General features: G+C 42.1%; 4 protein-coding genes across 4 annotated transcripts; all 4 read left to right on the top strand.

Annotated features, from left to right (window-relative positions):
* The first annotated feature begins 9,814 nt into the window (after positions 1-9,814).
* On the top strand, positions 9,815-10,345 carry LOC135990063 (epidermal differentiation-specific protein-like). Its single transcript, XM_065637440.1, has one exon. The coding sequence runs from the start codon at positions 9,815-9,817 to the stop codon at positions 10,343-10,345; it is 531 nt and encodes a 176-aa protein (XP_065493512.1).
* A 20,151-nt stretch (positions 10,346-30,496) lies between these two features.
* On the top strand, positions 30,497-31,027 carry LOC135990019 (epidermal differentiation-specific protein-like). Its single transcript, XM_065637305.1, has one exon. It carries the CDS (start codon positions 30,497-30,499, stop codon positions 31,025-31,027), a length of 531 nt encoding a protein of 176 aa, XP_065493377.1.
* Positions 31,028-43,369: 12,342 nt separating this feature from the next.
* Positions 43,370-43,900, top strand: LOC135989979 (epidermal differentiation-specific protein-like). Its single transcript, XM_065637178.1, has one exon. It carries the CDS (start codon positions 43,370-43,372, stop codon positions 43,898-43,900), a length of 531 nt encoding a protein of 176 aa, XP_065493250.1.
* Positions 43,901-55,659: 11,759 nt separating this feature from the next.
* On the top strand, positions 55,660-56,190 carry LOC135989914 (epidermal differentiation-specific protein-like). The gene has a single exon (XM_065637055.1). It carries the CDS (start codon positions 55,660-55,662, stop codon positions 56,188-56,190), a length of 531 nt encoding a protein of 176 aa, XP_065493127.1.
* The last annotated feature ends 5,431 nt before the right edge of the window (positions 56,191-61,621 follow it).

Below are 61,621 nucleotides of genomic sequence, written 5' to 3'. Positions count from 1 at the left end.
CTCTCCCCCACCCCCCAACAGGGGAGAGAATCAAAAGGGAAGGGAGAAACTTGGATTGAGATAAACACAGTTTAATAAAATAACAAAATACTAATACACTACTAGTAAATATATATATATAAAAAATAGAAAGAAAAGATATGCAAGGCAATTCCTCACGAACTCTGTCCACAACTGAGCAGCCAGTCCCGGCAAGCCACACCTGGGGTCGTAAAGCCGACCCCAGAGAGAGAAACGAGAGGAAAAAGGCAGAAAAGCCCAGAGGCCTCTGCAGAATGACAAAAGGCCGGGCTATGCATCCCGCACCAAAAACTGCCCCGGCTCCAACAAAAAAGGGCAAAGAGAAGAATGGAAGATAGTGGAAGAGCCAACCGAAGAGCAAACCAGAAGGTCCTAACTCTGTGGGGGACTATGGTGGGTCCATGGATTCCTTGACAGAGGGCATGGGAACAGGGATCAGCGTTGAAGATATTAAAGCCTACCCGTGAGAGAGATGGGAGTAAAGGAGTATCCGGAGATATTAAGGTGTACCCGTGAGAGAGAAGGGATGTACCCGGCAGAGAAAAGGGCGTAGAAGAGTAACGTTGATGACAGAAAAATTAGCCAATGAGATGTTACTGCTGTAACTTGTAACAAATAGTGAAGAGACACATGAATTGGTAAAACTGTATAAAAATGCACTTGTGGCAATAAATGGCATCTACTACTTTCATCCTGGAAGAACTTGGTCTATGTCGTTTGTCGTCTCAACTATGACATATGGTGACCCCAACGTGATCCTGCACGAAGAAGGATCTCGCATGAAGAAGAGACAGTGGCGAAGCTGTGACAGCCGATGACGAGCTGGGGAGACAGAACCCAGTATGGCTGACAGAGCAGCAGGGGGGAGCTGCCAAAGATCCGGATCCTTGAAAAGACACCACCCAAGAGTAGGTGAACTACCGGGAACATGGCGGGGAACTTATCTAAAGAAGAGGGTATTATAGTATCTACATGGAAATTGCTTCTGAAGAAGCAGGGTATTAGCCTTCTGGAACTGACTTTACGAAGGACGTTACTATGGGGCAAAGCACTACCCAAAGATCCAGAGAAACAACTGAACTGTTAACGACATGGCACTTGTTGCTAGAGACTTCGAGAGGATTAAAAGAGCAACGGGAACAGGCAGAGACTGTGGAGGGGGGTGGCTTTCCTGGGCTAGATTTGAAAAAAAAAAAAAAAAGTGCACTGTTCCAAACCCCCCTGTTACTAATGATTCTCCAGCAGCATTCAAGTCTGCGTTATCTGATCACTCGGATGAGGATGAGGGTCCACAGCATTTTCTTGAAAAGTTAAAAGGAAAAAAAAAGGAGCATGTGTACATGTTGCCCTGAGATCAGATAAAAACCATGAAAGACTCAAGCAAAATTAGACCTATGCAACTTAACAGCTATAGATCATTTAGGACGGAACGATGGGGAATCGTTGAAAGGGGCAGGTATCCCCCAACTCTTGTAAGACACACTAATTGGCACACCACAATTACAGGTGCGATTAGTTTCTGAAATCCTGAGGCAGTCAGCAGATCTTGCATATCAAGCTATGATAAAGGTGCCTGAAATCGACAAAGCAGCCAAATTATTTACGACTATTAATCACGGTCTCGATGAGAATTACATGCAGTTTATCGACAGTCTTCAAGAGGCCATCAATAAGCAGGTTGAAAACTTAGAAGCTAAGGAAGTACTAATGTTGAAATTAGCAATAGAGAATGCTAGTGTTTGCTATCAACGTGTTATCTGCGAGTTTTACGGTACATATTACGTACTTCTGTGTATTGCCTCTCTGAAAATCAAGCAGCTTGTCAGGAATGTGAGTTAATTGTTTTACTGGTTGTTGTTACAGTTGTTTCTTTTTATAAGTGTGTCGTAAAACTTTCTCCCCACTTTTCCCACTTGTGCTGCAAACAGCCCTGTGCTTCCCCCCGCCTCCCTCTTCTCATGTTTTTTTACTTACGAGATGGGGTCGGAAATGACTGATTTCAGTCGTGTTCCTAAGAAATCGGTATTGGGAGGTGTTTTAGAACACAAGGAAGCACTTGGAAATATGAGGGAAGAGGATCTTGTGAAGTATTGAAATCAGTGGTGGCTGCTGTGTAAGTTAAATGATTGGGAAAACTGTCCGGAGAATAGAACCTTTAAGTATCTTTAAGTATCTTCAAGTATAACACAGCAATCATAGATGTCTTCCTTGTTAGCCTGTTTTCTTTGTGGGTATCTGTTTAAGCATGTTGCAGTTTTAGCAGGTCTTTGTCTGCTGTGTGGTACGGTGAGTTTGCAGACTGTTAAATCATGAGAATCCGTGGACTCAAAATGTGCGGTTTGTGATAATATAGAAGATCATGAGTAATTTAGTTTTTTACTGCGTGAATGTGATGATAAAATTTTGTGTGTAATAGCCGTTACTTTTCTTTCTACCATGCTAGCTTTATTCCAGCATTCAGACTTGCACAACTCTGTGATAGGCTGTGTCTCATCTCGGTGTACTAAATTTGGCTCTTTTGTATGCACACCAAGTAAAGAATCCTGGTTGTGGAATAACAGTTGTAGCACGCCAGATGAGACACTAATAAAAGCCTTGCCCAGTCCAGCTTGCTAGGGCAGCGGGGGGTGGGTGCCGATTGGGCTCCAGCGCGCACTGACCCGTTTTGTCAGGGAGACCCAGGGGCACTTCTACCTGGCTGAGCAGTAAGCAGCCCAAAGGTGCGATGCAAAATCAAGATACTGTCTTGAATAAGTGTAATTGTGATCCATCTGGGGTGTTATCTTCCTGTTCTCAAACTAAGTCCAAATAACGACCGTGCTAGCCGTGGAAAAGAAAGGTTTCTAACTGCGTGAAGAAAATTAACTCATTCTCAGTCAAACCAGCACATTCCACCCCTTATTCCTTACCATTTACGGCATGCTTAGGCCTTACCTATACATTCCAGTTAATTACTACTACTATGTATATACGTATGCACATATATACATATACACATATATACACAGATGCAATTCATCATTCTCTTAGTCACTGGGCTTTTGAAAAGTTCATTGAGTTCATTTAATCAATGACTTCAAGCTTCACTTATCACAACAGTCTCCCAGGGCAGGAAAAATGGTATATCTAGTGCGTCTCATGCCCACGGTTTGTGGATTAAAGACATCAACTTCAAATCAGTTGTCAGGCGCTACTTGTTGAAGCCAGCTCTGGCTTCATCACCACTGCATTGATCTGAAAGACACTTGTTGAACACTGTTAGTATGGCATATGGCATCATGTAGCAATTAACATCACGCAGTTCAGTATTGAATATTCTCACCTAGTATCAAATCCCCTTGAGGTACACACCGAACTTCTCCATCCTTAAGCATCACACACCAGGTGCTGCCAGGTCCCTGGGCAAAACCAATCCCACGAAGGGACTTGCCTTTGCCTGAGGCAGGAGTAACCCAGACTGCCTTCCCTAACATATTTTTCATGTGTACTACAGGGACTTTATCTCCTTCTACAGTATGTAGAAGTTCAGGTTGGGCAGGTCCAGCTCGATCGATTGATCCTCTAGTGTTGACCAACCAAGTGGCTTTTGCTAAATGTGAATCCCATTTTTTACAGGTTCCATCACCCATTGCCTTTAGTGTAGTTTTTAACAGACCATTGTACCTTTCAATTCTCCCAGAGGCTGGTGCGTGATATAGGATGTGATATACCCACTCAATACCGTGCTCTTTGGCCCAGTTATCTATAAGACTGTTTTTGAAATGAGTCCCATTGTCTGATTCAATTCTTTCTGGCGTGCTGTGTCACCAAAGGACTTGCTTTTCAAGGCCCAAGATAGTACTCTGGGCTGTAGCATGGGGTACGGCATATGTTTCCAGCCATCCTGTGGTTGCTTCCACCATTGTAAGCACATAATTCTTACCTCGATGGGTTCGTGGAAGTCTAATATAATCAATCTGCAAGCCTCTCCATACTTATATTTTAACCATCACTCCCCACACCATACAGGCTTTAACCGTTTGGCTTGTTTGATTTCCGCACATTTCACATTCATGAATAACCTGTGAAATAGTGTCCATAGTCAGGTCCACCCCTCGATCATGAGCCCATTTATACGTTGCATTTCTTCCTTGATGCCCTGAAACATTGTGGGCCCACTGACCCAGGAAAAGTTCACCTTTATGTTGCCAGCCCAAATCCATCTCAGCTACTTTAATCTTAGCAGCCTGATCGGCTTGCTGGTTGTTTTGATGTGGCTCAACTTTTAGACACATGAGTGTCCATATGACGTACTTTTACAGGGAGGCTCTCTAACCAGGCAGCAATACCTTGCCACAGTGTGGCAGCCCAAATGGCTTTACCTCTGCATTGCCAGTTGCTCCTCTTCCATTGCTGTAACCATCCCCACAAGGCATTTGCCACCATCCATGGGTCAATGTAGAGATAAAGTACTGGCCACTTTTCTCGTTCAGCAATGTCCAAAGCCAGCTGGATGGCTTTCACTTCTGCAAATTGACTAGATTCACCTTGTCCTTCAGTGGCTTCTGTGACTCACTGTGTGGCACTTCACACAGCAGCTCTCCACCTCCCATGTTTTCCTACAAGACGGCAGGATCCATCTGTGAACAGGGCATACTGCTTTTCAGTCTCTGGCAGTTTATTATACGGTGGTGCCTCTTCAGCACGTGGTACTTCCTCTTCAGCACGTGGTACTTCCTCTTCACCTGGTGATAACCCAAAGTCTTTGCTTTCTGACCAATCTGTAATCACTTCTAAGATCCCCGGGTGACTGGGACTCCCTGTTCGAGCTCATTGTGTGATCAATGCAATCCATTTACTCCACATAGCTTCAGTTGCATGATGTGTAGAGGGAACTTTCCCTTTGAACATCCAGCTCAGCACCAGCAGTCGAGGTGCCAGAAACAGCTGTGCTTCAGTACCAATCACTTCTGAAGCAGCTCAGACACCCTCATAAGCTGCTAGTGTCTCTTTTTCAGTTGGAGTATAGTTGGCCTCAGATCCTTTGTATCCTTGACTCCAAAAACCTAAGGGTTGACCTCGATCTGCCAGAGGCTCCAGGTAGGGCCATTATCTCTGGCTGCAGTGTAGAGCACATTTTTAACATCTAGTCCAGTCTGGAGTGGCCCAAGGGCCACCACATGAGTTATCTCATGCTTAACTTGTTCAAAGACTTGTCGATGTTCCGGTCCCCACTCAAATTGGTTCTTTTTACAAGTCACTCAATAGAGAGGGCTCACAATCTGGCTGTAGTCTGGAATAAGCATTCCCCAAAAACCTACAATGCCCAAGAAAGTCTGTGTCTCTTTCTTAGTAGTAGGTGGAGACATAGCTGCGATTTTGTTGATCACATCCATTGGGATCCGATGATGCCCATCTTGTCTTTAGAACCAGGAGCTCAGTCCTTTCTGTGAGCTTAGGAGTATGAAAACAGAGATCCTTTGCCAAGCTTTTGTGTTAATGTGTCCCATCACTATCACCTCTTGCTTTTCTTTGGTGCCATGAAAAGCCTTACTGCCAGCTTTGGTGCCCTGCCGAGAGGAGTGAGGCATGTAGGAGTTTGCTGTTGCCCCCATCACTCCATAGCACAGTGGAAACACACTCAGACTCACCCTTTGTGTTGCCTTCATGGCTCATGCATTTGTCTAAAGGCCTTTCCTGAGTATGCAGGTGCCGAGAAAGATGAGAATGTTTAGTTTGTGCTGAATTATGTCTATATATTTTTTTTTTTTTTCAGAAACACAACTAAATAATTTCATGAGTAAAACATACTAGCAATCTAAGAAGAATGAATGTTGTTCAATGGTAACATGAATGCATTCTATTCTACACTGTTTTAGTCTCTGTTCTTCCAAACATTCCTCCCTTTGGTGTGTTCATTCTTCCTTCTCTTACCAGTTGGTGGACACCATGGTTTAGGAGTGGAATGGGGCCTTCACCCTTCCAACAGCACTGAAGTGTAGGGTGAGCTCACTGCAACACATGAAAGAATGCCACAAAGGTGTGATATGGCAGTATAGCAAAGCTGATTTCACATCTAGATGCTGCTAGAAAGTGAGGTCCTGCTTCTCCCCTCCAGGCTTCAGAATGCAAATTGCAATTGCCTCTGCAGAGCAGTAAAAGAATGAACCATGTGGAAAAAAAACCCTATGTATTTTTGCGCTAGCTTGGTTCTGTGATCTGGCACACCATGGGCTCAGACAAGGACCACTGAAAGAAAGAGATGCAGCTAGTGTACAGGCTGCCTGTTTTGGCAGGGGTGTGCTCTTTCCCTTCCCAGCTCCTAATCTTCTCCCGTAATGTCCTACCTGACAGAGCAGGGGTCCCTGAAGCATCCTACAGTGGGGCATGTTATAACTGTGACCTTGAAAGAAGCCCTGCTGGTCAAATGTTGCCCCTTGATGTCATGTTTAATGACAGCCTAGAGCAACCAAGGGATGCATCTGCTCTGTAGCTGTAAGCACGACTACGATTTTTTTTTCCTTGGGAGTTCTGGTATATGAAAAACTGGCTCACAGCCCCTGCCTCCTTGGTTCCCCTCAGAGGATGGCACACGGTGCCTGGCCAGTCTGCCTGTATCTGAGGTATATTTGAGATCTACCACTACTGAACTCGTGGATATTTGATTTGCTTGCTTCAATAACCGCTAAACCTCCTCTGAGTCCTTATGAGCTTTCTCATGTCTGCTGGTAAGGAAGGAGACACTCTCTTCCAAGGATGGTTCAGCACCTGAAGAAGCTGGGCAATTTCCAGCCTTGGTGTTGCTCAGAAAGGCAAGTTGCTCAGGCAGGTGCTGAGCAGCCCCAGGCAAGTTTAGATTCAGCCCAGCTATGAGATGTGGGGGTTGGACTCAAGACCTGCAGAGGTCACTTCCCATCTGTATTTTTCTGTGAAGCTCAACAGTCACTCATTTGCTTTCACCATCAGTGCAGCTTGTTCATTTTTTTAACAAAGATCCCATTGTTTCCTCCCACTGTAGTACAGCTTGCCAGCATGCTAGCCAATTAACGTGTCTGAAAATATATTACAGAGTAAACCTGCAATATGAAAATAAACAGAAATATTGCCACTGCAGCTCTGCCAGAGCCTCCTTGCCCTGCTTTACCAGCTCAGCATCCAGGCAGCTGCTCAAATGGCTATGTAGGTGAGAAGGGAGAAAGTGAATTAAAAAAAAAAAAAAAAATCTATGCCACCTCTGTCACTTGGATATGTCACATAGAAACCCTTTGGAAAACTAACATTATGTCTCAGATGTGCTTCCCAAGTAAGAAAAACTGTAAATGGAAGCAAGCAAAAAAATTCTACAGCCCATGCATCACAAAATACTTTGATCTGTTTTTATTACTGTGATGCAGCTGGCTTCTAGAGAATAAAGACAAACAAGAATTAAAGGTCTAAGGTTTATCAAGATGCTCGCTCTTCAATGAACTTTGGAACCAGAGCAATAAAGTAGCTGGTTGTAGGAAGGCCAAAACCTAAATAAAAGAGTTAATGATTTTTTATCTCTGAGGGTAATATTAGCCACTCCTCAGTTCTGTTGAATGGGGAAGTTTCACAAGATGTCTGTGCAACGTATAAATACAGGCACATAAACCACCTCTCCGAAACAGCAACACAGGGCAGGAGAAGTGCCACCAGCTCTCCCCATCTGAGACGCTGACATCAAGGTGAGATGCACACTTTTTACATGAAAACTTTCAGTGGCTTCTTGGGCAACTACTGTGAAATGTCATTGAAGAGAAAGAGGTTTAAGTGTTGGGATGAGAGCTGTAAAACGTATGTGAGAATCTGATGTATGTATTTGCAGAAATTTAACAAATCTTTGAGGTGATGAGAAGACAGCTGCAAGATAAGCACACTTTACAAAGGGAGAGGGTGGAGAGAGCCATTGCTACAAAAGGGGTGAAAGTGAGCATATTTTACAAATATGGATGTAGGATCTTTATGTTGAGTCAGCAAAATTAACTGGTTTGCTATTATTATGACTTTTTCTATAGGCAGAAGGTCACTTTTCTAGCGCTTAATCAATAATGTGACTACCCAAGGTAGTCACAACCTCTATAAATTCAAGCATAACTGTGAAGAAATGCTTAAATGTTCTTAATCACCATGCTGGTTTGACTGAAATCGAGTTAATTTTCTTTATGCAGTTAGTAACTTTTCTTATCAGTAGCTAGCATGGTCTTTTGGTTTGGATTTGCTATGAGAATAATGAGATAACACGCTAGATTTCCACTGTTCTGCCTGAGAAGAGCTAACTTCTTTCTTTCAGTAGCTAGGATGTGTTTTGGGGTGGGTATGAAGAGATTGTAAGAACTCATTGGTAGTTTGGCTGTTGTGAGCGACTTTTTCAACTGTACAGCTGAAGCTGCAAAGCATCTGGGAGGAGGCACAAACGGGACAGCACCTAGACTGACATCCAGGTTGGTCAATTCACTATTCCTTACCGTTAACATCATGCTCAGTATATAGCTGGAGCTGGCTCTTCCGGCTAGTTAGTTCTGTTCTGTTTGACCTTTTGGTTCTGTTCCGTTTGGAGCTCCACGTGAGCTCCATTGGAATTTGGCCCCTTGCAGTTTTGGCCTTTTTTGCCCTTTGCCTTTTTGCTTTCCTGCTGGGATCGGCTGTTCAAGACTGGAGTGCTCTACTTTCTGGGGCTGGCTGTTTGGTGCGATCGGAGTCCATGAGGGATTGCATTGAGTGTTGCTTATTTTACTTTATTTATATTATTATTTTGTTGTCTTATTAAACTGTTCTTATCTCAACCCATAAGTTTTTCCCTTCCTTTCAGTTCTCTCCCCTGTGCCACTCACGGGGTGGTGGGCAGAGAGCAAGCGGCTGTTGTGGTCTTAGTTGCTAGCTGGGGTTAACCACCACAATCACGTAGAGATTTTTTTTTTAATTGAGACTTAAGTGAGGTGGGTTTTTTATGGTGGTGGTGTTTTTTGTGTGTGAGGGGTTTTTTTTGTTTGTTTGTGGTTTTTGTTTGGTTTCGTTTGTTTGTTTGACTGTGTTGCTCAGGTCTGTCAATTTTAGTCAGACTTTTAATGTTACTTAGGCAGACCTGATCTTCTCCCATCCCTTGCCAGAATCAACTACAGTAACTGTTTCTTTCCCTCAGACGTATTTGCCATGAAATCTGATTTTTTTTTTTTTTGCAAAAAGAGAAATAAATTATTTCAGTGAGTCTAAAAGTTGAGTTCTGCCTTAGCAGAATAGTTTTTTTCCTCCTATTTACAGTACAAAATGCACTTTCATTTAGAAATTGATCGAATGTCTCTACTTCCTTACTTGTAATATAATGTGGATCATGAAAACTAGTTCTAACAATAAATTCCAGTTTCTAAAATAATTCTTAAATGCAGGGTCAATTATAAACTGATTTATCACCAGTTCTCTATTTTATGTCATTATTTTTAGGATATACCAATAAGATGTTAAACTAAATGCTCAGATGTCCCTTGTGCGTATACATAAACCAAGATACACAACTAAATAAAACTGGACCATTTTGGTGTACATATCTCATTTTACTTTTTTCTTCCAAATTCAAGTTTCTGTGTCACGCCCTCACTCTTTTCCAGCTGCTGCTATATTTATCCTCTGCTAAAAATATTTTACTTGTCCTTTTTTCCCCCCTCTCCAGCATTTTGTGTGTGGTGAAAAAAGCCTTCTTACCGGCATTGCTTATTTTCTTGATTTTCTCTTTTCCTCTTCTGTAGGCTGTCATCCAGCTCCTACAGCAAGAAATCCAAACTACAGAAGTCCTCCTGAGATGGGAAAAATCATCATTTATGAGCATGCCAACTTCCAGGGTTACTCCAAAGAATTCACCAGTGACATTGCCAATCTAAAAGATGTAGATTGGAATGATTGTATCTCCTCAGTGAAAGTAATAGGTCGGCCTTGGGTGGCTTATGAGCACCACAGCTATACAGGCAAGTTACTTGTATTTGAGGAAGGTGAACATAGCTTTGTTGGTGAAGAGATGAATGATAAAATCACATCTCTGCAGTTGATCACTGAAAATCTGCACAATCCCCAGATTACTCTCTATGAACATTCCAACTACCAAGGGAAGAGCAGGGTGATAAGAGAAGCAACCAATCTGTCTAGGGGATATGACAATGACATCACGTCTTCTCACAAAGTCCAGAGAGGTGCCTGGCTGTTGTGTGAACACAGCGATGGAAGTGGCTTTTGTTACATTGCGCGAGAACATGAACACCTTCCACATTACAGTGCAATTGGTTTCAATGACAAGCTTTCATTTCTGCGTCCCCTTCTCCCTGGCTGTGGCTGTTAGACTGCAAATCCTGCAATGCTGAGGGAAGATGCAGGCCCAGCAAGAAATGTGAGACCTAGATCTCTGTCTGTGCTTGTATTGCCTTTTTCCCCTCTGTCACAGAAACACTGAATGGGAGAGCTCTCTTTCATGCTGCACTGCAGATGTGTATTTCTCAATCCTACCTTGCACAGTTCTCCATCCCCCTAATCCCCATGAACACAAGAACTATCATATTTAGTCATATGAAAGAGACTCAAAGATAAAAGACATGTGAGGAGTGTGTAACCTATTACGCCTGCAGCTGACAATCAGATGTCCCGCACTATGTGATGTAAAAACATTGCATGTTGCTTCTGTTGCTAGATGCATAACCAAAATGTGAGTATATAACCAGCATTACTTACTTTGTAAATTGTTTTACAATGCTCTTGCTTTACCATGGCCTCTGTCATTTTTTGTATTCCCTTTTGTGGTGTTGCCATTAAAGAAGCTATTGAAAGGAACAATGGGTCTATTTTATGTATTGTTTATAGTTTAATATAGATAAACATTGCCTTTTCATTATGAGATCTCTCTATGTATTAAGAGAACAGTTCACAAAGTCACTTGTGAACATTTTTCATGCATCTCTCCTGAGAGGTTTTATCTTCTTCCATTCTCACTTGCCAGTAACATTGGGTTCAGGCTTGACTCAACCAGACTGAAAGTCTTGGTAAGCATGCCAAGTATTGCTGTGATCCTGTCCAAACTCTCACCTGAAGACTTTACTTAATTATCACAAGATTGATTGTATCTCAAGACATTGATCATACTAATGATCACAGAATCACAGAATGTTAGGGATTGGAAGGGACCTCAAAAGATCATCTAGTCCAATCCCCCTGCCAGAGCAGGAACACCCAGATGAGGTTACACAGGAAGGTGTCCAGGCAGGTTTTCAATGTCTCCAGAGAAGGAGACTCCACAACCTCCCTGGGCAGCCTGTTCCAGTGTTCCGTCACCCTCACTGAGAAGTTTCTTCTCAAATTTAAGTGGAACCTCTTGTGTTCCAGCTTGAACCCATTACCCCTTGTCTTACTGTTGGTTGTCACCGAGAAGAGCCTGGCTCCATCCTCGTGACACTCACCCTTTATATATTTATAAACATTGATGAGGTCACCCCTCAGTCTCCTCTTCTCCAAGCTAAAGAGCCCCAGCTCCCTCAGCCTTTCCTCATACGGGAGATGCTCCACTCCCTTAATCATCTTTGTGGCCCCGCGCTGGACTCTCTCCAGCAGTTCCCTGTCCTTCTTGAACTGAGGGGCCCAGAACTGGACACAATATTCCAGATGAGGTCTCACCAGGGCAGAGCAGAGGGGAAGGAGAACCTCTCTCGACCCACTAACCACCCCCATTCTAATACACCCCAGGATGCCATTGGCCTTCCTGGCCACAAGGGCACAGTGCTGGCTCATGGTCATCCTGCTGTCCACCAGGACCCCCAGGTCCCTTTCCCCTACACTGCTCTCTAATAGATCATTCCCCAACCTGTACTGGAACCTGGGGTTGTTCCTGCCCAGATGCAAGACTCTACATTTTCCCTTGTTATATTTCATTAATTTTTTCCCCGCCCAACTCTCCAGCCTGTCCAGATCTCGCTGGATGGCAGCACAGCCTTCTGGCGTGTCAGCCACTCCTCCCAGCTTGGTGTCATCAGCAACCTTGCTGATAGTACACTCTATTCCCTCATCCAAGTCGTTGATGAATATATTGAATAATACTGGTCCCAGAACTGACCCTTGGGGACTCCACTAGATACAGGCCTCCAACCAGACTCTGCCCCACTGACCACGACTCTCTGGCTTCTTTCCTTCAGCCAGTTCACAGTCCACCTCTGTACCTGGTCATCCAGTCCACACTTCCTCAGTTTAGCAGCGAGGATGCTGTGGGAGACTGTATCAAATCCTTTACTGAAATCAAGAAAGACCACACCCACTGCTTTGTCATGGGATTTGTAGTCTTCTACTGCCATAAATTATGTAATAAAACAGAAAGCTTTGATAAATTGGAACTGATTGATTGGTTGATCGCAATAGGAAAACTTGTCTGATTTTTTTAAACCTTTTTATTGTGATATGAGATGAGATATCATTTTGAATTCACAGTGTTTCAATCAGAAAGGAAAATCCCCTTCTTCTAAAGTTACCTCCATTGTAATTCTACATCATGATGGTGTTTTACCTTTGTAACAGTCTCAAGAGTCACCATGTGGTATGTTCTACTGCAGCCCAAACCTATGGGGGTGTGGCAGGCGCATGTCGAAGGACACACACCCCTCCGTGTTCTGATAGGCCCGGCATGGCACTAAGGGAGAAGACCACAGACTGCTGGAGACCATTTGAGACCCTTCAAGGTTGGCTGAGACCCTTTGGGACTCTTCCATTTTTGCAATCACTCCCCAGTGATGCCTGCACAAAAGACCAAAGATTACACAAGTATGCAATCCCGAGGTCTGTAACAAGCCCACCCATACAGGCACTGGCAGCACACACCATCATGAGGACTACTCTGCCCACCAGTCTCTTTGTGGAAACCACACCAGACACCAGAGGATGCTGTGCATTGCTGGATCCGGACTACAAATCCCATCATACACATTGCAAAGTCATGAAAGTGGTTAAATCTTTCTCTCTCTTTTTCTTTCTTTCTTTCTTTCTTTCTTTCTTTCTTTCTTTCTTTCTTTCTTTCTTTCTTTCTTTCTTTCTTTCTTTCTTTCTTTCTTTCTTTCTTTCTTTCTTTCTTTCTTTCTTTCTTTCTTTCTTTCTTTCTTTCTTTCTCTCTTTCTTTCTTTCTCTCTTTCTTTCTTTCTTTCTTTCTTTCTTTCTTTCTTTCTTTCTTTCTTTCTTTCTTTCTTTCTTTCTTTCTTTCTTTCTTTCTTTCTTTCTTTCTTTCTTTCTTTCTTTCTTTCTTTCTTTCTTTCTTTCTTTCTTTCTTTCTTTCTTTCTTCCCTATATTTCTATTATTTTGCTTTTAATAAGTAATATAATAACAGAAGGTTTAAGGTCCCACATGTGCTGCAAAACTCTTTTCTGTAAATCTTTTTGTCACTAGACTGCACCAATTGAGCCTAATTCATGTAAATCCTTCTGCCACTAAATCATTTGCCAGTTGGGCCAAGCTGCAAAATAAAAGTCTTCGTTTACAGACCTTAAGTATTGTGTACACTCTTTTCGAGCCAAGGGGACCAACGAATCTGAGTCACCTCTCCCCCCACCCATACCTCTGGGTGGGATGTGACAACACCAATGCACATTATGTTTTTGTTCCCTCTATTAATGCAGCTCTCCAATACTAATCACTTTTGGAGTGGCAAATCAAGCAGCAAATGTCATATTCTACCCAAACCAATTTGTGGAAGAAATGATTTTGGAAGTCTTATTGAATTGCCTTGGTCATGTCTGAGCGATCCCTCTCAGCATTTCAGCATAATAATGACTCTACATAGGCACTATTAATAGGAGAGAGATTATTTAGGATGTCTCTAATTATTTTTGCTAGGAAATACACTTAATGACATTTCCTTTGTTAAAAATACCATTTCCTAAACAGGAAAGAAGATATTCTCTTATTTTCTTGGCATGTATAACTGAAAGATTGTTTACAGCCAGGATGTCTCTGAATCAGATAATTGTTATCTCTGAGTTTTCCCTCTGATTCTCTTGGGCAAATAAAAGAAAAAATTACCTCCCAAATTTGCTCTTATTCTGTCATTTTAACCAGCTTATATTGCAATCTGTCTCTGGTTCTCCTGGTCACCAGAGAGGGGCTTTTCTTTATTTTGTGGATGGGGTTCTAGTTGCTCTTGGAGTGAAGTGCATTGCAGACTAGCAGGCAATTTCCACACTGTTCAGCTAGCAGTGCCCTTGAAATCATATTCTCTAACCATCTTTACCTCTCACCCTTGTGGCAGGCTTTAAGAGGCATCTCAGGAGGACACAACACCCTCCCTGCCATTCCCTACTGTACTTCTTATGTGATGTGCATCCAAAGACAGAAGCATTGGCATCTCAATCTACCTGTCAACACAGGGATAAATAGTATCTGGAGGACCCAAGCCTGCTTAAACTAGGCATGGTGCTAATACAGAGTAAAAAGTCTGCTTCCGAAATAAACAATCAATAAAAAACGTTCACAGAGAGGATTATTACTAACTCACAGTGAAGTACAAATGGTGTGCTGGTTTGGCTGAGATAGAGTTAATTTTCACAGGAAGCTGGGAGGGGACACAGCCAGGACAGCTGACCCAAAATAACCAAAGGTTATTCCATACCATATGACATCATGCTCAGTGTATATAATAAACTGTGGTAGCTTGCCAGCGTAGGGGGAATTGTTGCTTGGGAGCAGGCTGAGCATTGGTTTCTTTGTGTTGAGTGATTGCATCGTGTATTCCTCTCTTTGTAGGCATAGGGCTGTGCAGACCCAAGTATGTCTATGGTAAAGCTTTAGCGTGGTTACAGCTAAAGCTGGATGGCTTATGGTTGTGGTATTAAAGGATACAAGAATAATGCATTTATAGTTGCTTAGAATGGACAGCACCTAACGTAGTGAAGCACAGTGGAAAAAAAAAAGACGCGTAAGGAAGGAATTGAAGATTATAGAATGGTTGCATATGTACAAAGGAAAAAAAAAGATGCAAGAACATCTTTGTTGATGTCATTTCCTGGTTTCTGACACTATGAGATGAACTTTCTTGTAACGTAGTATTTTGGTGTGCAACATATAAGCGTTCAGTTAATCTTTTGGCTTTTAATGAGAGTAGAAACTGCCCTTAAATTGGTACTTTGGGCTTTTTTCTCCTTCTTTTAAGAAGAAGATACAAATGGCCAAATGAGTTACCTACTATTAACCTGGCAAAACCCAGTTAAAGGGATTTATTTTTATTGAAGGATATCAGAAACTGGCTATATTTAACTTCAGAAGGGTTTAATTTACTTGCAAAAGACTCTATAACTACTCTCGCTTGCTGTGTCTAAGCAAGTGTTGAAATCATTCAGTGAAGGAGGGAGGGAGGGAGATAGAGAGTTCTGTCACTTGTATTTATTCTATATAATTATTAATTTTATTTATGCCTATGAGACAAAACCAGGAGGCAGTCACAAATACTCAAATTAAAAAAAAAAGTCTGCAAATACCTAATTGGCTTGTTGTGCATAGCTTCAGCTGTCTCCTATAATCTACATTAGCTCTTTTACAGGTTTTCTTTCCTTCCCATGCTACTCGTAAATGTAACGCTTCTGCCAACACCAGCAAGGTCCAGGTGAGATTTTGAAAGGGTTACTATGAGGACAAGGCCTTACCTGGAAACTTGGGAAAAGTCAAAAAAGCTTTCTAGTAGTCAGGTAGCTAATTCCCTGGGTTTGCAGGCATGAAACACTTGGCTTAGTGAACTGTATTATTATCAAAGGAAGAAAAGAGAAGTCCAAAATGGTAGATAAATAAGGTAACACACGTGGGATTCTCGCAATCCCATTGAGACATAATTATTTGTCCTAGTCTTCTATCAAGCATTTTAGTTTATAAGAAATTTGCTCACAGACATCACTGGGCTCCCTTTTCAAGACAAGTGCCTTTCCAACACATGCAAAAACCCCATGGCCATGTTCCTCTTGATTCCTCTTCCTTTTGAGCTACCAAATGCCAGTCTAGTGTGAATCTTCTTCACTTGGGAATTCTTGAGTTTGCATTATTTTTGCTTTCTAAAGTGGATGGACATATCTGAAGAAGACTGCAGCAAAAAATACTGAGTTTTTTTAAAAAAATGTGAACATATTTTTAAGGAATGGTTGACCAAGTTAAGACTGTTTAGCCTGAAGGAGTTAATAAGAAGAGTTGAAAACAGTCTTTGAACACAAAAAGAGGAAGGAAGGAGTCTGTTCTCTGCTTTTCCCCAGTGGAGAGAAACAGTAGAAGCAGCTGTGGAGTTTTCAGAAACCATAAATAGATTTCAGAAAATCTCCATCGTGCCATGAGCAGAAGCTTGAAGTAGAAAACCTTAGAGGTCCCTTTCAGCCTAAATGTTTCTACAGCTCTATAAACCTCTCACAGAGGTGTCATAGACACAGCTCCCCATGCACCAGAGAGGAGTGTAATCCTACAAAAATTTCGTAGTCAATAGCCAAATTTGGGAGTTTAAGTGAGGCTCATAACAGGACTGTGGGCTGTTACCAGCATTGTATAGCAGTAAATATTGCAAAGTCCTCATAGGTGTCATGGCAAAGGAAAGTTTTAAGGAGGGATATGGATGGGGATGTGTCAGAAGCTTTGCATCTACTATCTATTGCAGAGCCTTTTTTTTTTTTTAAATCAAAGTGACAGAATATAAGCAAATGTGAAAGTGTCATGTCAAAAAATCTAGCAAAGGATTCTTGGAAGTTTTTCAGTAACAGGAGGAGAAAGTAAAGGTGGAGATGGACTTTGACCCTTAAATGGAGCCCTGTTGATTACTTTTGATGAGATACCGAGACCCTGTGGAAGAGTTGGGAGGGAAGACTGACATTGTGGAAATGGACTTTGTAAAGGTCAAAACAGTAATCTCCAAGTTATATGACTGGAAATTATTATTAAACTTTTTATTAAAATTGAACAAAGGATCGGATTTGCCACAGAGTGGCTAAGACTTTTTAATCTTTACTAGAATTACTGACAGAAACATTTAGGCTGGAATGGACCTCTCTAGTCCAAGCTCTTGTTCACAGCAGAGCTACCTCCAAATATGACCAGGTTACTCAGGGTCTTCTCCAAGTGATTTCTGAACAGCTCCAAAGGTGGAGATTCCTCAGCTTCTCTGGCCTCTCTGCAAGGGCTGAACAACCCTTGGACTAAGAATTTTTTTCCTTATTTTCAGTCAGAGTTTCCCTGTTGCCCATTAAGACCATTGCCAGTTGTTCTTTTGCTCTGAGAACAACTAGCCTCTCCTGGTATACACTATGTTCCAGTGCCATGCAGTGGCCTGTGTGGGGGTCTTGCCACTTTGTTCACATTTCTTTTGTAGTGGGGCACCTAAAACAGATGCAGTGTTCCAGATGTGGCCTCATCAGTGCAGAGAAGATGGGAATAAACCCTTACTCTGCTGGCTACTCCTGTCCTGTTGTGCAGTATGCAGATGGTCTTCTCCAACACGCAATCACATGAATAGCTCGTGTTCAACTTCCTGTCCACCAACAGGGTGGAGTAAGAAAGAGACAACTCAGAGGCAACTGTAATTCTTTAATTTATCTGTGGTTGCATATACTAAACACCCTTAATCTTGAGGTAGGGTAAAACCTTTACAGCAGTAGTGAGCGCAACAGCTACTCTTCAAAATGAGTATAAAAAAAGGAGTAAGTTGGGTGGAAAAGAGCCAAAACTAGAGAATCCTCTGCTCAGAGGGATGTACTGTAATGTCACTTCACATACAAGTCGCAGTGCTTTACAATAATTTTGGATCAGGAAATGGCAACAACCATCAAATGCATTTCAGGTAAGACTTCTGCTCCCCTGGATGATCCAGACTTTAGATGTTCACAGAAGAGGGCCACCATAGGTGTTGTTCCTGCAAGATAGCACTTCATACCAGTACAGCCCCTATACCTCGTCCTTAATTAAATTAACATTGTTAGGGATGAATGTCAGCGCAACTCTCTATAGTCCACATATGATCTGCAATCTCCTCAAGGAGGGGGCAAGATCATTCCCTGTTTGCTTCAGCAATGCTGTGATGTGGTTCTCTATGGTTCATCTTACAAAAACCTGTTAAATAAAAGAATGCTTTGAGCTGGAGTATTTTTTACACATCCTGAGGACTATGCAGATTAACTTTCCTAGGGCATCAAAGCTTTGAGAGAAATAAAAGAGATTAAACCACATGTCAAATGCTGATGAAAACCTTCATAAGCTTTCTTTTTTTGTTCCTGTACAGACTGCTGTATAAGTACTCCTCCTCGAGGAAACAGGAGATTGACAGTTACAGTACAGATGTAGCTATTCGTTGATAACTACATCCATTGAATTTGCAAATTCAGACCTACAGCTTAGTTACCAAAAAAAAAAAAAAAAGGAGATAATTTATGGAAAAACTGAGGAAAACCTAGCATCTCCTAAGCAAATTTGATTGGAATATCTCAAAAGATGCAAAAAGTTATGTGTTTAGAATAAAATCTTGAATTAGTAGAGGGGCCATTTCAGACTTTCCTGTTGATAATATCTGTAAAACCATCTTCTATAAAACAAATTTGGGGAAATAACCATTTCATAACAAAGCACGATTGTTCTCTATAATATGTTTCTCTCCATAATTTTAAGTACTATGTAGCTTTAGCATACATAAAGTATAAAGTACAAAATTTACCAGAATAATAGATTTTTTTATATTAAGAGATTAGGCCACATTGAGGGTTTATCACATGTGGAGCATAGTATAAAAGTTTACACAACAATATTTCTTTAGCTAGCAGGTAGCAGCCACGAAATTCCATATGGTTTAATTTGAACAGGATTTCTGCTGCTGTATGGTTAGACTGCTACTGAGAATAAAGTGAGCTCATCTGAAGTTTGTTTTGATATCACTACAATGGTGGTGCTGTGCCAAATGACAAATCGAGGGGAAAGAATTAAAAAAGTAATACAAAAGAAGAGGTTTTATTCCGAACCTCTACCTTTTATGTTTGTCACATCCTCCTGGACACTATTTGTAGATTCAAGACATCATTAGTATAAGTTATTGTTTCTACATGTTTGTAGAAGGAGATGCAGAGAAATCATTGCTCTGAAGTATCCAAGCTCTGCTAACATATGATGATGAGTTTTGTTATGGTTTACTGTGACCTTTATAATTCTTCTCATCTGACTTCTGAGTCTGTGTGACTCAGAATGAAGGAAGATGTACCCAGCTGTTTCATCCAGAAATCACCTGTAGTGGAGAGATGAAGATCAATCAAGATGAAGTCTCATCAAGAGCTGGATGGAACTTCTTTACTGTCTTAACACATGTACAGCTTAATTTGGGGAAAATTTGTATAACGAGTCAGCCAGTATAATAGGATAAACTTCAAAGACAACAGAAAATGTAATTTATGTGATAAATAGTTCAGTCTGAATCTGGCCATGGGAAATGACAAAACTATAAATGAGAGTTGTGCAAATTCCCCCTCTTGGCTGTCACCTTTTTGCAGGTCTCGTTTGTAGAATGAGAACTGACTCATTATGATCTCTAACAGGAAAGTAACCTTGAGACAGCAAAGATAGGATGAGAGTGTGAAAGCGATTGCAAAGCAAACATCTATCAAGAGGTCATCTGTGCATTTTGACAATGTTGTTTAGTCGTGAATGAAAACTTACTGCATTATAAGCCAGTCAGCACATTTCTAAGTGTTTCAGAAAAATAAAAGTAATAAAGTCTAGTTCCAGGTGACCAAATGTCACTTTTCAACAGCTGGATTTTTCAAACGCTGGTCTTGGTAGATCTTATTTAGCTTCAGTGTTAAAATCTTCAGAAGTTTTGCACATATGCTGCAGAAGAGAGGGAACATGCATCCTAGAAGAAGAAGGTGTTGAGAGAAGACATCTGGGAAAAAACTCTTTTTGAATTACATGGCTATGTTTTCCCTGGTGGCTTATTACTAACAATTTTGATGGCTTGAGGTACTCCTTATATGTTCCTAATAACTATGGATGAATGACAGGTTTGAAGAGTTGTTGTGGTTTAACCCGAGCTAGCAATACAACCACGATAGCCACTTGCTCACCCTCTCCCCCACCCCACAACAGGGGAGAGAATCAAAAGGGAAGGGAGAAACTTGGATTGAGATAAACATAGTTTAATAAAATAACAAAATACTAATACACTACTAGTAAATATATATATATAAAAAATAGAAAGAAAAGATATGCAAGGCAATTCCTCACGAACTCTGTCCACAACTGAGCAGCCAGTCCCGGCAAGCCACACCTGGGGTCCTAAAGCCGATCCCAGAGAGAGAAACGAGAGGAAAAAGGCAGAAAAGCCCAGAGGCCTCTGCAGAATGACAAAAGGCCGGGCTATGCATCCCGCACCAAAAACTGCCCCGGCTCCAACAAAAAAGGGCAAAGAGAAGAATGGAAGATAGTGGAAGAGCCAACCGAAGAGCAAACCAGAAGGTCCTAACTCTGTGGGGGACTATGGTGGGTCCATGGATTCCTTGACAGAGGGCATGGGAACAGAGATCAGCGTTGAAGATATTAAAGCCTACCCGTGAGAGAGATGGGAGTAAAGGAGTATCCGGAGATATTAAGGTGTACCCGTGAGAGAGAAGGGATGTACCCGGCAGAGAAAAGGGAGTAGAAGAGTAACGTTGATGACAGAAAAATTAGCCAATGAGATGTTACTGCTGTAACTTGTAACAAATAGTGAAGAGACACATGAATTGGTAAAACTGTATAAAAATGCACTTGTGGCAATAAATGGCATCTACTACTTTCATCCTGGAAGAACTTGGTCTATGTCGTTTGTCGTCTCAACTATGACATATGGTGACCCCAACGTGATCCTGCACGAAGAAGGATCTCGCATGAAGAAGAGACAGTGGCGAAGCTGTGACAGCCGATGACGAGCTGGGGAGACAGAACCCAGTATGGCTGACAGAGCAGCAGGGGGGAGCTGCCAAAGATCCGGATCCTTGAAAAGACACCACCCAAGAGTAGGTGAACTACCGGGAACATGGCGGGGAACTTATCTAAAGAAGAGGGTATTATAGTATCTACATGGAAATTGCTTCTGAAGAAGCAGGGTATTAGCCTTCTGGAACTGACTTTACGAAGGATGTTACTATGGGGCAAAGCACTACCCAAAGATCCAGAGAAACAACTGAACTGTTAACGACATGGCACTTGTTGCTAGAGACTTCGAGAGGATTAAAAGAGCAACGGGAACAGGCAGAGACTGTGGAGGGGGGTGGCTTTCCTGGGCTAGATTTGAAAAAAAAAAAAAAAAAAAGTGCACTGTTCCGAACCCCCCTGTTACTAATGATTCTCCAGCAGCATTCAAGTCTGCGTTATCTGATCACTCGGATGAGGATGAGGGTCCACAGCATTTTCTTGAAAAGTTAAAAGGAAAAAAAAAGGAGCATGTGTACATGTTGCCCTGAGATCAGATAAAAACCATGAAAGACTCAAGCAAAATTAGACCTATGCAACTTAACAGCTATAGATCATTTAGGACGGAACGATGGGGAATCATTGAAAGGGGCAGGTATCCCCCAACTCTTGTAAGACACACTAATTGGCACACCACAATTACAGGTGCGATTAGTTTCTGAAATCCTGAGGCAGTCAGCAGATCTTGCATATCAAGCTATGATAAAGGTGCCTGAAATCGACAAAGCAGCCAAATTATTTATGACTATTAATCACGGTCTCGATGAGAATTACATGCAGTTTATCGACAGTCTTCAAGAGGCCATCAATAAGCAGGTTGAAAACTTAGAAGCTAAGGAAGTACTAATGTTGAAATTAGCAATAGAGAATGCTAGTGTTTGCTATCAACGTGTTATCTGCGAGTTTTACAGTACATATTACGTACTTCTGTGTATTGCCTCTCTGAAAATCAAGCAGCTTGTCAGGAATGTGAGTTAATTGTTTTACTGGTTGTTGTTACAGTTGTTTCTTTTTATAAGTGTGTCGTAAAACTTTCTCCCCACTTTTCCCACTTGTGCTGCAAACAGCCCTGTGCTTCCCCCCGCCTCCCTCTTCTCATGTTTTTTTACTTACGAGATGGGGTCGGAAATGACTGATTTCAGTCGTGTTCCTAAGAAATCGGTATTGGGAGGTGTTTTAGAACACAAGGAAGCACTTGGAAATATGAGGGAAGAGGATCTTGTGAAGTATTGAAATCAGTGGTGGCTGCTGTGTAAGTTAAATGATTGGGAAAACTGGCCGGAGAATAGAACCTTTAAGTACCTTTAAGTATCTTTAAGTATAACACAGCAATCATAGATGTCTTCCTTGTTAGCCTGTTTTCTTTGTGGGTATCTGTTTAAGCATGTTGCAGTTTTAGCAGGTCTTTGTCTGCTGTGTGGTACGGTGAGTTTGCAGACTGTTAAATCATGAGAATCCATGGACTCAAAATGTGCGGTTTGTGATAATACAGAAGATCATGAGTAATTTAGTTTTTTACTGCGTGAATGTGATGATAAAATTTTGTGTGTAATAGCCGTTACTTTTCTTTCTACCATGCTAGCTTTATTCCAGCATTCAGACTTGCACAACTCTGCGATAGGCTGTGTCTCATCTCGGTGTACTAAATTTGGCTCTTTTGTATGCACACCAAGTAAAGAATCCTGGTTGTGGAATAACAGTTGTAGCACGCCAGATGAGACACTAATAAAAGCCTTGCCCAGTCCAGCTTGCTAGGGCAGCGGGGGGTGGGTGCCGATTGGGCTCCAGCGCGCACTGACCCGTTTTGTCAGGGAGACCCAGGGGCACTTCTACCTGGCTGAGCAGTAAGCAGCCCAAAGGTGCGATGCAAAATCAAGATACTGTCTTGAATAAGTGTAATTGTGATCCATCTGGGGTGTTATCTTCCTGTTCTCAAACTAAGTCCAAATAACGACCGTGCTAGCCGTGGAAAAGAAAGGTTTCTAACTGCGTGAAGAAAATTAACTCATTCTCAGTCAAACCAGCACATTCCACCCCTTATTCCTTACCATTTACGGCATGCTTAGGCCTTATCTATACATTCCAGTTAATTACTACTACTATGTATATACGTATGCACATATATACATATACACATATATACACAGATGCAATTCATCATTCTCTTAGTCACTGGGCTTTTGAAAAGTTCATTGAGTTCATTTAATCAATGACTTCAAGCTTCACTTATCACAACAGTCTCCCAGGGCAGGAAAAATGGTATATCTAGTGCGTCTCATGCCCACGGTTTGTGGATTAAAGACATCAACTTCAAATCAGTTGTCAGGTGCTACTTGTTGAAGCCAGCTCTGGCTTCATCACCACTGCATTGATCTGAAAGACACTTGTTGAACACTGTTAGTATGGCATATGGCATCATGTAGCAATTAACATCACGCAGTTCAGTATTGAATATTCTCACCTAGTATCAAATCCCCTTGAGGTACACACCGAACTTCTCCATCCTTAAGCATCACACACCAGGTGCTGCCAGGTCCCTGGGCAAAACCAATCCCACGAATGGACTTGCCTTTGCCTGAGGCAGGAGTAACCCAGACTGCCTTCCCTAACGTATTTTTCATGTGTACTACAGGGACTTTATCTCCTTCTACAGTATGTAGAAGTTCAGGTTGGGCAGGTCCAGCTCGATCGATTGATCCTCTAGTGTTGACCAACCAAGTGGCTTTTGCTAAATGTGAATCCCATTTTTTACAGGTTCCATCACCCATTGCCTTTAGTGTAGTTTTTAACAGACCATTGTACCTTTCAATTCTCCCAGAGGCTGGTGCGTGATATAGGATGTGATATACCCACTCAATACCGTGCTCTTTGGCCCAGTTATCTATAAGACTGTTTTTGAAATGAGTCCCATTGTCTGATTCAATTATTTCTGGCGTGCTGTGTCACCAAAGGACTTGCTTTTCAAGGCCCAAGATAGTATTCTGGGCTGTAGCATGGGGTACGGCATATGTTTCCAGCCATCCTGTGGTTGCTTCCACCATTGTAAGCACATAATTCTTACCTCGATGGGTTCGTGGAAGTCTAATATAATCAATCTGCAAGCCTCTCCATACTTATATTTTAACCATCACTCCCCACACCATACAGGCTTTAACCGTTTGGCTTGTTTGATTTCCGCACATTTCACATTCATGAATAACCTGTGAAATAGTGTCCATAGTCAGGTCCACCCCTCGATCATGAGCCCATTTATACGTTGCATTTCTTCCTTGATGCCCTGAAACATTGTGGGCCCACTGACCCAGGAAAAGTTCACCTTTATGTTGCCAGCCCAAATCCATCTCAGCTACTTTAATCTTAGCAGCCTGATCGGCTTGCTGGTTGTTTTGATGTGGCTCAACTTTTAGACACATGAGTGTCCATATGACGTACTTTTACAGGGAGGCTCTCTAACCAGGCAGCAATGCCTTGCCACAGTGTGGCAGCCCAAATGGCTTTACCTCTGCATTGCCAGTTGCTCCTCTTCCATTGCTGTAACCATCCCCACAAGGCATTTGCCACCATCCATGGGTCAATGTAGAGATAAAGTACTGGCCACTTTTCTCGTTCAGCAATGTCCAAAGCCAGCTGGATGGCTTTCACTTCTGCAAATTGACTGGATTCACCTTGTCCTTCAGTGGCTTCTGTGACTCACTGTGTGGCACTTCACACAGCGGCTCTCCACCTCCCATGTTTTCCTACAAGACGGCAGGATCCATCTGTGAACAGGGCATACTGCTTTTCAGTCTCTGGCAGTTTATTATACGGTGGTGCCTCTTCAGCACGTGGTACTTCCTCTTCACCTGGTGACAACCCAAAGTCTTTGCTTTCTGACCAATCTGTAATCACTTCTAAGATCCCCGGGTGACTGGGACTCCCTGTTCGAGCTCATTGTGTGATCAATGCAATCCATTTACTCCACATAGCTTCAGTTGCATGATGTGTAGAGGGAACTTTCCCTTTGAACATCCAGCTCAGCACCAGCAGTCGAGGTGCCAGAAACAGCTGTGCTTCAGTACCAATCACTTCTGAAGCAGCTCAGACACCCTCATAAGCTGCTAGTGTCTCTTTTTCAGTTGGAGTATAGTTGGCCTCAGATCCTTTGTATCCTTGACTCCAAAAACCTAAGGGTTGACCTCGATCTGCCAGAGGCTCCAGGTAGGGCCATTATCTCTGGCTGCAGTGTAGAGCACATTTTTAACATCTAGTCCAGTCTGGAGTGGCCCAAGGGCCACCGCATGAGTTATCTCATGCTTAACTTGTTCAAAGACTTGTCGATGTTCCGGTCCCCACTCAAATTGGTTCTTTTTACAAGTCACTCAATAGAGAGGGCTCACAATCTGGCTGTAGTCTGGAATAAGCATTCTCCAAAAACCTACAATGCCCAAGAAAGTCTGTGTCTCTTTCTTATTAGTAGGAGGAGACATAGCTGCGATTTTGTTGATCACATCCATTGGGATCCGATGATGCCCATCTTGTCTTTAGAACCAGGAGCTCAGTCCTTTCTGTGAGCTTAGGAGTATGAAAACAGAGATCCTTTGCCAAGCTTTTGTGTTAACGTGTCCCATCACTATCACCTCTTGCTTTTCTTTGGTGCCATGAAAAGCCTTACTGCCAGCTTTGGTGCCCTGCAGAGAGGAGTGAGGCATGTAGGAGTTTGCTGTTGCCCCCATCACTCCATAGCACAGTGGAAACACACTCAGACTCACCCTTTGTGTTGCCTTCATGGCTCATGCATTTGTCTAAAGGCCTTTCCTGAGTATGCAGGTGCCGAGAAAGATGAGAATGTTTAGTTTGTGCTGAATTATGTCTATATATTTTTTTTTTTTTTCAGAAACACAACTAAATAATTTCATGAGTAAAACATACTAGCAATCTAAGAAGAATGAATGTTGTTCAATGGTAACATGAATGCATTCTATTCTACACTGTTTTAGTCTCTGTTCTTCCAAACATTCCTCCCTTTGGTGTGTTCATTCTTCCTTCTCTTACCAGTTGGTGGACACCATGGTTTAGGAGTGGAATGGGGCCTTCACCCTTCCAACAGCACTGAAGTGTAGGGTGAGCTCACTGCAACACATGAAAGAATGCCACAAAGGTGTGATATGGCAGTATAGCAAAGCTGATTTCACATCTAGATGCTGCTAGAAAGTGAGGTCCTGCTTCTCCCCTCCAGGCTTCAGAATGCAAATTGCAATTGCCTCTGCAGAGCAGTAAAAGAATGAACCATGTGGAAAAAAAACCCTATGTATTTTTGCGCTAGCTTGGTTCTGTGATCTGGCACACCATGGGCTCAGACAAGGACCACTGAAAGAAAGAGATGAAGCTAGTGTACAGGCTGCCTGTTTTGGCAGGGGTGTGCTCTTTCCCTTCCCAGCTCCTAATCTTCTCCCGTAACGTCCTACCTGACAGAGCAGGGGTCCCTGAAGCATCCTACAGTGGGGCATGTTATAACTGTGACCTTGAAAGAAGCCCTGCTGGTCAAATGTTGCCCCTTGATGTCATGTTTAATGACAACCTAGAGCAACCAAGGGATGCATCTGCTCTGTAGCTGTAAGCACGACTACGATTTTTTTTTCCTTGGGAGTTCTGGTATATGAAAATCTGGCTCACAGCCCCTGCCTCCTTGGTTCCCCTCAGAGGATGGCACACGGTGCCTGGCCAGTCTGCCTGTATCTGAGGTATATTTGAGATCTACCACTACTGAACTCGTGGATATTTGATTTGCTTGCTTCAATAACCGCTAAACCTCCTCTGAGTCCTTATGAGCTTTCTCATGTCTGCTGGTAAGGAAGGAGACACTCTCTTCCAAGGATGGTTCAGCACCTGAAGAAGCTGGGCAATTTCCAGCCTTGGAGTTGCTCAGAAAGGCAAGTCGCTCAGGCAGGTGCTGAGCAGCCCCAGGCAAGTTTAGATTCAGCCCAGCTATGAGATGTGGGGGTTGGACTCAAGACCTGCAGAGGTCACTTCCCATCTGTATTTTTCTGTGAAGCTCAACAGTCGCTCATTTGCTTTCACCATCAGTGCAGCTTGTTCATTTTTTTAACAAAGATCCCATTGTTTCCTGCCACTGTAGTACAGCTTGCCAGCATGCTAGCCAATTAACGTGTCTGAAAATATATTACAGAGTAAACCTGCAATATGAAAATAAACAGAAATATTGCCACTGCAGCTCTGCCAGAGCCTCCTTGCCCTGCTTTACCAGCTCAGCATCCAGGCAGCTGCTCAAATGGCTATGTAGGTGAGAAGGGGGAAAGTGAATTAAAAAAAAAAAAAAAATCTATGCCACCTCTGTCACTTGGATATGTCACATAGAAACCCTTTGGAAAACTAACATTATGTCTCAGATGTGCTTCCCAAGTAAGAAAAACTGTAAATGGAAGCAAGCAAAAAAATTCTACAGCCCATGCATCACAAAATACTTTGATCTGTTTTTATTACTGTGATGCAGCTGGCTTCTAGAGAATAAAGACAAACAAGAATTAAAGGTCTAAGGTTTATCAAGATGCTCGCTCTTCAATGAACTTTGGAACCAGAGCAATAAAGTAGCTGGTTGTAGGAAGGCCAAAACCTAAATAAAAGAGTTAATGATTTTTTATCTCTGAGGGTAATATTAGCCACTCCTCAGTTCTGTTGAATGGGGAAGTTTCACAAGATGTCTGTGCAAGGTATAAATACAGGTACATTGTTTTGGTTTGATTGCGGGGTGACAATAAAACTGTGGCAGATGTATTGTTAACCCCCTCTCCCCCTGCTTCCCCCTTCAGCCCTTCCCTCTCCCCCCTTCCCAGAGAGAAGAGAGTTGGAAAAGTTAAAAATGTTTTACTAATGCTACCAATAAAAATAGAGAAAATAATACAAAATATACAAAACCAATCTTGAAAGTCCCGGCAACTGTTCTGGCAGATGTAGGGCTGGCACCTGAAGTCCTGGACTGGACTCTGCAGCCAACCGGAACTGGATTCAGTCTGTCACTAGGCCTCAGTTCGCAGGGACAACTCGCAACGTCCTCTCCCACCGTCGGCCATAAGGAAAAGGGACAAAATCCTCGCGATCCTGCACTTTTATATGAAGTATCACATGAATGGGATGGAATACTTTAGTTGGTCAGTTTTCAGTTCACCTTCTGCTTGCGCATCTCGCAAGATGCATCATTATCAATGAGCTTGCATTCCATTGCTATGTCTACCAAAACATGTATCTAGCTTTCAGGAAAACTGCAGTTAGTAAGAAGACTTTAGCTGACAGGGAAATTCACTAAAAGAGAAACTTGTTTTTAACAAAAGCAGGACACACATGAACCACCTCTCAGAAACAGCAGCACGGGGTGGGCGAAGTGCCACCAGCTCTCCCCATCTGAGACGCTAACATCAAGGTGAGATGCACACGTTTTACATGAAAACTTTCAGTGGCTTCTTGGGCAGCTACTGTGAAATGCCATTGAAGAGAAAGAGGTTTAAGTGTTGGGATGAGAGCTGTAAAACGTATGTGAGAATCTGATGTATGTATTTGCAGAAATTTAACAAATCTTTGAGGTGATGAGAAGACAGCTGCAAGATAAGCACACTTTACAAAGGGAGAGGGTGGAGAGAGCCATTGCTACAAAAGGGGTGAAAGTGAGCATATTTTACAAATATGGATGTAGGATCTTTATGTTGAGTCAGCAAAATTAACTGGTTTGGTATTATTATGATTTTTTCTATAGGCAGAAGGTCACTTTTCTAGCGCTCTAATCAACAATGTTTGGGTACTCACAACCTCTATAAATTCAAGCATAACTGTGAAGAAATGCTTAAATGTTCTTAATCACCATGCTGGTTTGACTGAAATCGAGTTAATTTTCTTTATGCAGTTAGTAACTTTTCTTATCAGTAGCTAGCATGGTCTTTTGGTTTGGATTTGCTATGAGAATAATGAGATAACACGCTAGATTTCCACTGTTTTGCCTGAGAAGAGCTAACTTCTTTCTTTCAGTAGCTAGGATGTGTTTTGGGGTGGGTATGAAGAGATTGTAAGAACTCATTGGTAGTTTGGCTGTTGTGAGCGACTTTTTCAACTGTACAGCTGAAGCTGCAAAGCATCTGGGAGGAGGCACAAACGGGACAGCACCTAGACTGACATCCAGGTTGGTCAATTCACTATTCCTTACTGTTAACATCATGCTCAGTATATAGCTGGAGCTGGCTCTTCCGGCTAGTTAGTTCTGTTCTGTTTGACCTTTTGGTTCTGTTCTGTTTGGAGCTCCACGTGAGCTCCATTGGAATTTGGCCCCTTGCAGTTTTGGCCTTTTTTGCCCTTTGCCTTTTTGCTTTCCTGCTGGGATCGGCTGTTCAAGACTGGAGTGCTCTATTTTCTGGGGCTGGCTGTTTGGTGCGATCGGAGTCCATGAGGGATTGCATTGAGTGTTGCTTATTTTACTTTATTTATATTATTATTTTGTTGTCTTATTAAACTGTTCTTATCTCAACCTATGAGTTTTTCCCTTCCTTTCAGTTCTCTCCCCTGTGCCACTCACGGGGTGGTGGGCAGAGAGCGAGCGGCTGTTGTGGTCTTAGTTGCTAGCTGGGGTTAACCACCACAATCACGTAGAGATTTTTTTTTTTTAATTGAGACTTAAGTGAGGTGGGTTTTTTATGGTGGTGGTGTTTTTTGTGTGTGAGGGGTTTTTTTGTTTGTTTGTGGTTTTTGTTTGGTTTCGTTTGTTTGTTTGACTGTGTTGCTCAGGTCTGTCAATTTTAGTCAGACTTTTAATGTTACTTAGGCAGACCTGATCTTCTCCCATCCCTTGCCAGAATCAACTACAGTAACTGTTTCTTTCCCTCAGACGTATTTGCCATGAAATCTGATTTTTTTTTTTTTTTTGCAAAAAGAGAAATAAATTATTTCAGTGAGTCTAAAAGTTGAGTTCTGCCTTAGCAGAATAGTTTTTTTCCTCCTATTTACAGTACAAAATGCACTTTCATTTAGAAATTGATCGAATGTCTCTACTTCCTTACTTGTAATATAATGTGGATCATGAAAACTAGTTCTAACAATAAATTCCAGTTTCTAAAATAATTCTTAAATGCAGGGTCAATTATAAACTGATTTATCACCAGTTCTCTATTTTATGTCATTATTTTTAGGATATACCAATAAGATGTTAAACTAAATGCTCAGATGTCCCTTGCGCGTATACATAAACCAACATACACAACTAAATAAAACTGGACCATTTTGGTGTACATATCTCATTTTACTTTTTTCTTCCAAATTCAAGTTTCTGTGTCACGCCCTCACTCTTTTCCAGCTGCTGCTATATTTATCCTCTGCTAAAAATATTTTACTTGTCCTTTTTTCCCCCCTCTCCAGCATTTTGTGTGTGGTGAAAAAAGCCTTCTTACCGGCATTGCTTATTTTCTTGATTTTCTCTTTTCCTCTTCTGTAGGCTGTCATCCAGCTCCTACAGCAAGAAAACCAAACTACAGAAGTCCTCCTGAGATGGGAAAAATCATCATTTATGAGCATGCCAACTTCCAGGGTTACTCCAAAGAATTCACCAGTGACATTGCCAATCTAAAAGATGTAGATTGGAATGATTGTATCTCCTCAGTGAAAGTAATAGGTCGGCCTTGGGTGGCTTATGAGCACCACAGCTATACAGGCAAGTTACTTGTATTTGAGGAAGGTGAACATAGCTTTGTTGGTGAAGAGATGAATGATAAAATCACATCTCTGCAGTTGATCACTGAAAATCTGCACAATCCCCAGATTACTCTCTATGAACATTCCAACTACCAAGGGAAGAGCAGGGTGATAAGAGAAGCAACCAATCTGGCTAGGGGATATGACAATGACATCACGTCTTCTCACAAAGTCCAGAGAGGTGCCTGGCTGTTGTGTGAACACAGCGATGGAAGTGGCTTTTGTTACATTGCGCGAGAACATGAACACCTTCCACATTACAGTGCAATTGGTTTCAATGACAAGCTTTCATTTCTGCGTCCCCTTCTCCCTGGCTGTGGCTGTTAGACTGCAAATCCTGCAATGCTGAGGGAAGATGCAGGCCCAGCAAGAAATTTGAGACCTAGATCTCTGTCTGTGCTTGTATTGCCTTTTTCCCCCTCTGTCACAGAAACACTGAATGGGAGAGCTCTCTTTCATGCTGCACTGCAGATGTGTATTTCTCAATCCTACCTTGCACAGTTCTCCATCCCCCTAATCCCCATGAACACAAGAACTATCATATTTAGTCATATGAAAGAGACTCAAAGATAAAAGACATGTGAGGAGTGTGTAACCTATTACGCCTGCAGCTGACAATCAGATGTCCCGCACTATGTGATGTAAAAACGTTGCATGTTGCTTCTGTTGCTAGATGCATAACCAAAATGTGAGTATATAACCAGCATTACTTACTTTGTAAATTGTTTTACAATGCTCTTGCTTTACCATGGCCTCTGTCATTTTTTGTATTCCCTTTTGTGGTGTTGCCATTAAAGAAGCTATTGAAAGGAACAATGGGTCTATTTTATGTATTGTTTATAGTTTAATATAGATAAACATTGCCTTTTCATTATGAGATCTCTCTATGTATTAAGAGAACAGTTCACAAAGTCACTTGTGAACATTTTTCATGCATCTCTCCTGAGAGGTTTTATCTTCTTCCATTCTCACTTGCCAGTAACATTGGGTTCAGGCTTGACTCAACCAGACTGAAAGTCTTGGTAAGCATGCCAAGTATTGCTGTGATCCTGTCCAAACTCTCACCTGAAGACTTTACTTAATTATCACAAGATTGATTGTATCTCAAGACATTGATCATACTAATGATATAGTCTTCTATTGCCACGAATTATGTAGTAAAACAGAAAATTTTGATAAATTGGAATTGATTGATTGCTTGATTGCAATAGGAAAACCTGTCTGATTTTTTTAAACCTTTTAATTGTGATATGTTTGTAGAAGGAGGTGCAGAGAAATCATTGCTCTGAAGTATCCAAGCTCTGCTAACATATGATGATGAGTTTTGTTATGGTTTACTGTGACCTTTATAATTCTTCTCATCTGACTTCTGAGTCTGTGTGACTCAGAATGAAGGAAGATGTACCCAGCTGTTTCATCCAGAAATCACCTGTAGTGGAGAGATGAAGATCAATCAAGATGAAGTCTCATCAAGAGCTGGATGGAACTTCTTTACTGTCTTAACACATGTACAGCTTAATTTGGGGAAAATTTGTATAACGAGTCAGCCAGTATAATAGGATAAACTTCAAAGACAACAGAAAAAGTAATTTATGTGATAAATAGTTCAGTCTGAATCTGGCCATGGGAAATGACAAAACTATAAATGAGAGTTGTGCAAATTCCCCCTCTTGGCTGTCACCTTTTTGCAGGTCTCGTTTGTAGAATGAGAACTGACTCATTGTGATCTCTAACAGGAAAGTAACCTTGAGACAGCAAAGATAGGATGAGAGTGTGAAAGCGATTGCAAAGCAAACATCTATCAAGAGGTCATCTGTGCATTTTGACAATGTTGTTTAGTCGTGAATGAAAACTTACTGCATTATGAGCCAGTCAGCACATTTCTAAGTGTTTCAGAAAAATAAAAGTAATAAAGTCTAGTTCCAGGTGATCAAATGTCACTTTTCAACAGCTGGATTTTTCAAACGCTGGTCTTGGTAGATCTTATTTAGCTTCAGTGTTAAAATCTTCAGAAGTTTTGCACATATGCTGCAGAAGAGAGGGAACATGCATCCTAGAAGAAGAAGGTGTTGAGAGAAGACATCTGGGAAAAAACTCTTTTTGAATTACATGGCTATGTTTTCCCTGGTGGCTTATTACTAACAATTTTGATGGCTTGAGGTACTCCTTATATGTTCCTAATAACTATGGATGAATGACAGGTTTGAAGAGTTGTTGTGGTTTAACCCGAGCTAGCAATACAACCACGATAGCCACTTGCTCACCCTCTCCCCCACCCCACAACAGGGGAGAGAATCAAAAGGGAAGGGAGAAACTTGGATTGAGATAAACATAGTTTAATAAAATAACAAAATACTAATACACTACTAGTAAATATATATATATAAAAAATAGAAAGAAAAGATATGCAAGGCAATTCCTCACGAACTCTGTCCACAACTGAGCAGCCAGTCCCGGCAAGCCACACCTGGGGTCCTAAAGCCGATCCCAGAGAGAGAAACGAGAGGAAAAAGGCAGAAAAGCCCAGAGGCCTCTGCAGAATGACAAAAGGCCGGGCTATGCATCCCGCACCAAAAACTGCCCCGGCTCCAACAAAAAAGGGCAAAGAGAAGAATGGAAGATAGTGGAAGAGCCAACCGAAGAGCAAACCAGAAGGTCCTAACTCTGTGGGGGACTATGGTGGGTCCATGGATTCCTTGACAGAGGGCATGGGAACAGAGATCAGCGTTGAAGATATTAAAGCCTACCCGTGAGAGAGATGGGAGTAAAGGAGTATCCGGAGATATTAAGGTGTACCCGTGAGAGAGAAGGGATGTACCCGGCAGAGAAAAGGGAGTAGAAGAGTAACGTTGATGACAGAAAAATTAGCCAATGAGATGTTACTGCTGTAACTTGTAACAAATAGTGAAGAGACACATGAATTGGTAAAACTGTATAAAAATGCACTTGTGGCAATAAATGGCATCTACTACTTTCATCCTGGAAGAACTTGGTCTATGTCGTTTGTCGTCTCAACTATGACATATGGTGACCCCAACGTGATCCTGCACGAAGAAGGATCTCGCATGAAGAAGAGACAGCGGCGAAGCTGTGACAGCCGATGACGAGCTGGGGAGACGGAGCCCAGTATGGCTGACAGAGCAGCAGGGGGGAGCTGCCAAAGATCCGGATCCTTGAAAAGACACCACCCAAGAGTAGGTGAACTACCGGGAACATGGCGGGGAACTTATCTAAAGAAGAGGGTATTATAGTATCTACATGGAAATTGCTTCTGAAGAAGCAGGGTATTAGCCTTCTGGAACTGACTTTACGAAGGACGTTACTATGGGGCAAAGCACTACCCAAAGATCCAGAGAAACAACTGAACTGTTAACGACATGGCACTTGTTGCTAGAGACTTCGAGAGGATTAAAAGAGCAACGGGAACAGGCAGAGACTGTGGAGGGGGGTGGCTTTCCTGGGCTAGATTTGAAAAAAAAAAAAAAAAAAAGTGCACTGTTCCGAACCCCCCTGTTACTAATGATTCTCCAGCAGCATTCAAGTCTGCGTTATCTGATCACTCGGATGAGGATGAGGGTCCACAGCATTTTCTTGAAAAGTTAAAAGGAAAAAAAAAGGAGCATGTGTACATGTTGCCCTGAGATCAGATAAAAACCATGAAAGACTCAAGCAAAATTAGACCTATGCAACTTAACAGCTATAGATCATTTAGGACGGAACGATGGGGAATCATTGAAAGGGGCAGGTATCCCCCAACTCTTGTAAGACACACTAATTGGCACACCACAATTACAGGTGCGATTAGTTTCTGAAATCCTGAGGCAGTCAGCAGATCTTGCATATCAAGCTATGATAAAGGTGCCTGAAATCGACAAAGCAGCCAAATTATTTATGACTATTAATCACGGTCTCGATGAGAATTACATGCAGTTTATCGACAGTCTTCAAGAGGCCATCAATAAGCAGGTTGAAAACTTAGAAGCTAAGGAAGTACTAATGTTGAAATTAGCAATAGAGAATGCTAGTGTTTGCTATCAACGTGTTATCTGCGAGTTTTACAGTACATATTACGTACTTCTGTGTATTGCCTCTCTGAAAATCAAGCAGCTTGTCAGGAATGTGAGTTAATTGTTTTACTGGTTGTTGTTACAGTTGTTTCTTTTTATAAGTGTGTCGTAAAACTTTCTCCCCACTTTTCCCACTTGTGCTGCAAACAGCCCTGTGCTTCCCCCCGCCTCCCTCTTCTCATGTTTTTTTACTTACGAGATGGGGTCGGAAATGACTGATTTCAGTCGTGTTCCTAAGAAATCGGTATTGGGAGGTGTTTTAGAACACAAGGAAGCACTTGGAAATATGAGGGAAGAGGATCTTGTGAAGTATTGAAATCAGTGGTGGCTGCTGTGTAAGTTAAATGATTGGGAAAACTGGCCGGAGAATAGAACCTTTAAGTATCTTTAAGTATCTTTAAGTATAACACAGCAATCATAGATGTCTTCCTTGTTAGCCTGTTTTCTTTGTGGGTATCTGTTTAAGCATGTTGCAGTTTTAGCAGGTCTTTGTCTGCTGTGTGGTACGGTGAGTTTGCAGACTGTTAAATCATGAGAATCCATGGACTCAAAATGTGCGGTTTGTGATAATACAGAAGATCATGAGTAATTTAGTTTTTTACTGCGTGAATGTGATGATAAAATTTTGTGTGTAATAGCCGTTACTTTTCTTTCTACCATGCTAGCTTTATTCCAGCATTCAGACTTGCACAACTCTGCGATAGGCTGTGTCTCATCTCGGTGTACTAAATTTGGCTCTTTTGTATGCACACCAAGTAAAGAATCCTGGTTGTGGAATAACAGTTGTAGCACGCCAGATGAGACACTAATAAAAGCCTTGCCCAGTCCAGCTTGCTAGGGCAGCGGGGGGTGGGTGCCGATTGGGCTCCAGCGCGCACTGACCCGTTTTGTCAGGGAGACCCAGGGGCACTTCTACCTGGCTGAGCAGTAAGCAGCCCAAAGGTGCGATGCAAAATCAAGATACTGTCTTGAATAAGTGTAATTGTGATCCATCTGGGGTGTTATCTTCCTGTTCTCAAACTAAGTCCAAATAACAACCGTGCTAGCCGTGGAAAAGAAAGGTTTCTAACTGCGTGAAGAAAATTAACTCATTCTCAGTCAAACCAGCACATTCCACCCCTTATTCCTTACCATTTACGGCATGCTTAGGCCTTATCTATACATTCCAGTTAATTACTACTACTATGTATATACGTATGCACATATATACATATACACATATATACACAGATGCAATTCATCATTCTCTTAGTCACTGGGCTTTTGAAAAGTTCATTGAGTTCATTTAATCAATGACTTCAAGCTTCACTTATCACAACAGTCTCCCAGGGCAGGAAAAATGGTATATCTAGTGCGTCTCATGCCCACGGTTTGTGGATTAAAGACATCAACTTCAAATCAGTTGTCAGGTGCTACTTGTTGAAGCCAGCTCTGGCTTCATCACCACTGCATTGATCTGAAAGACACTTGTTGAACACTGTTAGTATGGCATATGGCATCATGTAGCAATTAACATCACGCAGTTCAGTATTGAATATTCTCACCTAGTATCAAATCCCCTTGAGGTACACACCGAACTTCTCCATCCTTAAGCATCACACACCAGGTGCTGCCAGGTCCCTGGGCAAAACCAATCCCACGAATGGACTTGCCTTTGCCTGAGGCAGGAGTAACCCAGACTGCCTTCCCTAACGTATTTTTCATGTGTACTACAGGGACTTTATCTCCTTCTACAGTATGTAGAAGTTCAGGTTGGGCAGGTCCAGCTCGATCGATTGATCCTCTAGTGTTGACCAACCAAGTGGCTTTTGCTAAATGTGAATCCCATTTTTTACAGGTTCCATCACCCATTGCCTTTAGTGTAGTTTTTAACAGACCATTGTACCTTTCAATTCTCCCAGAGGCTGGTGCGTGATATAGGATGTGATATACCCACTCAATACCGTGCTCTTTGGCCCAGTTATCTATAAGACTGTTTTTGAAATGAGTCCCATTGTCTGATTCAATTCTTTCTGGCGTGCTGTGTCACCAAAGGACTTGCTTTTCAAGGCCCAAGATAGTATTCTGGGCTGTAGCATGGGGTACGGCATATGTTTCCAGCCATCCTGTGGTTGCTTCCACCATTGTAAGCACATAATTCTTACCTCGATGGGTTCGTGGAAGTCTAATATAATCAATCTGCAAGCCTCTCCATACTTATATTTTAACCATCACTCCCCACACCATACAGGCTTTAACCGTTTGGCTTGTTTGATTTCCGCACATTTCACATTCATGAATAACCTGTGAAATAGTGTCCATAGTCAGGTCCACCCCTCGATCATGAGCCCATTTATACGTTGCATTTCTTCCTTGATGCCCTGAAACATTGTGGGCCCACTGACCCAGGAAAAGTTCACCTTTATGTTGCCAGCCCAAATCCATCTCAGCTACTTTAATCTTAGCAGCCTGATCGGCTTGCTGGTTGTTTTGATGTGGCTCAACTTTTAGACACATGAGTGTCCATATGACGTACTTTTACAGGGAGGCTCTCTAACCAGGCAGCAATGCCTTGCCACAGTGTGGCAGCCCAAATGGCTTTACCTCTGCATTGCCAGTTGCTCCTCTTCCATTGCTGTAACCATCCCCACAAGGCATTTGCCACCATCCATGGGTCAATGTAGAGATAAAGTACTGGCCACTTTTCTCGTTCAGCAATGTCCAAAGCCAGCTGGATGGCTTTCACTTCTGCAAATTGACTGGATTCACCTTGTCCTTCAGTGGCTTCTGTGACTCACTGTGTGGCACTTCACACAGCGGCTCTCCACCTCCCATGTTTTCCTACAAGACGGCAGGATCCATCTGTGAACAGGGCATACTGCTTTTCAGTCTCTGGCAGTTTATTATACGGTGGTGCCTCTTCAGCACGTGGTACTTCCTCTTCACCTGGTGACAACCCAAAGTCTTTGCTTTCTGACCAATCTGTAATCACTTCTAAGATCCCCGGGTGACTGGGACTCCCTGTTCGAGCTCATTGTGTGATCAATGCAATCCATTTACTCCACATAGCTTCAGTTGCATGATGTGTAGAGGGAACTTTCCCTTTGAACATCCAGCTCAGCACCAGCAGTCGAGGTGCCAGAAACAGCTGTGCTTCAGTACCAATCACTTCTGAAGCAGCTCAGACACCCTCATAAGCTGCTAGTGTCTCTTTTTCAGTTGGAGTATAGTTGGCCTCAGATCCTTTGTATCCTTGACTCCAAAAACCTAAGGGTTGACCTCGATCTGCCAGAGGCTCCAGGTAGGGCCATTATCTCTGGCTGCAGTGTAGAGCACATTTTTAACATCTAGTCCAGTCTGGAGTGGCCCAAGGGCCACCGCATGAGTTATCTCATGCTTAACTTGTTCAAAGACTTGTCGATGTTCCGGTCCCCACTCAAATTGGTTCTTTTTACAAGTCACTCAATAGAGAGGGCTCACAATCTGGCTGTAGTCTGGAATAAGCATTCTCCAAAAACCTACAATGCCCAAGAAAGTCTGTGTCTCTTTCTTATTAGTAGGAGGAGACATAGCTGCGATTTTGTTGATCACATCCATTGGGATCCGATGATGCCCATCTTGTCTTTAGAACCAGGAGCTCAGTCCTTTCTGTGAGCTTAGGAGTATGAAAACAGAGATCCTTTGCCAAGCTTTTGTGTTAACGTGTCCCATCACTATCACCTCTTGCTTTTCTTTGGTGCCATGAAAAGCCTTACTGCCAGCTTTGGTGCCCTGCAGAGAGGAGTGAGGCATGTAGGAGTTTGCTGTTGCCCCCATCACTCCATAGCACAGTGGAAACACACTCAGACTCACCCTTTGTGTTGCCTTCATGGCTCATGCATTTGTCTAAAGGCCTTTCCTGAGTATGCAGGTGCCGAGAAAGATGAGAATGTTTAGTTTGTGCTGAATTATGTCTATATATTTTTTTTTTTTTTCAGAAACACAACTAAATAATTTCATGAGTAAAACATACTAGCAATCTAAGAAGAATGAATGTTGTTCAATGGTAACATGAATGCATTCTATTCTACACTGTTTTAGTCTCTGTTCTTCCAAACATTCCTCCCTTTGGTGTGTTCATTCTTCCTTCTCTTACCAGTTGGTGGACACCATGGTTTAGGAGTGGAATGGGGCCTTCACCCTTCCAACAGCACTGAAGTGTAGGGTGAGCTCACTGCAACACATGAAAGAATGCCACAAAGGTGTGATATGGCAGTATAGCAAAGCTGATTTCACATCTAGATGCTGCTAGAAAGTGAGGTCCTGCTTCTCCCCTCCAGGCTTCAGAATGCAAATTGCAATTGCCTCTGCAGAGCAGTAAAAGAATGAACCATGTGGAAAAAAAACCCTATGTATTTTTGCGCTAGCTTGGTTCTGTGATCTGGCACACCATGGGCTCAGACAAGGACCACTGAAAGAAAGAGATGAAGCTAGTGTACAGGCTGCCTGTTTTGGCAGGGGTGTGCTCTTTCCCTTCCCAGCTCCTAATCTTCTCCCGTAACGTCCTACCTGACAGAGCAGGGGTCCCTGAAGCATCCTACAGTGGGGCATGTTATAACTGTGACCTTGAAAGAAGCCCTGCTGGTCAAATGTTGCCCCTTGATGTCATGTTTAATGACAACCTAGAGCAACCAAGGGATGCATCTGCTCTGTAGCTGTAAGCACGACTACGATTTTTTTTTCCTTGGGAGTTCTGGTATATGAAAATCTGGCTCACAGCCCCTGCCTCCTTGGTTCCCCTCAGAGGATGGCACACGGTGCCTGGCCAGTCTGCCTGTATCTGAGGTATATTTGAGATCTACCACTACTGAACTCGTGGATATTTGATTTGCTTGCTTCAATAACCGCTAAACCTCCTCTGAGTCCTTATGAGCTTTCTCATGTCTGCTGGTAAGGAAGGAGACACTCTCTTCCAAGGATGGTTCAGCACCTGAAGAAGCTGGGCAATTTCCAGCCTTGGAGTTGCTCAGAAAGGCAAGTCGCTCAGGCAGGTGCTGAGCAGCCCCAGGCAAGTTTAGATTCAGCCCAGCTATGAGATGTGGGGGTTGGACTCAAGACCTGCAGAGGTCACTTCCCATCTGTATTTTTCTGTGAAGCTCAACAGTCGCTCATTTGCTTTCACCATCAGTGCAGCTTGTTCATTTTTTTAACAAAGATCCCATTGTTTCCTGCCACTGTAGTACAGCTTGCCAGCATGCTAGCCAATTAACGTGTCTGAAAATATATTACAGAGTAAACCTGCAATATGAAAATAAACAGAAATATTGCCACTGCAGCTCTGCCAGAGCCTCCTTGCCCTGCTTTACCAGCTCAGCATCCAGGCAGCTGCTCAAATGGCTATGTAGGTGAGAAGGGGGAAAGTGAATTAAAAAAAAAAAAAAAATCTATGCCACCTCTGTCACTTGGATATGTCACATAGAAACCCTTTGGAAAACTAACATTATGTCTCAGATGTGCTTCCCAAGTAAGAAAAACTGTAAATGGAAGCAAGCAAAAAAATTCTACAGCCCATGCATCACAAAATACTTTGATCTGTTTTTATTACTGTGATGCAGCTGGCTTCTAGAGAATAAAGACAAACAAGAATTAAAGGTCTAAGGTTTATCAAGATGCTCGCTTTTCAATGAACTTTGGAACCAGAGCAATAAAGTAGCTGGTTGTAGGAAGGCCAAAACCTAAATAAAAGAGTTAATGATTTTTTATCTCTGAGGGTAATATTAGCCACTCCTCAGTTCTGTTGAATGGGGAAGTTTCACAAGATGTCTGTGCAAGGTATAAATACAGGTACATTGTTTTGGTTTGATTGCGGGGTGACAATAAAACTGTGGCAGATGTATTGTTAACCCCCTCTCCCCCTGCTTCCCCCTTCAGCCCTTCCCTCTCCCCCCTTCCCAGAGAGAAGAGAGTTGGAAAAGTTAAAAATGTTTTACTAATGCTACCAATAAAAATAGAGAAAATAATACAAAATATACAAAACCAATCTTGAAAGTCCCGGCAACTGTTCTGGCAGATGTAGGGCTGGCACCTGAAGTCCTGGACTGGACTCTGCAGCCAACCGGAACTGGATTCAGTCTGTCACTAGGCCTCAGTTCGCAGGGACAACTCGCAACGTCCTCTCCCACCGTCGGCCATAAGGAAAAGGGACAAAATCCTCGCGATCCTGCACTTTTATATGAAGTATCACATGAATGGGATGGAATACTTTAGTTGGTCAGTTTTCAGTTCACCTTCTGCTTGCGCATCTCGCAAGATGCATCATTATCAATGAGCTTGCATTCCATTGCTATGTCTACCAAAACATGTATCTAGCTTTCAGGAAAACTGCAGTTAGTAAGAAGACTTTAGCTGACAGGGAAATTCACTAAAAGAGAAACTTGTTTTTAACAAAAGCAGGACACACATGAACCACCTCTCAGAAACAGCAGCACGGGGTGGGCGAAGTGCCACCAGCTCTCCCCATCTGAGACGCTAACATCAAGGTGAGATGCACACGTTTTACATGAAAACTTTCAGTGGCTTCTTGGGCAGCTACTGTGAAATGCCATTGAAGAGAAAGAGGTTTAAGTGTTGGGATGAGAGCTGTAAAACGTATGTGAGAATCTGATGTATGTATTTGCAGAAATTTAACAAATCTTTGAGGTGATGAGAAGACAGCTGCAAGATAAGCACACTTTACAAAGGGAGAGGGTGGAGAGAGCCATTGCTACAAAAGGGGTGAAAGTGAGCATATTTTACAAATATGGATGTAGGATCTTTATGTTGAGTCAGCAAAATTAACTGGTTTGGTATTATTATGATTTTTTCTATAGGCAGAAGGTCACTTTTCTAGCGCTCTAATCAATAATGTTTGGGTACTCACAACCTCTATAAATTCAAGCATAACTGTGAAGAAATGCTTAAATGTTCTTAATCACCATGCTGGTTTGACTGAAATCGAGTTAATTTTCTTTATGCAGTTAGTAACTTTTCTTATCAGTAGCTAGCATGGTCTTTTGGTTTGGATTTGCTATGAGAATAAAGAGATAACATGCTAGATTTCCACTGTTTTGCCTGAGAAGAGCTAACTTCTTTCTTTCAGTAGCTAGGATGTGTTTTGGGGTGGGTATGAAGAGATTGTAAGAACTCATTGGTAGTTTGGCTGTTGTGAGCGACTTTTTCAACTGTACAGCTGAAGCTGCAAAGCATCTGGGAGGAGGCACAAACGGGACAGCACCTAGACTGACATCCAGGTTGGTCAATTCACTATTCCTTACTGTTAACATCATGCTCAGTATATAGCTGGAGCTGGCTCTTCCGGCTAGTTAGTTCTGTTCTGTTTGACCTTTTGGTTCTGTTCTGTTTGGAGCTCCACGTGAGCTCCATTGGAATTTGGCCCCTTGCAGTTTTGGCCTTTTTTGCCCTTTGCCTTTTTGCTTTCCTGCTGGGATCGGCTGTTCAAGACTGGAGTGCTCTATTTTCTGGGGCTGGCTGTTTGGTGCGATCGGAGTCCATGAGGGATTGCATTGAGTGTTGCTTATTTTACTTTATTTATATTATTATTTTGTTGTCTTATTAAACTGTTCTTATCTCAACCTATGAGTTTTTCCCTTCCTTTCAGTTCTCTCCCCTGTGCCACTCACGGGGTGGTGGGCAGAGAGCGAGCGGCTGTTGTGGTCTTAGTTGCTAGCTGGGGTTAACCACCACAATCACGTAGAGATTTTTTTTTTTTAATTGAGACTTAAGTGAGGTGGGTTTTTTATGGTGGTGGTGTTTTTTGTGTGTGAGGGGGTTTTTTTGTTTGTTTGTGGTTTTTGTTTGGTTTCGTTTGTTTGTTTGACTGTGTTGCTCAGGTCTGTCAATTTTAGTCAGACTTTTAATGTTACTTAGGCAGACCTGATCTTCTCCCATCCCTTGCCAGAATCAACTACAGTAACTGTTTCTTTCCCTCAGACGTATTTGCCATGAAATCTGATTTTTTTTTTTTTTTGCAAAAAGAGAAATAAATTATTTCAGTGAGTCTAAAAGTTGAGTTCTGCCTTAGCAGAATAGTTTTTTTCCTCCTATTTACAGTACAAAATGCACTTTCATTTAGAAATTGATCGAATGTCTCTACTTCCTTACTTGTAATATAATGTGGATCATGAAAACTAGTTCTAACAATAAATTCCAGTTTCTAAAATAATTCTTAAATGCAGGGTCAATTATAAACTGATTTATCACCAGTTCTCTATTTTATGTCATTATTTTTGGGATATACCAATAAGATGTTAAACTAAATGCTCAGATGTCCCTTTCACGTATACATAAACCAACATACACAACTAAATAAAACTGGACCATTTTGGTGTACATATCTCATTTTACTTTTTTCTTCCAAATTCAAGTTTCTGTGTCACGCCCTCACTCTTTTCCAGCTGCTGCTATATTTATCCTCTGCTAAAAATATTTTACTTGTCCTTTTTTCCCCCTTCTCCAGCATTTTGTGTGTGGTGAAAAAAGCCTTCTTACCGGCATTGCTTATTTTCTTGATTTTCTCTTTTCCTCTTCTGTAGGCTGTCATCCAGCTCCTACAGCAAGAAATCCAAACTACAGAAGTCCTCCTGAGATGGGAAAAATCATCATTTATGAGCATGCCAACTTCCAGGGTTACTCCAAAGAATTCACCAGTGACATTGCCAATCTAAAAGATGTAGATTGGAATGATTGTATCTCCTCAGTGAAAGTAATAGGTCGGCCTTGGGTGGCTTATGAGCACCACAGCTATACAGGCAAGTTACTTGTATTTGAGGAAGGTGAACATAGCTTTGTTGGTGAAGAGATGAATGATAAAATCACATCTCTGCAGTTGATCACTGAAAATCTGCACAATCCCCAGATTACTCTCTATGAACATTCCAACTACCAAGGGAAGAGCAGGGTGATAAGAGAAGCAACCAATCTGGCTAGGGGATATGACAATGACATCACGTCTTCTCACAAAGTCCAGAGAGGTGCCTGGCTGTTGTGTGAACACAGCGATGGAAGTGGCTTTTGTTACATTGCGCGAGAACATGAACACCTTCCACATTACAGTGCAATTGGTTTCAATGACAAGCTTTCATTTCTGCGTCCCCTTCTCCCTGGCTGTGGCTGTTAGACTGCAAATCCTGCAATGCTGAGGGAAGATGCAGGCCCAGCAAGAAATTTGAGACCTAGATCTCTGTCTGTGCTTGTATTGCCTTTTTCCCCCTCTGTCACAGAAACACTGAATGGGAGAGCTCTCTTTCATGCTGCACTGCAGATGTGTATTTCTCAATCCTACCTTGCACAGTTCTCCATCCCCCTAATCCCCATGAACACAAGAACTATCATATTTAGTCATATGAAAGAGACTCAAAGATAAAAGACATGTGAGGAGTGTGTAACCTATTACGCCTGCAGCTGACAATCAGATGTCCCGCACTATGTGATGTAAAAACATTGCATGTTGCTTCTGTTGCTAGATGCATAACCAAAATGTGAGTATATAACCAGCATTACTTACTTTGTAAATTGTTTTACAATGCTCTTGCTTTACCATGGCCTCTGTCATTTTTTGTATTCCCTTTTGTGGTGTTGCCATTAAAGAAGCTATTGAAAGGAACAATGGGTCTATTTTATGTATTGTTTATAGTTTAATATAGATAAACATTGCCTTTTCATTATGAGATCTCTCTATGTATTAAGAGAACAGTTCACAAAGTCACTTGTGAACATTTTTCATGCATCTCTCCTGAGAGGTTTTATCTTCTTCCATTCTCACTTGCCAGTAACATTGGGTTCAGGCTTGACTCAACCAGACTGAAAGTCTTGGTAAGCATGCCAAGTATTGCTGTGATCCTGTCCAAACTCTCACCTGAAGACGTTACTTAATTATCACAAGATTGATTGTATCTCAAGACATTGATCATACTAATGATATAGTCTTCTATTGCCACGAATTATGTAGTAAAACAGAAAATTTTGATAAATTGGAATTGATTGATTGCTTGATTGCAATAGGAAAACCTGTCTGATTTTTTTAAACCTTTTAATTGTGATATGTTTGTAGAAGGAGATGCAGAGAAATCATTGCTCTGAAGTATCCAAGCTCTGCTAACATATGATGATGAGTTTTGTTATGGTTTACTGTGACCTTTATAATTCTTCTCATCTGACTTCTGAGTCTGTGTGACTCAGAATGAAGGAAGATGTACCCAGCTGTTTCATCCAGAAATCACCTGTAGTGGAGAGATGAAGATCAATCAAGATGAAGTCTCATCAAGAGCTGGATGGAACTTCTTTACTGTCTTAACACATGTACAGCTTAATTTGGGGAAAATTTGTATAACGAGTCAGCCAGTATAATAGGATAAACTTCAAAGACAACAGAAAATGTAATTTATGTGATAAATAGTTCAGTCTGAATCTGGCCATGGGAAATGACAAAACTATAAATGAGAGTTGTGCAAATTCCCCCTCTTGGCTGTCACCTTTTTGCAGGTCTCGTTTGTAGAATGAGAACTGACTCATTATGATCTCTAACAGGAAAGTAACCTTGAGACAGCAAAGATAGGATGAGAGTGTGAAAGCGATTGCAAAGCAAACATCTATCAAGAGGTCATCTGTGCATTTTGACAATGTTGTTTAGTCGTGAATGAAAACTTACTGCATTATGAGCCAGTCAGCACATTTCTAAGTGTTTCAGAAAAATAAAAGTAATAAAGTCTAGTTCCAGGTGACCAAATGTCACTTTTCAACAGCTGGATTTTTCAAACGCTGGTCTTGGTAGATCTTATTTAGCTTCAGTGTTAAAATCTTCAGAAGTTTTGCACATATGCTGCAGAAGAGAGGGAACATGCATCCTAGAAGAAGAAGGTGTTGAGAGAAGACATCTGGGAAAAAACTCTTTTTGAATTACATGGCTATGTTTTCCCTGGTGGCTTATTACTAACAATTTTGAGGGCTTGAGGAAGTCCTTATATGTTCCTAATAACTATGGATGAATGACAGGTTTGAAGAGTTGTTGTGGTTTAACCCGAGCTAGCAATACAACCACGATAGCCACTTGCTCACCCTCTCCCCCACCCCCCAACAGGGGAGAGAATCAAAAGGGAAGGGAGAAACTTGGATTGAGATAAACACAGTTTAATAAAATAACAAAATACTAATACACTACTAGTAAATATATATATATAAAAAATAGAAAGAAAAGATACGCAAGGCAATTCCTCACGAACTCTGTCCACAACTGAGCAGCCAGTCCCGGCAAGCCACACCTGGGGTCCTAAAGCCGATCCCAGAGAGAGAAACGAGAGGAAAAAGGCAGAAAAGCCCAGAGGCCTCTGCAGAATGACAAAAGGCCGGGCTATGCATCCCGCACCAAAAACTGCCCCGGCTCCAACAAAAAAGGGCAAAGAGAAGAATGGAAGATAGTGGAAGAGCCAACCGAAGAGCAAACCAGAAGGTCCTAACTCTGTGGGGGACTATGGTGGGTCCATGGATTCCTTGACAGAGGGCATGGGAACAGGGATCAGCGTTGAAGATATTAAAGCCTACCCGTGAGAGAGATGGGAGTAAAGGAGTATCCGGAGATATTAAGGTGTACCCGTGAGAGAGAAGGGATGTACCCGGCAGAGAAAAGGGCGTAGAAGAGTAACGTTGATGACAGAAAAATTAGCCAATGAGATGTTACTGCTGTAACTTGTAACAAATAGTGAAGAGACACATGAATTGGTAAAACTGTATAAAAATGCACTTGTGGCAATAAATGGCATCTACTACTTTCATCCTGGAAGAACTTGGTCTATGTCGTTTGTCCGTCTCAACTATGACATATGGTGACCCCGATGTGATCCTGCACGAAGAAGGATCTCGCATGAAGAAGAGACAGCGGCGAAGCTGTGACAGCCGATGACGAGCTGGGGAGACAGAGCCCAGTATGGCTGACAGAGCAGCAGGGGGGAGCTGCCAAAGATCCGGATCCTTGAAAAGACACCACCCAAGAGTAGGTGAACTACCGGGAACATGGCGGGGAACTTATCTAAAGAAGAGGGTATTATAGTATCTACATGGAAATTGCTTCTGAAGAAGCAGGGTATTAGCCTTCTGGAACTGACTTTACGAAGGACGTTACTATGGGGCAAAGCACTACCCAAAGATCCAGAGAAACAACTGAACTGTTAACGACATGGCACTTGTTGCTAGAGACTTCGAGAGGATTAAAAGAGCAACGGGAACAGGCAGAGACTGTGGAGGGGGGTGGCTTTCCTGGGCTAGATTTGAAAAAAAAAAAAAAAAGTGCACTGTTCCGAACCCCCCTGTTACTAATGATTCTCCAGCAGCATTCAAGTCTGCGTTATCTGATCACTCGGATGAGGATGAGGGTCCACAGCATTTTCTTGAAAAGTTAAAAGGAAAAAAAAAGGAGCATGTGTACATGTTGCCCTGAGATCAGATAAAAACCATGAAAGACTCAAGCAAAATTAGACCTATGCAACTTAACAGCTATAGATCATTTAGGACGGAACGATGGGGAATCGTTGAAAGGGGCAGGTATCCCCCAACTCTTGTAAGACACACTAATTGGCACACCACAATTACAGGTGCGATTAGTTTCTGAAATCCTGAGGCAGTCAGCAGATCTTGCATATCAAGCTATGATAAAGGTGCCTGAAATCGACAAAGCAGCCAAATTATTTACGACTATTAATCACGGTCTCGATGAGAATTACATGCAGTTTATCGACAGTCTTCAAGAGGCCATCAATAAGCAGGTTGAAAACTTAGAAGCTAAGGAAGTACTAATGTTGAAATTAGCAATAGACAATGCTAGTGTTTGCTATCAACGTGTTATCTGCGAGTTTTACAGTACATATTACGTACTTCTGTGTATTGCCTCTCTGAAAATCAAGCAGCTTGTCAGGAATGTGAGTTAATTGTTTTACTGGTTGTTGTTACAGTTGTTTCTTTTTATAAGTGTGTCGTAAAACTTTCTCCCCACTTTTCCCACTTGTGCTGCAAACAGCCCTGTGCTTCCCCCCGCCTCCCTCTTCTCATGTTTTTTTACTTACGAGATGGGGTCGGAAATGACTGATTTCAGTCGTGTTCCTAAGAAATCGGTATTGGGAGGTGTTTTAGAACACAAGGAAGCACTTGGAAATATGAGGGAAGAGGATCTTGTGAAGTATTGAAATCAGTGGTGGCTGCTGTGTAAGTTAAATGATTGGGAAAACTGTCCGGAGAATAGAACCTTTAAGTATCTTTAAGTATCTTCAAGTATAACACAGCAATCATAGATGTCTTCCTTGTTAGCCTGTTTTCTTTGTGGGTATCTGTTTAAGCATGTTGCAGTTTTAGCAGGTCTTTGTCTGCTGTGTGGTACGGTGAGTTTGCAGACTGTTAAATCATGAGAATCCGTGGACTCAAAATGTGCGGTTTGTGATAATATAGAAGATCATGAGTAATTTAGTTTTTTACTGCGTGAATGTGATGATAAAATTTTGTGTGTAATAGCCGTTACTTTTCTTTCTACCATGCTAGCTTTATTCCAGCATTCAGACTTGCACAACTCTGCGATAGGCTGTGTCTCATCTCGGTGTACGAAATTTGGCTCTTTTGTATGCACACCAAGTAAAGAATCCTGGTTGTGGAATAACAGTTGTAGCACGCCAGATGAGACACTAATAAAAGCCTTGCCCAGTCCAGCTTGCTAGGGCAGCGGGGGGTGGGTGCCGATTGGGCTCCAGCGCGCACTGACCCGTTTTGTCAGGGAGACCCAGGGGCACTTCTACCTGGCTGAGCAGTAAGCAGCCCAAAGGTGCGATGCAAAATCAAGATACTGTCTTGAATAAGTGTAATTGTGATCCATCTGGGGTGTTATCTTCCTGTTCTCAAACTAAGTCCAAATAACGACCGTGCTAGCCGTGGAAAAGAAAGGTTTCTAACTGCGTGAAGAAAATTAACTCATTCTCAGTCAAACCAGCACATTCCACCCCTTATTCCTTACCATTTACGGCATGCTTAGGCCTTACCTATACATTCCAGTTAATTACTACTACTATGTATATACGTATGCACATATATACATATACACATATATACACAGATGCAATTCATCATTCTCTTAGTCACTGGGCTTTTGAAAAGTTCATTGAGTTCATTTAATCAATGACTTCAAGCTTCACTTATCACAACAGTCTCCCAGGGCAGGAAAAATGGTATATCTAGTGCGTCTCATGCCCACGGTTTGTGGATTAAAGACATCAACTTCAAATCAGTTGTCAGGCGCTACTTGTTGAAGCCAGCTCTGGCTTCATCACCACTGCATTGATCTGAAAGACACTTGTTGAACACTGTTAGTATGGCATATGGCATCATGTAGCAATTAACATCACGCAGTTCAGTATTGAATATTCTCACCTAGTATCAAATCCCCTTGAGGTACACACCGAACTTCTCCATCCTTAAGCATCACACACCAGGTGCTGCCAGGTCCCTGGGCAAAACCAATCCCACGAAAGGACTTGCCTTTGCCTGAGGCAGGAGTAACCCAGACTGCCTTCCCTAACATATTTTTCATGTGTACTACAGGGACTTTATCTCCTTCTACAGTATGTAGAAGTTCAGGTTGGGCAGGTCCAGCTCGATCGATTGATCCTCTAGTGTTGACCAACCAAGTGGCTTTTGCTAAATGTGAATCCCATTTTTTACAGGTTCCATCACCCATTGCCTTTAGTGTAGTTTTTAACAGACCATTGTACCTTTCAATTCTCCCAGAGGCTGGTGCGTGATATAGGATGTGATATACCCACTCAATACCGTGCTCTTTGGCCCAGTTATCTATAAGACTGTTTTTGAAATGAGTCCCATTGTCTGATTCAATTCTTTCTGGCGTGCTGTGTCACCAAAGGACTTGCTTTTCAAGGCCCAAGATAGTACTCTGGGCTGTAGCATGGGGTACGGCATATGTTTCCAGCCATCCTGTGGTTGCTTCCACCATTGTAAGCACATAATTCTTACCTCGATGGGTTCGTGGAAGTCTAATATAATCAATCTGCAAGCCTCTCCATACTTATATTTTAACCATCACTCCCCACACCATACAGGCTTTAACCGTTTGGCTTGTTTGATTTCCGCACATTTCACATTCATGAATAACCTGTGAAATAGTGTCCATAGTCAGGTCCACCCCTCGATCATGAGCCCATTTATACGTTGCATTTCTTCCTTGATGCCCTGAAACATTGTGGGCCCACTGACCCAGGAAAAGTTCACCTTTATGTTGCCAGCCCAAATCCATCTCAGCTACTTTAATCTTAGCAGCCTGATCGGCTTGCTGGTTGTTTTGATGTGGCTCAACTTTTAGACACATGAGTGTCCATATGACGTACTTTTACAGGGAGGCTCTCTAACCAGGCAGCAATACCTTGCCACAGTGTGGCAGCCCAAATGGCTTTACCTCTGCATTGCCAGTTGCTCCTCTTCCATTGCTGTAACCATCCCCACAAGGCATTTGCCACCATCCATGGGTCAATGTAGAGATAAAGTACTGGCCACTTTTCTCGTTCAGCAATGTCCAAAGCCAGCTGGATGGCTTTCACTTCTGCAAATTGACTGGATTCACCTTGTCCTTCAGTGGCTTCTGTGACTCACTGTGTGGCACTTCACACAGCGGCTCTCCACCTCCCATGTTTTCCTACAAGACGGCAGGATCCATCTGTGAACAGGGCATACTGCTTTTCAGTCTCTGGCAGTTTATTATACGGTGGTGCCTCTTCAGCACGTGGTACTTCCTCTTCAGCACGTGGTACTTCCTCTTCACCTGGTGATAACCCAAAGTCTTTGCTTTCTGACCAATCTGTAATCACTTTTAAGATCCCCGGGTGACTGGGACTCCCTGTTCGAGCTCATTGTGTGATCAATGCAATCCATTTACTCCACATAGCTTCAGTTGCATGATGTGTAGAGGGAACTTTCCCTTTGAACATCCAGCTCAGCACCAGCAGTCGAGGTGCCAGAAACAGCTGTGCTTCAGTACCAATCACTTCTGAAGCAGCTCAGACACCCTCATAAGCTGCTAGTGTCTCTTTTTCAGTTGGAGTATAGTTGGCCTCAGATCCTTTGTATCCTTGACTCCAAAAACCTAAGGGTTGACCTCAATCTGCCAGAGGCTCCAGGTAGGGCCATTATCTCTGGCTGCAGTGTAGAGCACATTTTTAACATCTAGTCCAGTCTGGAGTGGCCCAAGGGCCACCACATGAGTTATCTCATGCTTAACTTGTTCAAAGACTTGTCGATGTTCCGGTCCCCACTCAAATTGGTTCTTTTTACAAGTCACTCAATAGAGAGGGCTCACAATCTGGCTGTAGTCTGGAATAAGCATTCTCCAAAAACCTACAATGCCCAAGAAAGTCTGTGTCTCTTTCTTAGTAGTAGGTGGAGACATAGCTGCGATTTTGTTGATCACATCCATTGGGATCCGATGATGCCCATCTTGTCTTTAGAACCAGGAGCTCAGTCCTTTCTGTGAGCTTAGGAGTATGAAAACAGAGATCCTTTGCCAAGCTTTTGTGTTAACGTGTCCCATCACTATCACCTCTTGCTTTTCTTTGGTGCCATGAAAAGCCTTACTGCCAGCTTTGGTGCCCTGCCGAGAGGAGTGAGGCATGTAGGAGTTTGCTGTTGCCCCCATCACTCCATAGCACAGTGGAAACACACTCAGACTCACCCTTTGTGTTGCCTTCATGGCTCATGCATTTGTCTAAAGGCCTTTCCTGAGTATGCAGGTGCCGAGAAAGATGAGAATGTTTAGTTTGTGCTGAATTATGTCTATATATTTTTTTTTTTTTTTTCAGAAACACAACTAAATAATTTCATGAGTAAAACATACTAGCAATCTAAGAAGAATGAATGTTGTTCAATGGTAACATGAATGCATTCTATTCTACACTGTTTTAGTCTCTGTTCTTCCAAACATTCCTCCCTTTGGTGTGTTCATTCTTCCTTCTCTTACCAGTTGGTGGACACCATGGTTTAGGAGTGGAATGGGGCCTTCACCCTTCCAACAGCACTGAAGTGTAGGGTGAGCTCACTGCAACACATGAAAGAATGCCACAAAGGTGTGATATGGCAGTATAGCAAAGCTGATTTCACATCTAGATGCTGCTAGAAAGTGAGGTCCTGCTTCTCCCCTCCAGGCTTCAGAATGCAAATTGCAATTGCCTCTGCAGAGCAGTAAAAGAATGAACCATGTGGAAAAAAAAAAACCCCTATGTATTTTTGCGCTAGCTTGGTTCTGTGATCTGGCACACCATGGGCTCAGACAAGGACCACTGAAAGAAAGAGATGCAGCTAGTGTACAGGCTGCCTGTTTTGGCAGGGGTGTGCTCTTTCCCTTCCCAGCTCCTAATCTTCTCCCGTAATGTCCTACCTGACAGAGCAGGGGTCCCTGAAGCATCCTACAGTGGGGCATGTTATAACTGTGACCTTGAAAGAAGCCCTGCTGGTCAAATGTTGCCCCTTGATGTCATGTTTAATGACAGCCTAGAGCAACCAAGGGATGCATCTGCTCTGTAGCTGTAAGCACGACTACGATTTTTTTTTCCTTGGGAGTTCTGGTATATGAAAAACTGGCTCACAGCCCCTGCCTCCTTGGTTCCCCTCAGAGGATGGCACACGGTGCCTGGCCAGTCTGCCTGTATCTGAGGTATATTTGAGATCTACCACTACTGAACTCGTGGATATTTGATTTGCTTGCTTCAATAACCGCTAAACCTCCTCTGAGTCCTTATGAGCTTTCTCATGTCTGCTGGTAAGGAAGGAGACACTCTCTTCCAAGGATGGTTCAGCACCTGAAGAAGCTGGGCAATTTCCAGCCTTGGTGTTGCTCAGAAAGGCAAGTTGCTCAGGCAGGTGCTGAGCAGCCCCAGGCAAGTTTAGATTCAGCCCAGCTATGAGATGTGGGGGTTGGACTCAAGACCTGCAGAGGTCACTTCCCATCTGTATTTTTCTGTGAAGCTCAACAGTCACTCATTTGCTTTCACCATCAGTGCAGCTTGTTCATTTTTTTAACAAAGATCCCATTGTTTCCTCCCACTGTAGTACAGCTTGCCAGCATGCTAGCCAATTAACGTGTCTGAAAATATATTACAGAGTAAACCTGCAATATGAAAATAAACAGAAATATTGCCACTGCAGCTCTGCCAGAGCCTCCTTGCCCTGCTTTACCAGCTCAGCATCCAGGCAGCTGCTCAAATGGCTATGTAGGTGAGAAGGGAGAAAGTGAATTAAAAAAAAAAAAAAAAATCTATGCCACCTCTGTCACTTGGATATGTCACATAGAAACCCTTTGGAAAACTAACATTATGTCTCAGATGTGCTTCCCAAGTAAGAAAAACTGTAAATGGAAGCAAGCAAAAAAATTCTACAGCCCATGCATCACAAAATACTTTGATCTGTTTTTATTACTGTGATGCAGCTGGCTTCTAGAGAATAAAGACAAACAAGAATTAAAGGTCTAAGGTTTATCAAGATGCTCGCTCTTCAATGAACTTTGGAACCAGAGCAATAAAGTAGCTGGTTGTAGGAAGGCCAAAACCTAAATAAAAGAGTTAATGATTTTTTATCTCTGAGGGTAATATTAGCCACTCCTCAGTTCTGTTGAATGGGGAAGTTTCACAAGATGTCTGTGCAACGTATAAATACAGGCACATAAACCACCTCTCCGAAACAACAACACAGGGCAGGAGAAGTGCCACCAGCTCTCCCCATCTGAGACGCTGACATCAAGGTGAGATGCACACTTTTTACATGAAAACTTTCAGTGGCTTCTTGGGCAGCTACTGTGAAATGTCATTGAAGAGAAAGAGGTTTAAGTGTTGGGATGAGAGCTGTAAAACGTATGTGAGAATCTGATGTATGTATTTGCAGAAATTTAACAAATCTTTGAGGTGATGAGAAGACAGCTGCAAGATAAGCACACTTTACAAAGGGAGAGGGTGGAGAGAGCCATTGCTACAAAAGGGGTGAAAGTGAGCATATTTTACAAATATGGATGTAGGATCTTTATGTTGAGTCAGCAAAATTAACTGGTTTGCTATTATTATGACTTTTTCTATAGGCAGAAGGTCACTTTTCTAGCGCTTAATCAATAATGTGACTACCCAAGGTAGTCACAACCTCTATAAATTCAAGCATAACTGTGAAGAAATGCTTAAATGTTCTTAATCACCATGCTGGTTTGACTGAAATCGAGTTAATTTTCTTTATGCAGTTAGTAACTTTTCTTATCAGTAGCTAGCATGGTCTTTTGGTTTGGATTTGCTATGAGAATAATGAGATAACACGCTAGATTTCCACTGTTTTGCCTGAGAAGAGCTAACTTCTTTCTTTCAGTAGCTAGGATGTGTTTTGGGGTGGGTATGAAGAGATTGTAAGAACTCATTGGTAGTTTGGCTGTTGTGAGCGACTTTTTCAACTGTACAGCTGAAGCTGCAAAGCATCTGGGAGGAGGCACAAACGGGACAGCACCTAGACTGACATCCAGGTTGGTCAATTCACTATTCCTTACCGTTAACATCATGCTCAGTATATAGCTGGAGCTGGCTCTTCCGGCTAGTTAGTTCTGTTCTGTTTGACCTTTTGGTTCTGTTCCGTTTGGAGCTCCACGTGAGCTCCATTGGAATTTGGCCCCTTGCAGTTTTGGCCTTTTTTGCCCTTTGCCTTTTTGCTTTCCTGCTGGGATCGGCTGTTCAAGACTGGAGTGCTCTACTTTCTGGGGCTGGCTGTTTGGTGCGATCGGAGTCCATGAGGGATTGCATTGAGTGTTGCTTATTTTACTTTATTTATATTATTATTTTGTTGTCTTATTAAACTGTTCTTATCTCAACCTATGAGTTTTTCCCTTCCTTTCAGTTCTCTCCCCTGTGCCACTCACGGGGTGGTGGGCAGAGAGCAAGCGGCTGTTGTGGTCTTAGTTGCTAGCTGGGGTTAACCACCACAATCACGTAGAGATTTTTTTTTTAATTGAGACTTAAGTGAGGTGGGTTTTTTATGGTGGTGGTGTTTTTTGTGTGTGAGGGGGTTTTTTTGTTTGTTTGTGGTTTTTGTTTGGTTTCGTTTGTTTGTTTGACTGTGTTGCTCAGGTCTGTCAATTTTAGTCAGACTTTTAATGTTACTTAGGCAGACCTGATCTTCTCCCATCCCTTGCCAGAATCAACTACAGTAACTGTTTCTTTCCCTCAGACGTATTTGCCATGAAATCTGATTTTTTTTTTTTTTGCAAAAAGAGAAATAAATTATTTCAGTGAGTCTAAAAGTTGAGTTCTGCCTTAGCAGAATAGTTTTTTTCCTCCTATTTACAGTACAAAATGCACTTTCATTTAGAAATTGATCGAATGTCTCTACTTCCTTACTTGTAATATAATGTGGATCATGAAAACTAGTTCTAACAATAAATTCCAGTTTCTAAAATAATTCTTAAATGCAGGGTCAATTATAAACTGATTTATCACCAGTTCTCTATTTTATGTTATTATTTTTAGGATATACCAATAAGATGTTAAACTAAATGCTCAGATGTCCCTTGCGCGTATACATAAACCAACATACACAACTAAATAAAACTGGACCATTTTGGTGTACATATCTCATTTTACTTTTTTCTTCCAAATTCAAGTTTCTGTGTCACGCCCTCACTCTTTTCCAGCTGCTGCTATATTTATCCTCTGCTAAAAATATTTTACTTGTCCTTTTTTCCCCCCTCTCCAGCATTTTGTGTGTGGTGAAAAAAGCCTTCTTACCGGCATTGCTTATTTTCTTGATTTTCTCTTTTCCTCTTCTGTAGGCTGTCATCCAGCTCCTACAGCAAGAAATCCAAACTACAGAAGTCCTCCTGAGATGGGAAAAATCATCATTTATGAGCATGCCAACTTCCAGGGTTACTCCAAAGAATTCACCAGTGACATTGCCAATCTAAAAGATGTAGATTGGAATGATTGTATCTCCTCAGTGAAAGTAATAGGTCGGCCTTGGGTGGCTTATGAGCACCACAGCTATACAGGCAAGTTACTTGTATTTGAGGAAGGTGAACATAGCTTTGTTGGTGAAGAGATGAATGATAAAATCACATCTCTGCAGTTGATCACTGAAAATCTGCACAATCCCCAGATTACTCTCTATGAACATTCCAACTACCAAGGGAAGAGCAGGGTGATAAGAGAAGCAACCAATCTGGCTAGGGGATATGACAATGACATCACGTCTTCTCACAAAGTCCAGAGAGGTGCCTGGCTGTTGTGTGAACACAGCGATGGAAGTGGCTTTTGTTACATTGCGCGAGAACATGAACACCTTCCACATTACAGTGCAATTGGTTTCAATGACAAGCTTTCATTTCTGCGTCCCCTTCTCCCTGGCTGTGGCTGTTAGACTGCAAATCCTGCAATGCTGAGGGAAGATGCAGGCCCAGCAAGAAATTTGAGACCTAGATCTCTGTCTGTGCTTGTATTGCCTTTTTCCCCCTCTGTCACAGAAACACTGAATGGGAGAGCTCTCTTTCATGCTGCACTGCAGATGTGTATTTCTCAATCCTACCTTGCACAGTTCTCCATCCCCCTAATCCCCATGAACACAAGAACTATCATATTTAGTCATATGAAAGAGACTCAAAGATAAAAGACATGTGAGGAGTGTGTAACCTATTACGCCTGCAGCTGACAATCAGATGTCCCGCACTATGTGATGTAAAAACATTGCATGTTGCTTCTGTTGCTAGATGCATAACCAAAATGTGAGTATATAACCAGCATTACTTACTTTGTAAATTGTTTTACAATGCTCTTGCTTTACCATGGCCTCTGTCATTTTTTGTATTCCCTTTTGTGGTGTTGCCATTAAAGAAGCTATTGAAAGGAACAATGGGTCTATTTTATGTATTGTTTATAGTTTAATATAGATAAACATTGCCTTTTCATTATGAGATCTCTCTATGTATTAAGAGAACAGTTCACAAAGTCACTTGTGAACATTTTTCATGCATCTCTCCTGAGAGGTTTTATCTTCTTCCATTCTCACTTGCCAGTAACATTGGGTTCAGGCTTGACTCAACCAGACTGAAAGTCTTGGTAAGCATGCCAAGTATTGCTGTGATCCTGTCCAAACTCTCACCTGAAGACTTTACTTAATTATCACAAGATTGATTGTATCTCAAGACATTGATCATACTAATGATCACAGAATCACAGAATGTTAGGGATTGGAAGGGACCTCAAAAGATCATCTAGTCCAATCCCCCTGCCAGAGCAGGAACACCCAGATGAGGTTACACAGGAAGGTGTCCAGGCAGGTTTTCAATGTCTCCAGAGAAGGAGACTCCACAACCTCCCTGGGCAGCCTGTTCCAGTGTTCCGTCACCCTCACTGAGAAGTTTCTTCTCAAATTTAAGTGGAACCTCTTGTGTTCCAGCTTGAACCCATTACCCCTTGTCTTACTGTTGGTTGTCACCGAGAAGAGCCTGGCTCCATCCTCGTGACACTCACCCTTTATATATTTATAAACATTGATGAGGTCACCCCTCAGTCTCCTCTTCTCCAAGCTAAAGAGCCCCAGCTCCCTCAGCCTTTCCTCATACGGGAGATGCTCCACTCCCTTAATCATCTTTGTGGCCCCGCGCTGGACTCTCTCCAGCAGTTCCCTGTCCTTCTTGAACTGAGGGGCCCAGAACTGGACACAATATTCCAGATGAGGTCTCACCAGGGCAGAGCAGAGGGGAAGGAGAACCTCTCTCGACCCACTAACCACCCCCATTCTAATACACCCCAGGATGCCATTGGCCTTCCTGGCCACAAGGGCACAGTGCTGGCTCATGGTCATCCTGCTGTCCACCAGGACCCCCAGGTCCCTTTCCCCTACACTGCTCTCTAATAGATCATTCCCCAACCTGTACTGGAACCTGGGGTTGTTCCTGCCCAGATGCAAGACTCTACATTTTCCCTTGTTATATTTCATTAATTTTTTCCCCGCCCAACTCTCCAGCCTGTCCAGATCTCGCTGGATGGCAGCACAGCCTTCTGGCGTGTCAGCCACTCCTCCCAGCTTGGTGTCATCAGCAACCTTGCTGATAGTACACTCTATTCCCTCATCCAAGTCGTTGATGAATATATTGAATAATACTGGTCCCAGAACTGACCCTTGGGGACTCCACTAGATACAGGCCTCCAACCAGACTCTGCCCCACTGACCACGACTCTCTGGCTTCTTTCCTTCAGCCAGTTCACAGTCCACCTCTGTACCTGGTCATCCAGTCCACACTTCCTCAGTTTAGCAGCGAGGATGCTGTGGGAGACTGTATCAAATCCTTTACTGAAATCAAGAAAGACCACACCCACTGCTTTGTCATGGGATTTGTAGTCTTCTACTGCCATAAATTATGTAATAAAACAGAAAGCTTTGATAAATTGGAACTGATTGATTGGTTGATCGCAATAGGAAAACTTGTCTGATTTTTTTAAACCTTTTTATTGTGATATGAGATGAGATATCATTTTGAATTCACAGTGTTTCAATCAGAAAGGAAAATCCCCTTCTTCTAAAGTTACCTCCATTGTAATTCTACATCATGATGGTGTTTTACCTTTGTAACAGTCTCAAGAGTCACCATGTGGTATGTTCTACTGCAGCCCAAACCTATGGGGGTGTGGCAGGCGCATGTCGAAGGACACACACCCCTCCGTGTTCTGATAGGCCCGGCATGGCACTAAGGGAGAAGACCACAGACTGCTGGAGACCATTTGAGACCCTTCAAGGTTGGCTGAGACCCTTTGGGACTCTTCCATTTTTGCAATCACTCCCCAGTGATGCCTGCACAAAAGACCAAAGATTACACAAGTATGCAATCCCGAGGTCTGTAACAAGCCCACCCATACAGGCACTGGCAGCACACACCATCATGAGGACTACTCTGCCCACCAGTCTCTTTGTGGAAACCACACCAGACACCAGAGGATGCTGTGCATTGCTGGATCCGGACTACAAATCCCATCATACACATTGCAAAGTCATGAAAGTGGTTAAATCTTTCTCTCTCTTTTTCTTTCTTTCTTTCTTTCTTTCTTTCTCTCTTTCTTTCTTTCTTTCTTTCTTTCTTTCTTTCTTTCTTTCTTTCTTTCTTTCTTTCTTTCTTTCTTTCTTTCTTTCTTTCTTTCTTTCTTTCTTTCTTTCTTTCTTTCTTTCTTTCTTTCTTTCTTTCTTTCTTTCTTTCTTTCTTTCTTTCTTTCTTCCCTATATTTCTATTATTTTGCTTTTAATAAGTAATATAATAACAGAAGGTTTAAGGTCCCACATGTGCTGCAAAACTCTTTTCTGTAAATCTTTTTGTCACTAGACTGCACCAATTGAGCCTAATTCATGTAAATCCTTCTGCCACTAAATCATTTGCCAGTTGGGCCAAGCTGCAAAATAAAAGTCTTCGTTTACAGACCTTAAGTATTGTGTACACTCTTTTCGAGCCAAGGGGACCAACGAATCTGAGTCACCTCTCCCCCCACCCATACCTCTGGGTGGGATGTGACAACACCAATGCACATTATGTTTTTGTTCCCTCTATTAATGCAGCTCTCCAATACTAATCACTTTTGGAGTGGCAAATCAAGCAGCAAATGTCATATTCTACCCAAACCAATTTGTGGAAGAAATGATTTTGGAAGTCTTATTGAATTGCCTTGGTCATGTCTGAGCGATCCCTCTCAGCATTTCAGCATAATAATGACTCTACATAGGCACTATTAATAGGAGAGAGATTATTTAGGATGTCTCTAATTATTTTTGCTAGGAAATACACTTAATGACATTTCCTTTGTTAAAAATACCATTTCCTAAACAGGAAAGAAGATATTCTCTTATTTTCTTGGCATGTATAACTGAAAGATTGTTTACAGCCAGGATGTCTCTGAATCAGATAATTGTTATCTCTGAGTTTTCCCTCTGATTCTCTTGGGCAAATAAAAGAAAAAATTACCTCCCAAATTTGCTCTTATTCTGTCATTTTAACCAGCTTATATTGCAATCTGTCTCTGGTTCTCCTGGTCACCAGAGAGGGGCTTTTCTTTATTTTGTGGATGGGGTTCTAGTTGCTCTTGGAGTGAAGTGCATTGCAGACTAGCAGGCAATTTCCACACTGTTCAGCTAGCAGTGCCCTTGAAATCATATTCTCTAACCATCTTTACCTCTCACCCTTGTGGCAGGCTTTAAGAGGCATCTCAGGAGGACACAACACCCTCCCTGCCATTCCCTACTGTACTTCTTATGTGATGTGCATCCAAAGACAGAAGCATTGGCATCTCAATCTACCTGTCAACACAGGGATAAATAGTATCTGGAGGACCCAAGCCTGCTTAAACTAGGCATGGTGCTAATACAGAGTAAAAAGACTGCTTCCGAAATAAACAATCAATAAAAAACGTTCACAGAGAGGATTATTACTAACTCACAGTGAAGTACAAATGGTGTGCTGGTTTGGCTGAGATAGAGTTAATTTTCACAGGAAGCTGGGAGGGGACACAGCCAGGACAGCTGACCCAAAATAACCAAAGGTTATTCCATACCATATGACATCATGCTCAGTGTATATAATAAACTGTGGTAGCTTGCCAGCGTAGGGGGAATTGTTGCTTGGGAGCAGGCTGAGCATTGGTTTCTTTGTGTTGAGTGATTGCATCGTGTATTCCTCTCTTTGTAGGCATAGGGCTGTGCAGACCCAAGTATGTCTATGGTAAAGCTTTAGCGTGGTTACAGCTAAAGCTGGATGGCTTATGGTTGTGGTATTAAAGGATACAAGAATAATGCATTTATAGTTGCTTAGAATGGACAGCACCTAACGTAGTGAAGCACAGTGGAAAAAAAAAAGACGCGTAAGGAAGGAATTGAAGATTATAGAATGGTTGCATATGTACAAAGGAAAAAAAAAGATGCAAGAACATCTTTGTTGATGTCATTTCCTGGTTTCTGACACTATGAGATGAACTTTCTTGTAACGTAGTATTTTGGTGTGCAACATATAAGCGTTCAGTTAATCTTTTGGCTTTTAATGAGAGTAGAAACTGCCCTTAAATTGGTACTTTGGGCTTTTTTCTCCTTCTTTTAAGAAGAAGATACAAATGGCCAAATGAGTTACCTACTATTAACCTGGCAAAACCCAGTTAAAGGGATTTATTTTTATTGAAGGATATCAGAAACTGGCTATATTTAACTTCAGAAGGGTTTAATTTACTTGCAAAAGACTCTATAACTACTCTCGCTTGCTGTGTCTAAGCAAGTGTTGAAATCATTCAGTGAAGGAGGGAGGGAGGGAGATAGAGAGTTCTGTCACTTGTATTTATTCTATATAATTATTAATTTTATTTATGCCTATGAGACAAAACCAGGAGGCAGTCACAAATACTCAAATTAAAAAAAAAAGTCTGCAAATACCTAATTGGCTTGTTGTGCATAGCTTCAGCTGTCTCCTATAATCTACATTAGCTCTTTTACAGGTTTTCTTTCCTTCCCATGCTACTCGTAAATGTAACGCTTCTGCCAACACCAGCAAGGTCCAGGTGAGATTTTGAAAGGGTTACTATGAGGACAAGGCCTTACCTGGAAACTTGGGAAAAGTCAAAAAAGCTTTCTAGTAGTCAGGTAGCTAATTCCCTGGGTTTGCAGGCATGAAACACTTGGCTTAGTGAACTGTATTATTATCAAAGGAAGAAAAGAGAAGTCCAAAATGGTAGATAAATAAGGTAACACACGTGGGATTCTCGCAATCCCATTGAGACATAATTATTTGTCCTAGTCTTCTATCAAGCATTTTAGTTTATAAGAAATT

Source organism: Caloenas nicobarica, chromosome 1 (genome assembly GCF_036013445.1).
Source record: "Caloenas nicobarica isolate bCalNic1 chromosome 1, bCalNic1.hap1, whole genome shotgun sequence".
Classification (NCBI taxonomy): domain Eukaryota; kingdom Metazoa; phylum Chordata; class Aves; order Columbiformes; family Columbidae; genus Caloenas; species Caloenas nicobarica.
This window is presented reverse-complemented; position numbering and strand designations above follow the sequence as displayed.

What these genes read in the sequence shown, in the direction of transcription:
- LOC135989914 (XM_065637055.1), top strand. Translation starts at nt 55,660, where the DNA reads ATGGGAAAAATCATCATTTATGAGCATGCCAACTTCCAGGGTTACTCC.
- LOC135990019 (XM_065637305.1), top strand. Translation starts at nt 30,497, where the DNA reads ATGGGAAAAATCATCATTTATGAGCATGCCAACTTCCAGGGTTACTCC.
- LOC135989979 (XM_065637178.1), top strand. Translation starts at nt 43,370, where the DNA reads ATGGGAAAAATCATCATTTATGAGCATGCCAACTTCCAGGGTTACTCC.
- LOC135990063 (XM_065637440.1), top strand. Translation starts at nt 9,815, where the DNA reads ATGGGAAAAATCATCATTTATGAGCATGCCAACTTCCAGGGTTACTCC.